The sequence below is a fragment of the Sminthopsis crassicaudata genome, chromosome 1, assembly GCF_048593235.1.
Source record: "Sminthopsis crassicaudata isolate SCR6 chromosome 1, ASM4859323v1, whole genome shotgun sequence".
Classification (NCBI taxonomy): domain Eukaryota; kingdom Metazoa; phylum Chordata; class Mammalia; order Dasyuromorphia; family Dasyuridae; genus Sminthopsis; species Sminthopsis crassicaudata.
Genome location: NC_133617.1, coordinates 154,132,241 through 154,203,499, shown reverse-complemented (window position 1 = coordinate 154,203,499; position 71,259 = coordinate 154,132,241). Strand labels below are relative to the sequence as shown.

At 34.6% G+C, this 71,259-nt stretch overlaps 1 protein-coding gene across 2 annotated transcripts; it reads left to right on the top strand.

Annotated features, from left to right (window-relative positions):
* The first annotated feature begins 14,158 nt into the window (after positions 1-14,158).
* On the top strand, positions 14,159-58,313 carry RIPK2 (receptor interacting serine/threonine kinase 2). 2 transcript variants are annotated; one of them, XM_074270071.1, is made up of 11 exons: positions 14,159-15,083; positions 20,407-20,560; positions 22,980-23,135; positions 37,476-37,633; positions 42,726-42,775; positions 43,406-43,567; positions 45,420-45,505; positions 46,410-46,499; positions 51,836-51,923; positions 54,434-54,586; positions 57,474-58,313. In XM_074270071.1, exons 1-11 carry the CDS (start codon positions 14,905-14,907, stop codon positions 57,821-57,823), a joined length of 1,626 nt encoding a protein of 541 aa, XP_074126172.1. In that variant the 5' UTR covers positions 14,159-14,904; the 3' UTR covers positions 57,824-58,313. The 2 variants fall into 2 exon arrangements, with proteins under 2 accessions (XP_074126172.1, XP_074126181.1); XM_074270080.1 differs by lacking the exon at positions 46,410-46,499.
* The last annotated feature ends 12,946 nt before the right edge of the window (positions 58,314-71,259 follow it).

Below are 71,259 nucleotides of genomic sequence, written 5' to 3'. Positions count from 1 at the left end.
AAAGAGTTTATATTCTATTGAGGAAACTGCTAACTTTCTTCTTTCTTTAAGTTCTACAGATAAGGCTAAGTTGATAACTTGCAAAGCTCTCCTATCCAAGTGATATTGGACTGTCTACCATTTTCAATAGCTCTCATCATCCCACCATATGAAGATAGCTAAGTGGCATAGTGGATAGAGCACTAGATTTTGAAGTTAGGAAAACCTGAATTTGAATCCTATCTCAAACACTTACTAGTACTATGACCCTGAGCAATTTTCAATCTCAATTTCCTCTTCTGTAAAATGAGGAAAATAATTGCACTTTCTTCTGAGGGTGGTTGTAAGGATCAAATGAAACAATGTTTGTGAAATTTAAAACATATAAATGTTACTATCTGAAGGTGATTTGTAAATCAGACTAGGCAGTCTTCCCAGTACGGGAAAAAAAGGACAAATTGGAAGTAAAACTCATTCACATGACATTGCAAGTAGATGAGCAGGGAGATTTGTAACAAAATTCTGATTAATTGGGGATCGAAGTGTAGTCAGGTATCTTGGTAATGAATGAAAAACATCTTAGGTTCTTCTCTAGTAAGTATAGTCAGATTGACCAAAAGATACAGGTGGTAGAGGAAAAAAATTAATATGGATTATAGAAGATAGTGTAAACTGGAAGTACAAGATAAACTGGAAGTACAAGATAAACTGGATATCGATATCAAAGTTAATATTAAGACCACAGAGCTAAAACTTGTTCAGGTATGTGATTTCAGTGGCAGTGGATGACTTCCTTCAAGGAATGGCGTTGATTATCAATATGCTAATGACTACCTAATCAAACCTTATGTAAACTATTCACTGGATTAGTCATTTGATCTTGCTGACCCTAAATTTCCTCATAGGTAAAATGAGGAATCTTCCTCACAGGGCTATTGTGAGAATCAAATGAAATAAAGTATGTTAAGGTGCTCTGCAAAATTTAATACGCCACATAAATATGAGATACCATAAGACAAATAAAATTTAACAAATAACAGATGATTTTTTTTTTTCTGAAGCAATTGGGGTTAAGTGACTTGCCCAGGGTCACACAGCTAGGAAGTGTTACGTGTCTGAGGCCAGATTTGAAGTCAGGTCCTCTTGACTTCAGGACTGGTACTCTATCCACTGGGCCACCTAGCTGTCCCTAAGAGATGAATTTGATAACCTTATTCAACTCAAAACCATGAATCCCCAGATAATTCTAACTTAGCTATTATTTTGAGCCAAACCAGTATCAATATAACTACATCTATAAAATATTGTTTCTGACAAAAACAAAAGCAAATTAAGCTGTAAGGCAAAACCTAATGGTCTAAAATATAAAAACTATCAACTGTTTTGAAAAGCAACAGAATTAGCATTATTTATGAAGCTACAGAGATTTCATGTGATTTCCTAGTGAGCTCTTAGAGATATACATTAACAATTTCAATCCATGTGGCTGAATTGCCTCATGTGTTGCCATGTATATATGAAGTTACTTTTTGGTAGTAGCATATTAGATCCCTTTATCTAGTATGCTTGAATTTATAGTGGGAGGATCTCATGTGGTTCCTGATGTTGTAACTTTTTTATTCACCAGATATAAAGTGTTATAAATTATGGTTACATCTGTGTTCATATTTTATTCAACCATTTGTGAGTAAGCCTCATGAAGGCAAGCATTGTTTCCCATTTAAACTTTGCATCTCATCTAAGATATGTTTTGAGGCATAGTAATTATTTAATAAATGTTTGTTGAAATTTACAAATTGTCAAGAGGAAGATAGAGAAAGAAACATCTGAGTAGTCATAACCTACAGCATGGGCTTCAAAATCTCATGGTTGCCCAAGATCATGTAAGTAGTAAATAGAAAGGCAGGATCCACCTCGGTCTTCTGACTCCAAATCTGGTACTTTTTCCACATCCTTATGATTAATGGCATACATTTGTGATGGCTAAAATGATAAGAGACATAAGATGTAGTGATTACCTTTCTATACAAAGCCACTGTCAGGATCCAGGTGCTATAAATTAGGGCTACTCACAGCAGAAATTATAATGAGGTTTCTGCAAAGTACAAGGAGTTTTATAAACAGGACTTGATCTTTTTACTCTTATCCACTTCAACTTTTAGATTAGGCAGCAAGGTCTCTCCAAATGAATGATTATAGGATAACCCAATACCATCATTAAAGAAAGGAAAGGAAGAAGGTCCACACAAAGACTTAACTATACAAAAAAGGTTTATTAAAAGATACTTATTTGTAGGTCACAGAATCTGGGTGTCAGGGAGGGATGACACTGTCTCTTCTAAATCTACATCTAGGTAGAGGTGATATAATAGTGTGAAAACTTCTACAAAGATGGCTTCCCAGGTTTCGCTTTCATATAGGAAAAAGTGACATATTAGAAATCCTCACTGCTGTAGTTCTAGAGCTCAAGAATTGTCACTGGTGAAGAGTAAGGTATTTATGTGCCAATTTTTTGCTTTTTATTTATGCAATGGGATCTATGATCACAAAATGGTTAAGGGATAAAAATAAAAACAAGGGACTAGAATTATTTACAGTTTTCCTCAGGATTAGATAACCAAAAGGATGTGATAGTTCTTATCTGATTCCAGGTGTGGGGTCATTTGGATCCAAAAAAAAAACTTATTCATGAAGTTATAATTGGCATCTTAACTAATCTTAGAGATGTGAAGGTTGGCCTTGGTCTTTCTGGGAAAGTTTGTCTCTAAGATTCCCAATAGTTTTTGGATCATGCTCCAGAGCACTTTTTCCACTGGGGACCCCTCTTCACCTGAGAAACTTTTATTTGACCCCAGGGATATAGGTATTTAAAATAGGCATAGAGATCAAACATTTACTTATAATAAATCAAAATTTCACAATCCCCACAATCAATTATGTGACCCCACATGGAATCACAACTTACAAAGGAAAATGCTATATGCCTCCAGAGAAAGAATTGATAAATATATAGTATGATTTTACATATATGTTGTGTGTATATTTATATATATACATATACATATCTACACCTATTCTGGGCCTACCCAAGCCAATATGATCATAAGGATTTTAAACATAGAACTTTGGTCTAATTCTCATGTTTTAAACAACTGATCAATAAATAATATCACAGTGGCCTCAAAAAGTTAATATTTAATTTAGTGCCAGGATGAGGCTTGATTAAGCCTTTGGGGAAAAATAAAGTTCTTAATAGTCAAAATACACACACACACACACACACACACACACACACACACACACAAGCATACATTTACTGAACATAGATCTATCTCAGTGTAAAATTGTTAGTGAAATGCATTTTTAGTTATAATATTTTACTATATACTTGAGGAAATGTCCAGTGGACCATCAAAGACAATGGAATTCTCCAGGAAAATTCCACCAATAAACAAATCTTCTCCTTATCCAATCTGTGCTACTGGGGAATTCCCACTTATTACTGAATTTCTCTTCTTCTTTATAAAATGAAACTGGACAATTGTATTCTGCAGATGCATTGTTACAAAGTCAGGGTGAATAATCTTAATTTTCTCTCTATTTCTATATTTTAATATAATTTTAATGTTTATTCATAATTTGATTGTAATTTTGTATTCCATTTTTTTTATTTTTAATTCATATGAACTTAAATACAAATAGACTAAAATAAAGAATATTCCCATGTAGAAAGCACAACAGAAGATTCAATATAAAAATCACAAATTTCCATTTCAAACTGTTTACTAAAAAAAAAAATATATATATATATATATATATATATATATATATATATACTACACATTGTTTTCAAAACTACCCTGCTTTTCTGTACTTCCAATTTTTTTTTGTTCTTTGCTGTGTATAGTTTATTTTTTTTTCTCCCTCCCTTTCTAACCTGCCTTAGAGAAGGCTACAATTAAACATATCCACATATATGTATATATGTGTGTTTATATACATATTGATATAAACACAAATACACACACACACACATATAAAACAATACTAGTATACATACTTCAATTTATCAATTCTTTCTCTAGGGATGGATAGTATTTTTCTTTATAGGTCCTTTGTAGTCAATCTGAGCTTTTATGATATCCAAGATACATTCAAAATTTTCTTAGAACAAAATTTTTGTTCCTATATATATAACATTTATTTGGTATTGTTCATTTCACTTTTTGTTATTTCATATTCAATATTATTTTTAAAGGGCCTAAGAATGAGAATAGTGCTTATTACTCTGATACATGTTCTGGTGATATGACAAAATTTTTTTTTAGGGATTCACATATTTCAATTCTGTATCAAATGAGAAACTATCAAAGTCCCAAAAGAAATGAAATTAATGTTGTTTAAAAAAAAAAGCCAACATCTCAACTGGCAATAGCTTATTTATAAATAATAAACCAACTAGGAACTTCTATGTCTTTATGAAAAGTATAATGTAATACACAAACCACTAAATCTTCAAATATCATCTTCTTTTGGAGCAGTGATTCATTTCAAGAAAAAGAATCTCTAAGGCACTGAGGTGATGAGATTGGGTGTCAAGTACAGTTAGCTGGCATCTTCTATATTTAGCAGGGTAAGGATATTTTTTACCTAATCTCTTAGTAATGTTTCTACAAATGGTAACACTGTTAACAGCAATAAAACAATTCTGAATGTGAGAAATTCTAGGCATAGTAGAAACACATAAGCAGGATAGAGAATAGGGTTTTAGGCTCAGTGTGCTATTCAACTAGATATAAGACTATAAAATAAGACCCTGATCAAATAATTTACTCTTCCTTATCTATAAAATAATCTATATTTACTTCCAATAGTTAAAATACACACACACACACACAAACACACACACACACACACACACACACACACACACACACACACATTGAACTAAGCATATGTTTTATTTGATTTGATTTTTGAAACTCAGTGTCCTTATCACACTCAGGTTAGAAATACGACCACTCACAGGTCAAGCTCACTGCACAGATGCTTTAGCTTGCTGTTTCCTTCCTGTTCTACTTCATCTCTTCTTAGGCAACCTGGTTAACCTCCTCCCATCCCTCACCATATAGATACTGAACTTCATGTGGACACTAACTAGCTTGGATTACCGAATTACCATAATGAAAATCACTTAGGAAACTCTGGAAGATGGGAAGGACTTGCAAACTGAATTTTAATGAGAATTTGAACAAATTCATTTGCAGAGTAAACCCAGGTCCAGGATATTTGCAAATGTCCCAGTGGTTTATTGGCATAAAGCAAGAGGTAGACAATGAGAGAAACAGTAGGGAGGACTGAGCTTTATACAGCCAAGGCAGGGATGGGTAGGCTCCTTCAGAATCCCATTTGCCTTTTCATTTCCCCCAAAAAGACACAACAATTTCTCATTTTTTCTGTTGCAAAAATGAAGCTCATATTAGTGCTTATTATGTATATACCAATATAAAAATATGACAACACATCTTCTCAATAAGGTCACATTCTAATGAGAGAAACAATACATGTGAAAGATTTCAGGAATGTCAGATGGAAAAATCTCATGGTCCAAGTGTACTGGCAAAGCAGATGGTAATGTCTCTTTTGGCAGTTGGTGGGGATGAGTTGCCCCTTCTCCACAGAAGTTGCTTCCTCAAATGATGCCTTTGAGGGATGAGCTTGGCTTGAAGAGTAATAATTAGAGTGTGCTACCACTCACTTGGTCAGCAGTTGTTGCTGGTGATGACGAAGAGGAAGGAATAAACATTTATTAAACACTTACCATGTACCAAGTACTAGACTAAGCACTTGAAAAAAATTTTTTTTTTATTTCAAGATAGGCTCCCTCTCCACAATGATTTCTTCCCTCATTAATGGAAGTATGAACTAAGCTGGATGAAAGTCTGGTAGTTTGGGGAACACTATTCCCAAGGCTCTTTAGTTCAGGGTCCTAGGCTGTCACCATCAGAGATTTAGAGGAAATGGAGGTCCAAATGATGCTTAATCACAGATTTAACTAGAATTCTTCTCAGATAAGGAATAGCTGAGTGGATATCAAAAAGTCTTCAGAAGCATGCATAGGGTAGAGCTCTCAACTGGAGAGATAAACTTGGAGAAATTCCTAATGGGGCAAAAACTTCTCATAAAGTTTTTTCCTCCCTTCATTGGGCATCTAATTAAACTCCCAAGTCAGCCATTAACTTTAAAGATTATAACCACCCTGACCTGAGCATTACGAGGTTGTAATTATAGCCATGCCCACTTTCTCATACATGGCTATTGTCAGCCATAATTAAAGTAGACATGCTAGTATCACTTCTGATTATAGACTTCTTGAAAATGAAAAAAAAAAAAAAAAAAAAAACCCTTTAAAAAATGTGCTTTCTGGTACTCTAATGCATGCTTTCAGAAGGGTCCTTGGCTATGGACTTTAATACTGCTATAACTTGAAACTCCTAAACTCAAGCAATCCATTAGCCATAGGCTCCCCCGTTGCTGGGATTAAAGACTTATGCCACCAGTCCAGTTAATAGGTATTAAAGTTTCCATTTGATTCTTTGGAAGAAAAGCATGAACAAGGAAAGTATAATTTATAATTACATTTTATATTAAAATATATATATATTAAAAATTAAGCATATTGTGGCAAGTATATAATGACCTCTTGCTGAGCTATAAAACCCTTTGTAAGGTTAAAAAATTATGCAAATGAGATGTTAAGGAGTTTTACTACAGCCCTACAACAAGATGTAAAAAAGTGTAATTATGTATTAGGAATATATCTAGACTCCATAAGAAGGTGTGGAGATCCTTGATCAACTGAAGAGTATCATAGAGCCTTATTTATTGGATGAGGGCATCCGATATCATGTAGGAAACATAGTGATTAGCCAAATCAATTACAAAATGCAGGCACACACATACATCACCACTACCACCAATGCTGCCTCCACCATTACCAGCAGCAGCAATAGCAACCTATAGAAAAGAAAGAAAACCATAAAGCAGTTCAAAAATGGAAAATAATTCAGCCTAGGAATTACCTGTGGAAAACATACCTGCTGTGAGGATGGGAGGGCAAGGCTTGGGGATTTCGATTTCCTTGCACCTAATCAGCTCAATAATCAATTTAGTGGAGAGAGAGAGAATAAGCCTAAGGGAGAATTTAGTGAGAATTCACCGGAAAGAAAGGACTTCTGGGCTATATTACCAAAGTAATCATACCCTGGATTTATATTTGTTTCATGGGCACCTCATTACCATAATATTTTAAATCTGTGCCAATTTTCCCCATGGATGTCATATGTGTTAGTGGAAGTGTTCTGGAATACGGGAGAGAAAGTAATGTTTCAGCTACAATTCTCTCTGTGCTACCTCAGCTAAGCTCTCAGGATTTGTTCCTCTCTTCAGCTCAATTCTCAAATGCTTAGGCTAGTTCTCTTGGGTAAATAAATGGCTTTCCTTTCTTCTATCAGAAGTCCCTCTTCTACTTAAAGATGTTTCCTTCTTAGAATAACTACCTCTCTTTGTATGTGTAATGTTTATACTTCCACTTCAATAGAAAGCATAGTAGGGGATGAAGAGAAGTTTCTAATTCTCACTTTTAGGATCTATGTTCTCTCTCTCTCTCTCTCTCTCTCTCTCTCTCTCTCTCTCTCTCTCTCTCTCTCTTTCTCTTTCTCTCTCTGTGTCTATCTCTGTCTCTCTCTGTCTCTCTGTCTCTCTCTCTCTCTCTTTCTCTTTCTCTCTCTGTGTCTCTCTCTGTCTCTCTTTCTCTGTCTCTCTGTCTCTGTCTCTGTCTCTCTCTGTCTCTCTCTCTCTATCTCTCTGTCTCTCTCTCTCTCTCTGTCTCTCTCTCTCTCTCTCTCTCTGTCTCTCTCTCTTTCTCTTACACACACACACACACACACACACACACACACACACACACACATTATTGGATGGGGAAGAGGGAGGAAAGGAGAAGAAGAGGAAGAGAGAGGGAGGGGGCAGGGATGGGGAAGAAGAAATTCCTTTTCAGAAGTAATGCCTTTGATTTTAATGACCTAGAAAAAATAACAACAAAATTCATATGGAAGAATAAAAGGTCAAGAATTGCAAGGGAACTAATGAAAAAAAAAAAGTCAGATGAAGGTGGTCTAGATGTACCTGATCTAAAGCTATATTATATAGCAGCAGTCACCAAAACAATTTGGTATTAGAAGTAATGCCTTTGGAAATATTTACAGTATATGTCATTTCCATTTCCTTCATTTCCTTAGGGTGTTTAATTAGGGTAAGGAACCAACATTCTAACTTGAATGATCTACCTCAATTTTTACATATGATTTTATTAACAATATGATTATGTATGTATTGTTATACAAAAACATATAATCCATGGTAGGCAAATCAATGTGGTTATTTATGTTCTATTATCCCAGTCAGCATCATGTATTATTTAATGCTGTTATCAAGCATCCTATCCTGATTCACCACAACAAATCCTCCAGGATTTCTAGAGGACACACCTTCTCTAACCATATCAGACATATTTGTGACACATAGAGAATGAGCCAAGAGAATGTTTTATTCCAAGTTGGAACTTGCCTAAGATCTTGTTAAATGGCATTTGTTATATGAACAGGTTTTATACTGACTTGAGATGTACATCTCTAATTTTTACTGGTGCAAAAGCAGGAATAAATTTAATGATAAAATTTATGTGAGTTATACACTGACTTTTAAAAAAAATCATTTAGTCTTAATTGCAGCTACTCAATATTTGCTGAATTGAAGGGACTAATGAGATACTAATTAGCATAATGGTTGATAGTAGCTTGCTTCGAGGGTTCTGTTTTTGTCTAATATTATCAAAACTTGGATGAAAACAAGAAGCATGCTGAATCCATACCCTCTTTGATATCTCTGCAGCATTTGAACCAGTGTACCTCTTTTCCCTGCTTTCTCTTCTGTAGGTTTTTAGGACAACTTCTTGGTTCTTTTCCTACCTGACTTCTTGTTAGCCTCTGTTGGATGTCAAACACAACACAGCCCCCATCTATAAGTATGCCACAAAGCTTTATTCTAGATTATTTTTTTCTTCTCTCATTACATCAGGATTTTCAAAGACAGTTTTAAGAGGTAGATGGAAAAGTTCTTTTCTAGTCTCACAGACTTACACATTACCCAATTTTGCCCTTGAGCTTAGTATGTTGCTTGTTGTGGTCTGACCTGGGCAAAATATAGCATGAAGACCCACTTCTTCATTATTTCTGGAATCTATATCGCTCTTATAGCAGCCCAAAACCATATTAAGCTTTCTCATATTCACATTGTATTATCACTGATATTTAATCCACCAAAACTTCCACAAGACAGATATTTCAACATATAGCAAATAGGTCTTTATGAAAATTAATATAGTTTGTTTTTAAGATATACACATGTGTACATAAAATATATAATTTAATAAAATAACAAAACTCTTATTTATGTCCCCTTCTGTCCTTTTTCCTTCTTCAAACTATTTCCTAAAGATGCTTTCACAATCTTATACTTGCAAATTTGATTTTTTTTAATTTAAATTTTTTTTAATTAAATATAATACTTTATATTTATTCCTAGTAAATTTTAATTCATTATATTTGGCCCAGATTCTAGTCTTTTAAGATCTTTTTGGATTCTGATTCTACTATTTATTTTTACCAATGATTCCTCCCAGTTTTATGACATATATAAATTTAATAAGCATGTCATTTGTGTTTAATCCAAGATGATTTTAAAAAAAAATTTAAACAGTATACAGCTAAGCTCAGATCCCTAGAGTACTTACTTCTAAATTAACAATAAACCTTTGATGATAATCTATTTAAACATTTTATTAAGAATTTATTTGGCAGCTAGGTAGTGCACTGGATAGAGCATCAGCCCTGAAGTCAAAAGGACATGATTTCAAATTTGGTCTCAGACATTTAAAACTTCCTAGCTGTGTGACCCCGAGCAAGTCACTTAACCCCAATTGCCTCATGGGAAAAAAAGATATTAATTTTAAAATGAAAAAAAAATAATTCATAGAATTATACTATTGTCTATCCTATATCTTTCTGTCTTTTCTACAAGAATAGCATGGGTTAACTCATGCTATTGAGTCAACAGTATGTGTTGTGGAAGCTAAGAATGCTAACAAAATCTTAGGTGGCATTAAGAGAGACATTGGCTTTTAGTCTAAGGAGGTAATCCTTTGCCCTGGTAAGACCACATTGGGAGGATGTGATTAATTCTTTTTTTTTTTTTTAATTCATTTTTCCAAATTATCCCTTCCCTCCCTCCACTCCCTCCCCCCCCCCATGGCAGGTAATCCCATACATTTTACATGTGTTACAATATAACCTAGATACAATATATGTGTGTAAATACCATTTTCTTGTTGCACATTAATTATTAGCTTCCAAAGGTATAAGTAACCTGGGTAGATAGACAGTAGTGCTAACAATTTACATTCGCTTCCCAGTGTTCCTTCTCTGGGTATAGTTATTTCTGTCCATCATTGATCAACTGGAAGTGAGTTGGATCTTCTTTATGTTGAAGATTTCCACTTCCATCAGAATAGGATGTGATTAATTCTGAGCACATTTTAAAAACATTGATAAACTGGAGAATATTCAAAAGAGAAAAATTGATACAGTAAAAGCCTTTAAGTTCATTACATGTGATAATTAGTTGAAAGACTTGGAAAGATTTAGTTTAGAGAAGGAAAGCCTAAAAGTGTAATTTCTTCAAGAATTTGAAAGATTGTTAAAGGATTTTTTTTAAAAAATATTTTTCAGTGGTAAGGAATAGAAAGGAAAGAAAATGGATTTTTTTTTCATTTAAAAAATAAATTTTAATTTAAAAAAGAAAGAGGAATTCCAATTTCTTTTCTTTTGGGGTTGGGTTTTTTTTGTTGTTGTTGTTTGTTTGTTTGTTTGGTTTTGGTCACAATGAGCAGAACTAGAAATTATAGCTGGAATTTTCAGACAGGCAAATTTAGGCATCACTTAAAAAGAAACTTCCTTATAATTACATCCATTCAAAAAATTTGTGAAGCAGTAGATAGAACTTTGAAATTTGAAATTTGGAATGATTCAAGTTCATATCTGACCTCAGATATTTATTAGCTATGTAACCTCAGAAAGGCATTTCACTTGTTTGCCTCAGTTTCTTCTTCTGTAAAATGGAAGTAATAATAACCCTCCCAGATGATTAAGTAAGACAAAAATTGCAAAGCACTTATTAAGATGTCTGACATAAGTAAGCCCTATATAAATGCTGGTTCTCATTTTTCTAAATTATAAAAGTGGAAAAGATTGACTTGAAAGATACTAAGTTTTCTCCTCATAGGTCATGCTTAGACAAAAGCTAAGTAACCATTTGTTGAATAACATGTAGGAAGCAATTGTTTACAATATAGATCAGACTAGGTGTTCACTGAAATTCCTTCCAACTCTATTATATCTACAATGATAATTTTAGCAGCATATTAGATGATTAGTAGTCAAATTCTTCAGCAATCAGCAGAACATTATATACAAACATTTTGTGTTTGTTTTTGTCTAAATCTATGAATTCATGAATATAGGGAATTCCCAGTATGCAAAAATGCCTTCATAAATACAAATCATGTACATTTTTCATATTTGAGAATTTTCCAGGGCACCAAGAGTTAGTTTAAGTTACTTGTCCATAGTCACATAACAATTATGTGTCAGAGACAAGATTGAGATTCAAGTTTTCTTGACTTCAAGGTCTCTATCCTCCTTGAGGACATTAAGGACTAGACTACCACATTTTTGCCTCTAACCTTACTATTTCAAAATAGAACAGTAAAGCACTGAATGGCTTTATGATCAATTAGAATGTAAGCACTTTGAAGACAGGAAATTTATTTCTTTCTTTTTACCCCCAAGGCTTAGCACAAATCTTAGAACCTAATGAGATGAATAAATGGTGGCTGATTTGATATGCTAACTCAGCCAAAGTATAGTTAATTAAGATGCATGAACTGAAGTATGTTCCCAGGAGTTCAAAAAAAAAAAAACATCTCAGATTTCTATGTTCCCATGGTCTGTATGTTTTCTGTGCCTAAAAGAATCCCTGGTTTACATACCACTCATGTCCCCTTCCAAGTCTGTCTATTTTTGTTGGACATGGTATTATTAGTTCCACAAGATGAAAGCATTATCATGGATCCAGTGTAACATGAGGCATCTTAGGTTTTCCTTTAGACACCTTCTTTTAAATATTTCAAAAAAGCAGGCTATTGTTTACAGTTTTGAAAAAGAAAATGAACTTGGGCATATCTTAAACGTTTTAGAAGTCCAATTATACTTCATTTCCATAAATACAACCTACTTGAGAGAAAAAATGGAGCTACAAGAAAATTAAATTATAGGCTGAGGTTACAAGCAAAATCTTTTTTGATCACCATTAACAATGGGAAGTCAACTATACAATGAAGTACCACTTCTTTTCTCTGAAGAAGTGCTGTTAAACTGGAAGCTCACAAGCCAAAAGTGGCCCATCTGAGTACTATCTGTGTCAAATCAAAATGCAACTGAGAAATGTTTTAACAAAATAAATGCCACAGAGAATGTTAATTTGTATTTTTCTAAGTCAATATGTGATCCTTTTCTTTTTTGAGTTTGACACCACTGGTCTAATGGAAAACATTTTAATGCAGAAGAAAGATTTTAAATGTTCATTATATTTTACACTCGAAACCAGTAACTACTACTCACCCTTTAAGTAATGCAGTAATACGAGAAACACTTGCTTATCTGGTAGCTAAGGATGTCTGCAGCAAACAAGTATTTCCTATCTATAAGTCTATTATTCATAGTATTACCTTTGGTGTTGCTGTCACATTTATTAAGCCCCCATAGTGGACTCAATGGCACCTGATAATTTTGTACATAACTTTTGTATGTAATTTTGTACTTAACTTCTCTTGTCTTCATTTTCGCCATCAGCAAAACAAGAGAGTGATACTCATGATGTCTTCTAGCTTCAATTTTTTTTTTCATATATGACCTCACTTTCTCTTCTCCCCAACCCACCTTGTGCCCTCCATTAAAAGAGTGAATTTGTCATTATCAAAGATTGGGTTGTTTGAAATACAGAAAGATTTGAGGTCTTCCTTCTGGAAAAACAAAATTGTAGAATTATCATCAAGGGGATATAAATAATAAAATAATACAATGCAAAGAAATTTAATCCATCTTTTATATTAAAAAAATGTTTTAAGAGGTTAATTTTTCTCCCAAAGGAAGGTTGCCTGGTGTAGTTTAGGCATTGGATTTTTTTCTAAGTCAAAAAACCAGAATTCAAATACCTAAGCTGACATTTACTGTGTGACCTTCCTTTGAAAGGAAGGGAGGGAGGGAGGGAGGGAGGGAGGAAGGAAGGAAGGAAGGAAGGAAGGAAGGAAGGAAGGAAGGAAGGAAGGAAGGAAGGAAGGAAGGAAGGAAGGAAGGAAGGAAGGAAGGAAGGAAGGAAGGAAGGAAGGAAGGAAGGAAGGAAGGAAGGGAGGGAGGAAGGGAGGAAGGGAGGAAGGGAGGAAGGGAGGAAGGGAGGAAGGGAGGAAGGGAGGAAGGGAGGGAGGGAGGGAGGGAGGGAGGGAGGGAGGGAGGGAGGGAGGAAGGGAGGAAGGGAGGAAGGGAGGAAGGGAGGAAGGGAGGAAGGGAGGAAGGGAGGAAGGGAGGAAGGGAGGAAGGGAGGAAAGGAGGGAGGGAGGGAGGAAGGAAGGGAGGAAGGAAGGAAGGAAGGAAGTTTATTATTAAAGAACCTTCCAAAAACAATATTTTCCATGTTTCTCACCAAGGTCTTCCATGGAGTTCAGCAGTCACTTTCTCCCCTAACTGCTCCATCCAATCCCTCCATTTCAGAGTTTGCTTTCCATTTTGGCAATTTCCAAGCTGTACGTGCAGATTGGGGAAAAAAAAAAAAAAAAAAAAAAAAAAAAAAAAAAAAAAAAAAAACTCTACTTCCAGTGGAATTGCCTGCTGACCAAAGGGAAAATAACTGGCTGGCCACATTTAGGGGTTTTCCCAAAGAGAACGGGTGGCTTTTCCTGAAGACAGGAGAGGGTAAAAGAAAAAATAAAAGAGGAGTTTCCCAATCGATCGCCTGGCTACTTTAAGATTCGAGTAGCATCTGGACGATCCCTGCTTAGGAGGAGGCGTCTTGCAAGGGTGGAGACCTGGAGATTTCACTTCCGACAAAAGCAGAGCTGGCAGGGAGGATGAGGTAGCAGAACTACTTAGAGTGAGAGATTGAATGTCCCTGAGCGGGAGGAGCAGGGAGGGGAAGGAATGAAAGACTGAGCTGAGCCATAGGCTGCTGCACGTCTTCGCTCACTCGTGGATCCTGGATTAGGGAGGTTTTTAAGCTGCTGACGTAGAGTGGCAAGCTTGGGAAGGGAAGTGCAACCCCAGCCAGACCCAGGCAGTGTTCGGTAAGAGTTCTGCAATATCTTCCAAGGGTAGGCATGTAGGAGGGTAGAAAGAAAACGCACACATAGAGATCGAAACAACGTTGGTAGGAGTTTACTCTCGTTTTCTGGGGACACTTTCGGAACTGCGGGCGGTTCGAAGCACTGCAGACTGTTTGCAGGCGGGGAGAAGGAACTTTGTTTTCCCGAAGTGGTAAAGGGGAGGGAGCCAGTCCCTCTATTGGTGCCCTCCGAAGGAGAGGGAGAAATACCAATGCCTGGCCTCCCGCAGGAGGAGGTGGAAGTGAACGAAGCCGGAGAGTAGTAGCCGCTGCCAACCCGGAACCGTCTCTCCAGAAACAACAGCCCGTCGCTGGAAGAACTGGGGCCGCTACCTCCCTCTCCAGTGCTGAGACTGAGTGGTCTAGGCTAGGAGGATGAACGGAGACAGCCTAGCCATTTCTAGCTCATTACCCACCATCCCTTATCAAAAGCTCGCCGACCTGCGCTTCCTGAGCCGGGGGGCATCAGGCACGGTATCCTCTGCACGCCACTCTGACTGGCGCGTTCAGGTGGCAGTGAAGCACCTGCATTTCCAGACCCCGCCGCAGGAAAGGTAATGATTCCCACCGTCTCGGTCCTTCCTCTGAGTCCACTGTACTCGCGTCTCCACCACGGAAACATGCACAATCCTACTCCGTGCCTTCTCTACCCTCTCCCGTGGATCGGAGAGGTGGCCGGGTTTCACGCGAGCACGCACATAATCACCTACCCAGGTGATTGCTTCCCTCCATACCTGGACTGCCTTGTGATTTGGAGCAGAAGTAGAAAGGAGAGGGATGTGGGTGAAATTTAATCTTCTATCTTGTGCCCCCGTGTCCAGAGTAAAATCAGATTTCTTCCTATCTCCTAAATCCCAAATCCAACATCATTGTCCCGCCATTCCAAAATGTACCTCCCTTTGCTTGGGATTTCTTGTTGGCCTTTATAAATATATCTTTTTGTTTTTAAAAATTGGAAAGGCTCGGTAGGGTTTCTGAAGAACTATTTCTCCCATTGGAATTGAGGTCACTGTTTGTAGGAGAAATTGGCTGTTAATTGTATTGTGTGGTCACTGTTGGAGGACTCTGCCTGTTATGGACTCTGGCGGATTTAAAGGAAATGACTAGAGTTTGAGGAAACTCAACTTTCGATTTCAGTTCAAGGGCTATTGACCCAAACATTCAATTCTGTTTGTGCCAGCTATAGACTTTGACACTAGTCTGTATGTATCTTGTTCTTTGACTTGTAGTTTAACCGTATCCTGCAGTCATTTTGCAATGGTCTCACACTCTTGGCGGCAGAATTTTCTCTTCCCACAGAATCATAGAAGACTAGAGTTATAAGAAAGTTAAGAGGATATCCAAACAAACCATTCACTTAATTTTACAGGAGTGAAAAGGAGACCCAGGGAAGTTAAGTGATTTGGAAAAGTCAGGATTTTGGTTTTGGTTTTTTGCTTGTTTGTTTGTTTTTAGGCTGAGGGACCTTTCTACTACAAATATTTATAGATTTGTAATATTAAACTACAACATAGTGAAAGATATCTTCTCTTTAAATAACATTTAAATTATTGCTCAGCATCTACCAAGCCCTATCTTTTAGGATCTCTTCTGTTTGCTGCACTCTTCACCCCCTAATCTTACCTTATCTTCAACTATTAACATCTAAAAATGAGAAGTAGCCAATAATTGAGACTTGGGTGTAGACCACTAGGCAATTTACAGGATTAGATGTTTGAACATATCTGGAGATTGCTTCCTCTCCCTAGTACACTACTTGATTATGTGTAGGATTTGAGGTTCGTTCACTCTAGCCCTCTTTATTTTCCAGGAGCTGATATTAGGACTTTTAAGCTGATATTAGGAGACTGAGTAGTTGTTGATAAGGATAGATATGTTTTGGGCTTTTCTATGTAAATATTGATGGACTTATTAGATTTTTGATAGGTAAATCTAATTCTGCCTGAATTAGAAGTAATAGGAATTTGAATGTTAATAGCTATGAGGTGATTTATACTCATCAATTCAGAGTGTGGGGTAATGGATAAAGTGGTTTGAATCCTATCTTAGACATAACCTACCTATGTGATTCCCAAGGGAGTCAGAGTTGCAGTTTCTTCATCTGTAAAGTGGAGATAATATTTGTACTCTTTGCTTCACTAAATTGTAAGGTGAGAGTGCTTTGCACCTAACATGCTACGTAACTGTGAATTGTGGCTCAAAGAAGAAGTCTGTGAAGGAGGGTATGAAAGTAGTGTTATCCTATGTAGTAAATTAAGTCTCTAAGTGACGTTGGCCCAGCAAATATGGGATGACACAGAGCATTCCAATGGAGTCCTTATAATTCAAAGTTTGGTACTTGATCCTTTACAACACTTCATCACCCCTCACCTTCTAAAAGAATTTATAAAAACCAGGAAATCAAACTTCCCTCAAGCCCACTCCAACTTTTCACCACGGATTCTCTTCTCCCACTTGTTACCTCTTCTCCCACTTGTTACATTGTTTTCATTCTGGTCTTTAAGAAAGCAATATTTACTTAAGCTAAACACAGGGCTGAGCAGGCCATTGACTCCTGGTTTCTTTTCTCACCTAATAAAATGAGGATAATAATATTTTTGCTTCTTGGCCAATGATCATTTTTTGGAACCCAAAGTAGAAAGAATAGTGATTGTGGAATCAGAGGACCTAGCTTCAGTCTTACCTTAGACATGAAATGTGTGACAGAGCAAGTCACTTAGCTTCAATGGTACTCCGTTCCTTCATCTGTAAAATGAAAGGGCTGAATTTAAATGGCCTCTGACATCCCTTTCACTTCTAGATACTTCATTCTTTGCAAAACCTCACATTTATTTTCTTGACAGTCCTAAAACCAATTCTGGAAGTCTGAGATATCTAGGAACAGTGGCTATGAAAACTTATCTATGATTTTGTCTTTTGTGATCATGGAGTCAAGAGAGTTCTGGGGGGGAGGGGAGGTATTATTTCAGAGACATGATATTGTGCAACTTCTACCTTATATCCAATTAACATTGGATAGGATCTATGCATAGATGATCTTCCTCTAGAAAAGACAAAAGGGGAAAGAAAAATAGAAAGGGCAGAAAATCAGAATAGATTCTTGGTGCCCTATGGACAAAACAACTGATTTTTCATTTTCCAAGTGCATGTTTTAACAATATGTAAGTAAAATCTGATGGGCTTATTATTTATTACAGTCTGAACTGCTGAAGTTAATTAAAATCACTAAAAAAAAATTTACCCCTGTTAGTCTTCTAAATCTTGACAAAGAACATTGCTCCCATATGCTATCTTTCCCCACCCATTTACTTGCCAAGCAAGAATTCTCATCTCACTTTTGGTAAAAGAAAAAGATCAGAGTAGAAGAGAGACGATTCCATTCAGTTCAGAAAACATTAGTTGAGATCCTCTTTGCTGGTTACTCTACTAGGTATTGCTTGAAACCCAACTGAAATTTTAGCCTCAAGACAATAGTCTAACATTATGACTCCTTGCCCAGAAGTCAACAGTTCTCCCTTCTCTCTTGTTTTTGGGCAGTGAAATTACCTCATAAATGTTGTCTTACCTACCTCTACTTCTTGAATCAGCTCAAATCATGGCAAGTCTGAGTGTCTAACCTGGAAACTCTCTAACTATCCTTAGTCCAGGAAATTCCTGGGAGCTGAAGTGGCTTGAGTTAACTCATCTTCACTCTAAACCAACTCCTCCTTCTGATTTTCCTGTGTTTTTCAATTGACAGTGCCATTCTCCTAGCCACTTAGATTTAAAATTTTGATGTCATCTATAACTCCTTATGAACACTTGCTATTCCCAGTCTCTAATTTATTTATCCTGTGTGATTCTTAAGTGTTAATTCAATCTTCCTCTTCTTTCCTTTGCTACATCCCCAGTTCAGTGCATATTCCCTAAATTATTTCTTCCAGTCTCTCTCTAAGGTCCTAATTTTAACTTGCATCATTTTCTGTATTAATATTCCAAAAGCAGACCTCTAATTATGTTGTTCCCTTCTCAGAAACTCTTGTCATTTACCAAATTGTTTACCAAATAAAATTAATATTTTTTAATCTTGATATCCAAAGCTCTCCAGTATTAGGCCTTTGACTCTTCATCTATTTTTCTCCTGATATATATCTAACAGGACTACTTGTCAAAAAAGCCCAACAATTTCCTTTTATTATTTTTTTCTTCTTTCAAGAGGAAACATACATAGTAGTTAGTTGAACTAAGAGGCAATAAGAGCAGTTACCCCTAGCAGCTACTTGAATGTCTGAACCCCTGAGCAAGGTTAAATCTTTCAATCCTCTAAATGACTCTTTTGCACCCAAGAAGAGGCCTGTTTGAAATGTTAGAGGGAGTTTAGCAATGAAGTCACAACTCTAGATCCTATAAACCTTTTCCTATCTTGTGTTTCCTATGTGTCCTCTCCCAGTACTATCTCCTATCTACCAGATCCTGCTAGTTTTTCTAGGACAAACACATAGAGTATGCAACCTGGAATTATTGGACTTTCCATCTCTGATACTTCTTGTATGACCTTGGACAAATGATTGGATCTCTCTGGGACTCAGTTGCCTCATTTGTCAGACAAAAGGGGTGGATTGCATGGCCTCTAATAGCCCTTTTTGGAATAGGAATAAAGAGACTTTGAATTCAAATTCCAGTGTACCATAAACTGTGTGACCTTAAGCAAATCACTCCCTAGGCCTTAGTTTCCTTATTTGTAAAATGAGAGGTTTAGATTTGATGATCTCCAAGATTGCTTCTAGCTATAACAATATATAAATCTGTAGAACTTTAAACTTTGTACTGTAAGGTTTTCCCCCTTTTTCTTTCTTTACTAGATTATAAACTCCTTAACAGAACATTATACCATTTTTGAAAAATTACTCACAGTACCAAATAGCATAGTGCCTTTCATATAGTACCAGTCAGTAAATCCTTATTAGAGAATTTTGTTCATTCCAGAATAGGAAAATCTTTGTTCAACTTAAATAGACACAAAAAGGCAAGTTTGTCAAATTGTTGTCTTGCCTGCCTGTTTCTTGAATCAGCTCTGATCAGGGCAAGGCTGAGTGTCTGATCTGGAATATTTCTGTTGTCTTTTTTTTGTGTCAATGTTCTTTACCCAAGATCCCAATAAAATGTGGTCTGGCAGGGCTTTAAAACCTTAGATAGCTTATCTCTTCTGATTTTATAAATGTTCAAAATTATAATAAAATCTGAGGATTTGGGATCAGGAGAGTTCAAGATACAGAAAGCCAAAGTAATGGAACCTGGGATGTTTTTGATATGTAGGGAACTCTAAGATGAGGAAATTTCCTCTACCAGTGAAGGCAGGTTGATAACTTCTTTGCAATTTATAGTCTTAAAAAGTTGCTGATAATGACCTGTTCAGGGTCACACATTCAAGTAGATCTAGAGATTGGACAGGAAGTCTGGTCTTCTGGGCATTAAGTTCTTCAGCCTGGTGATTTCATATTACAGGCAATTAACAATATTTTTTCAGTTATTTATTCATTTTACAGTATTTACAAGTTATAGTTCATTCACTAAACTGATTCTAATTTAGATGTTTTCCAAACACATTTTCTTAACACATCTTTCTTCTTGTCCAAACTAAAGCTTTATATTCATAGTAGTCCTTTACATTGATCTAGCACCTCTTACTATTCAGATGTTTTCCTTAATTTGTTTTAGTGTCATGACAATCCTGTGCAGTGGGTACATAGTTATTGCCCCATTTTCAAGATAAGGAAACTAAAATAGAGCATTTAATCAATGTGCCCAAGTCAAATCAAATTCAAGACCAGCTAATGGAAGTGTCACAACTATTCATTCTTCATTACTTATAAGAAATTATGCGTTTTCTTCTTCTAGTGAAATAAGTGATATCTTAAGAGAAGCCAAGATTTTACACAAAGCAAGATTTAGTTATATCCTTCCAATTTTGGGAATTTGCTATGAGCCTGAGTTCTTGGGAATAGTCACTGAATACATGAACAATGGATCACTCAATGAGCTCCTGCACAGGGTAAGGACAGCAAATTTCCTACAATCATTGCTTTCTCTTTGTTTTGCATTGTCAATGTGGTGCTTAGAGTGACTCCTGTTTGTTCAGCTTAGTTGGGAAAGTAAAAATTAAGACAAATGAAAACAAGAATAAACAAAGCCTTCAGTAGTAGAGCTTGCATTATTACCAGTATGTATGTGGTTAGTGTTGCTATTCAGAAAAGTGAAAACCCTGCATTGGGTGAGAGAGGAATAAAAATATTACTTTTAAGAGGGCTTTCTCTAGTGTATAATCTTTAGAACACTTGTTCCTTATACTCATCTATATTCACTTTGCTGAGATCTGATAGGGGAGGAGCAGAAATAGGTGGAATTGCAAGCAACACCCAGCTAGAGGTTTACCATAGGGATATGGAGACAATTATTACATTTTCATCGTGAATACTATACATCAGAAATCAGCAAATGCTACCAATTGGGCTTGATTTGTTTTCTTGTTGGTTGTCCAGACTTAAGAAAGTGTTGATGCAGATTAAACTTAAAAGCATTAAAATATATAATTATAATATTTATAATATATATTAAATATATATCAATATATAAATATATTATGAGAAATATATTACAATAATTATATTACTCTGTTAACATATAAATGCATTTAAATATAAAATGCTTAAAAGTATCCAATTTAAAAGTATTTCATATATTTTTGGAGAATGATTGTTAATCATTTATCAGCAGCTAATAGCTCTCATTCATAAACTTTGCAGCTCATTTCTCATTGTCAAAACCAATTTTATAATAAGAGAAATTAGGATTAAAAGTATAGCAACTCCTATTCCTATAGTTCTGACTCAACCACTTTAGTCAATTATGTGAGATAAATTCAACAGATATTGCTTTTTCAGTCTATCTAGAATTTACTAATTTAAAGAAATTTAACCTTTTACTGATTTTTATGTTTTTACTTTAAGGCAGTTCTTAAGCTAAAGTCCTTGAATGTGTTTAATTGTTTAAATAATCTAATAGATATATTTCAATATTAGTTTCATTTTCACTTATATATATTTTATTTTATTTATTCAAAAACAATCTGAGAAGGACTCTGTGACATCAAGGAAATTGAGAACCTTTGCTCTAAGATAAAAAAAAAAATCTAAACTTCTATTTGGGCTTTTAAAACTCTTTTCTATTTGGCTCCAATATATCTTCTAGCCAATAGTATATTAATACTATTTAGAAAATTAGAATTTAAAACTTTCAAGATTTTAAAAATCAGAAGAAATTAAGCTGTACAAGGCTCAAATGGCCTTTAGTAAATCATATTTTGTTAGATATTCAGGCAAAGAACAGTGACAGTTATTTTAAATAACTTTGTATTTATTCTCTTTATATTTATTCAATATATACTCACATGTATACAAGCTCTCAACATTATGTTAAGCTCCTTAAGATCAAGGCTCATATGCATTTTTACCTTTGTAGTCCCCCGAGCATGGTGCTTAATAAATGCTTATTGATTGATTGCAGCCATTTTAAGTTCAAGACAGCCTAGACTTAAATTATGCATTATTTTCCAATTCTGCTATTTCCTGGAGAGTTAAAAAGTGCAAGAAGATCCCTTTATCATAATGAAATAAAATAAAATAGTTAAAAATAAATATTTTTCCATGAGCTGCTGGGCTGCTACACTACTTTAATGCTTATGGTCTCGTAGAGAGTTATAAGGAATGATTCATTCTTGGATTTTTTTTTAACCTGCTTGATTTTATGAATGTTTTGCCTCTTGAGAAGCCACCCTATTTCTTTCATGGTCTGAAGTGTGCATTTTAAAAAAATGAATTGAAAAATCATTTGAAAAAAGTTACCTAATAATTACTCATATTTATGTTGTCCTTTAAGGTTCACAAAACACCTTTTTTATAGCAATGATATACATAGAGGTAGATAGTTTGTAGGAGTGTTCTAGGAAATGTTTAATAACTAGCTGTGTCCTCATAATCCACTTTTAAATTTAATTTATATTATTAACACTTTTCTACATCTTCTTAACCCTACAGTCTTAAATCTTAAGTAGATTTAAGTAGATCTTAAATCTACAATCAGCAAACAATAAATGAAACCCTGATTTGTAGCCCTTACTGATTTTCAAGATATAAATGTTCATGCTTATTTAATAATTAGCTCCAGCTCCTCAGTTGATTTAGTTCCACAATCCCCCCCCTTCCTCCATACACTTATGTATGCCATTTTTCTCCCAAAGGTACAGGAACTGAGATACTCAGAAATTAAGGTTTGACTACAAAAATTGTCAATTTTTTAAAAATATGAACTCAACACCTGACAATTAAGTTTTCTTACCTAACATTTTTAAAGATGTCAACTGTAAAACAATGCTATTTTGGTCACCATATGGTTATTTTGTTGTTTTAATAAAGAAAAATTACTATCCTGACATTGCTTGGGCTTTGAGATTCCGAATTCTGCATGAAATTGCACTGGGAGTAAATTATCTTCACAATATGAACCCACCACTGCTGCATCATGACTTGAAGACTCAAAATATCTTATTGGATAATGAATTTCATGTTAAGGTAAATATAGAATTTTTTTGACTTCTATCTCAATTGTAGAGCATGCTATACTAAGGATTCTGTAGTTTATAACTAAGCTAGTTACCTTGATATAAACTCAAAGGTGATACTTCCTGAACTCATAGGAAACATAAGTACTCCTAAATTAGTTATGAATAGCATTGAGTGCACATTCAACATTTGAAGTTTTGGGGTTGTTGTTGTTGTTTTTTTTTTTTTTTTTTAAACATAGACTTGTAGCTTGAGAGTTGGAAGAGACCCAGAGATCAACTGTCCAAACCCTAAACCAAAGTCAAATTCTCTCTGCAGTAGTTCTGTCAAGTAGTTATCTGGCCTCTGTGTCAAGATCTTTAGGGAACAGAAACCCACTACATTACAGCAATTTCCTTCCCTCTCCTCAAAATAGCCCATTCTAATTTTGGACCACCTATGTTGGCAAGTTTTTCTTTATGTTAGCTGAAATTTATTTCTGTATAATTTGAACTGATTCAAAACCTACAAACTTAACAAATATGTAACAAGCATTTACTGTTTGTAGAGTACTATATTGTGCCCTGATAAAAGTTCATAGTTTATTTGAGATCTTTGCCCTTAGGGAGCTTACAATCTAGTAGGAAAATAGTATTACTTCATTAAATCTTTGTGTGTCTGTGTGTGTCTGTGTTTGTCTGTGTGTGTGTGTGTGTGTGTGTGTGTGTGTGTGTGTGTGTATTCCTTCAAGCAAGTACAGATTATAGCCCACCCACACCCTTTAGTTTTGTACTGTTATTGTTTATATCTTCCCATAAATCCTCCCACAGGAGATCTGCCTATCTTGCCTAAGGCCTTCTTCTAATTGTCTTGACATTGCATATATAGCAATGCTTATATATGCTATCTATAATTATCCCGTTGAATATCTACAATCTGCTTACCTTCTTTTCAGTTCCTACATTGATCTGTCCTCCCACAGCTTCTCATAATTTGTCATTGGTAATGTATTGAAGGTCTTTTGTACCTGCCTTGGTCATATTCAGAACTTTTGCAACTTATCAGAAATCTGCTAAAACTTGCACTACATTAAGAACCCAAGTCACTTCTTTTCCATTAGAAGACATCTAAGTTGGATTTTGGTGGAAGGTGTTGATTTTATCCTTGTGAATATTCTTCTGAGGAAGTAAACATTAGTCAGCCCCAAAAGGCATATAAAATTCCATTTTCCAAAGGTTGTAAAGTTAATAAGCTTTATTATGTACCATGATTTTCATTTTGATTTCTATCTATAACTATCAGTGATTTTCAACTAACAATTATTCTATTGCATAATTATAGCAGTTTCTTAAATATAATTAAGATACTCAACCTGATTAAAATAGTCATAATTTTAAATAATTTGCTAGCTACAGATAAAAGTATATAGCCTATAAATGTTATACAATATGCATCCAAAATATATTTCTTAAAAACTGCCTTAGTCTTGTTTATGAGTCCATAGTATGTTTTCTCATTCACAAAGGCAGTAGAATATATATGTGTGTGTATGTGTGTTTGTGTGTGTATGCATATATATGTGTATATATACATATATTCATGCGCTTCCACATGTGAATCAGAGATAATTAGAGAATCATATTCTGTTTCATTCTTATATTTTAAGACTTAGAATGCCCATCATTTTATTTTGTTGAAGATTTATAGAAATGTTTTCACAGATAATACAGCCATGAAAAAATACTTTATTTGTCAGATAGAAAATAACTTTTTAACCTATGTCTGTAAATATTCATTCAACATTTTTAAAGTGTTATATTAAGTTTTCATTGATTTCCTTATGGTCAAACCTGAAATGGGCAAATGAGGAATGCTGAAGAATGAAAGAAAGGGAGAGAGTGAGAGACAGACAGACAAATAGATACCTCAGAAACTCAGCAATTATCATTCATCTAAATCAGAAATTTTTAGCCTGAGTTCTACAGACCTTTAAAAGATCCATAGAGATAGATGGATAAATTTCAGGAGTTACATGAACTTCTTTTTAAAAAATATTGATAAATCCATTACAATAAAATTTATTTTGTAATTCTATATATTTTATTTTATTCATTAAAATATTATTCTTACAAAAGAGTCCATATGTGTCAGCAGACAAAGCAATGCATAACACAAAATGATTAAGAATATCTAATTGTCACTGAAAACAGCTAGTCAAAAATTGGACCTTAATGTCCAATTTTTGTGAGGTAGGATTCTTAATAATCTGATATCAAAAGAAATGCCTTTCTTCCATGCATTGTTTCACTGCATTTTCTGTAGTAACCTTATTGTTATAATATATCCACTATGCACTGATATAAATTGAAAATGAAAAACTAAATTCAAGTAAAATATAGAGAAAATGAAGAAAAAATGGTTTATAAAAAAAATTTAAGTGAAGAAGTAGGGTTTCTGAAACTTATTCTTCCCCATTGTAACAGGCTAAAAAAAATCTGGGTGCCAAATACTTTTGACATTTGCTATTTTCAGGAATAATTATTTCATAGTAAAATATAATTTGAAGGTTTAAGTTTCAGTATCAGACATGTACATGAAAATTCCATAGACTCAGTAGAAAATGTTGGACCATGAATCATGGGATTTAAATTTAATTGCTGCCTTTCCACTGACCTTGAACAATTAATTTGACTTCTCAGTGTGTGTGTATATACATATATACATATATATATATATATATATATATATATATATATATATATATATATATATATATATATATATATATATATTGCTGAGGCAATTGGGGTTAAGCAACTTGCCCAGGTTCACACAGCTAGGAAGTACTAAGTATATGAGGTAGGATTTGAACTCAGGTCCTCCTGACTTCAGAGCTGGCACTCTATCCACTGGGCCATCTAGCCACCCCAGCACTTTATATTCTTTATAGGTTTTTGTGTTTTTTTTAATAGGAAAAAAACTTTATAAAATTTTAAACATTCTATAAATGTGAATTGTTGCCATTATTGAACAAATGGACCTAAAAAGACAGTTCACTGTGTGTCTATATGAATCTCTCTCTCTCTCTCTCTCTCTCTCTCTCTCTCTCTCTCTCTCTCTCTCTCTCTCTCTCTCTCTCTCTCTCTCTTTCTTATAATAGGTCTTTACCCTTAGCCTTCTTTTTATTCAACTTTTTTAAACTTATTACTTGAAGGGGAAGCCACAATAAACAGAAGTCTATGTAAAAGAGAGTTCCTCATTTTAGTTAATGACAAGCTCAGCATGAGCCTGCTCTCTAACATAACTCAACAAAGCAACTCTCAATGTCCTTGGATACTTAAAAGTTCTGTGATTTTGTCCCTTTGGGTATTCTGTGTTAACACAGATCATAAACCTAATATAAGTTACTAGATGGTTTTTAAGAGTTGATAGAATCAGAAAACTTTTCCCCACAGAACCAACATGATGATGAACCTCCCCAAACTTAAGCTGGTACTCAAGTAATAGACCATCAGTAACACCATATTCAAATGCTTTCTATCCCTATAGAACCTCCTAGAAACTGTACTCCATTGACATGTCCTTATAGAACCCAAATTTGCCTTTATATGTCACCATAAATAGGAGACTAGACTTCAGTGGAAGTGTTTCATAGACTTCAATAATATAAAAGTCAAGATAATATAATATAAAAAGTCAAGATAACTTTAATTCTGCAGTTAAGCAGGTGTTGTTGACTAGAAAGGCTCAATGCCTTTCATGAAGGTAAAGATGATTCCATTGTGCCAGCTTAGTGGTACAGTGGATAGAGTGCTGAGCCTGGAGTCAGGAAGACTCATTGTCCTGAATTCAAATCTAGCCTCAATCATTTGTGAGATTCACAGCAAGAAATTAAACTTTTTCGACCTCAGTTCCTTATCTGTAAAATTAGATGGAGAAGAAAATGACAAACTCTTCCAGTATTTTTGCCAAGAAAACCCAAATGGGATCATAAACAGTTGGGCACTTTGTACTAATCATCACATCTGGAATATTATTATGTTCAGTTCTGAGCACTGCATTTTAAGAGTATCTGCCAGGATGTCAGGGACTCAAAGCCAAATAGTAGAGTTGAAGTAAATGAGTAGTTGTTAGCCTGTAAATGAAAATATTGGGATGAGCTGTGGTCACTTTCTTAAAATGTTTAAGTGGTATTGTGAAAGAAAGAAGGCAGTAATAAGGAAAGGCTCTAACATTGAGAGCTGTCTAAAAATGAAATAAGCTGGCTGATCAACCAGTCAGTACTGGGCAGTAGCATTGTTTAAAGTCAATCTTGACTCATCTCAGCAAACATTCATTAACTGTTTACTGTATACAAATTGCTTTTTTGAAGGGAAAGATTAGAATGTGTTCTGTTTGACTGAGGGAAGCAATAGAGAAAGATGCAAAAAAGCAAATTTAAGCTTGATATCAGGAAAAAGGTTCTTAATATTAGAGCTGTTCACTATCTGAAGAGGTCTTTGGATCCTCCTTCTTGAAGATCCTCAATCAGAGGTGTATTCTTTTTGTGTATGAATTGAACCAGGTGGCTGCCAAGATCTCTTTTGGCTCTCAGATTCTCTTATTCTTTCCATGTACAGTTTCATCTGAGAAATGTGCAACTGGAAAAGAAAGTGAATTGCTTAAGTAATGAATAAATGATAACCTACACACATCTCATAGATCCAGAAAAACCCATATAATATCAAGAGTGATAGAGCAAGGGTTTTTTTTTATAGTATTTTATATTTTCCATTATATGTAAAAACAATTTTTAACATTTACTTTTACAAAATTTTGAGTTCTAAATTTTTCTCCCTCATTCCCCTTCCTCCTTCTTAAAACAGCAAGCAATTTGATATATGTTATATATGTGCCCTCATGTAAAATAAATTCCCTATTAGTCATAGTTGTAAAAGAAGAAACAGACCAAAAGAAATAAACACCCCCCAAAATAAAGTGAAAATATTATGCTTTGATCTGCATTCAGAATTCATCAGTTCTTTCTCTGGATATGGATAGCATTTTTCATCATAAGTCCTTTATACATACATACATACACAGAGAGAGAGAGAGAGAGAGAGAGAGAGAGAGAGAGAGAGAGAGAGAGAGTTTTGAAAAACATGGAGATTAAAAGATATGAATAGATGAATGATTTATGAATAAACAAGAGATAAGAGTACAGAATGAGTACAAATATATACTTTGGTTACATTAAAAAGGTTTTGTATAAATAAAACAAATGTACTAATAGATCAAGAAGGAAAGTAGAAAATTTTTAGATAAAGTTTTTAAAGAAATAAAATCAATTTATTGTCACATGAAAAAATGCTCTAATTCATTATTTACTGGAGAAATACAAATTAAAACATCCTCAAAAGGTCATTTTATACTTGTCAGGTTTGCTAAAATGGTTGAAGGAGAAAGTGACAAATGTGGGAGGAGATGTGACAAAATTGGAATACTAATTCATTGTTGGTGGACTTGTAATCTAGTCGTTTTGGGAAACAACCTGGACTTAGGCCCAAAGATCTGCCTATACCCTTTGGCCCAGCAATATCCTTACTAGGCCTTTTTCTAAAGTTAATTAAGGGAAAAGAAGAAGAAGCAACATATTCTAAAATATTTATAATAATCTTTTTGGTGGCAAAGAACTGGTAATTACAGGGATTTCTAACAATTATGGAAACAAGTTGTGGGCTATGATTGTGATAAAATACTATTGTGTTGTAAGAAATGAAGAGCACTGGCCTTGGGAAAACATGATAAGAATTACATGAAATAATAAAGAGCAAAAAAAAAAAAACACACACACAACAGAACATGATATATAGCAATATTGTTTTAATAATGACTTCAAGCAAATAAGTCATTTTAACTATTATAAATGCACAAATTAACTACAAAAGACAATGAAGAAAGATGATATATGCATCCAGAGAAAGAATTGATAAAAATGAATTATGTATAGAATGATTTTACATATATATGGATACACACATATTTATGTCTAATGGTAGCCATCTTCAGCGTGAGGGAGTAGAAGGAAATAAAAAAATTACATGATGTTTACTATATATTTAAAATTAATAGTAAATTGTACATCATAGATTTGCAGTTTCATGTGCAGTCATCTTTTCATTATGTTATGGGAATGCTTATTTTATTTCATAAATTAAAAACTATATATGTATGTATATGTATATATAAATATATAATTTGTAGAGAGATTCTGAACCTCATGAAGAAGAAAAGAGAAGTTGCCTAGAGAGAATAATTTTAAAAAGCCAGGAACCAACTAACCAACTTGAGTTTTTAAAAGATGTACTGAAAATGGAAGGACAAGTAATAGAGAATGAATTCAATTCAGCAAGAAATATTGAATGCTTACTTTGTGCTAGGTAGTGTTTAAACACAAAAATGAAATAAAGCCTTCCCACAATCAATGTCCATTCTACTGCAGAAAAATAGCATATATACAAATAAATATTTCAAAATATGGAGGGAGGATGAAAATAATTTCAGGTGAGGTGGGGAGTACAAACAACTAGGGGGTCAATAAATATCAGGTATCCTAAAGAAATCAAACTTGTGCTTGTCTTGAAGAAACTATTATAAGAGGCAGCTGTGAGCACAGAACCTCTTAGGACCTAAGGATAGCCTGAGCAAGGGCAGGGATACAAAAAATGCAATGTCATGTACATGGAGTATCAAGAAGGCCGGTTTAACTGGAATATAGAGTATATGTGGGGAGTAATGAGTAGTTAGTCTATTAAGATGAATTAGAAACAAATTGTGAAATACTTTAAATGACATACTGCAGTTTGTATTTTATCCTGGTTATAGTTGAGATAAACTGAATCATCTTAAGTGGGAAGAGAAGTGTTATATGGTTAGACCTGCACTTAAAGAATGTTGTTTGAATGCCAAAAAAAGGAATGTGCTTGTCCCCAAGGCACGAGGAACTATCAAATTGTTTAAAAAAGACAAAATGATGATTTTTATCATTGAAATGATGTTAAGAGTCATTACTTTCTACTTTGCTGCTTCATCCTAAAGAACATGATAACTTTCCATCCAATTTGCAACTGAAATCTTCCCTGTATACTATCTTCCCCATTAGAATATTTGTTCCTTAAATGTTTGAATTGGTCCAAAGATTTGCACATTTTTGTTGTTCAGTCACTTCATCTAGTCTGATTCTTTGTGACTTCATTTAAGATTTTCTTGGACAAGATACTGGAGTAGTTTCCCATTTCCTTTTACCTCTCATTTGACAGAGGAGGAAACTGAGGCAAACAGGATTAAGTGACTTGTCCAGGGTCACGCAACTAGTGTCTGATACCAGATTTGAACTTGGGAAAATGAGTTTTCCTGACTCCAAGCCTGGCACTCTATCTATGGTGCCACCTAACTGGCCTTTTTCATTTTAAGTGCTTAATTAATATTTCAGCCATTCATTTGGTAGCTGTGAAGAAGATGAATATGAGAGGGGAGAGAGGAAAAAAGGGATATTATAAAAGAATTAGAAGGTTATTGCAATAATTCGAAAAATAAGTATCTGGACTAAAGATGTGACTGTAAAAGTGAAAAGGAGGCCATGAATGAGAAAGATGTAAATAAATAGCCAAGTGGAGAGAGTGCTGGACTTGGAGACTGGAAAACCTGAGTTTGACACCAGCTGTGTGATTCTGAACAATTCACTTAATCTTAAAGTTTCAGTTTCCTCATTTGCAAAATGGAGATGATGGAAGCACTTTTTTTTTTCCAGAGTTGTCTTGAGGATCAAATAAGAATCCAAATTTTCAAATGCTATGTAAATGCAAATGATGATAATGTTGATGAAGAAGATAAAATTGGACTTAATAGCTGGCTAGCAAAGAAAAGAGAGGAATTCAGGTTGATAACCCTTATGACTGGAAGACTAAGTTGTAACATTGATACAAATAGAGAAATTAGGAAAAGTCAGTTTGTTTTGTTTTTATTTATTTTAGAAGGAGATGGGGAGAGTTTAGAAGACAATGAATTCTATTGTGGTCATATTTGATTTTGAAGTGCCATTAGGACATTCACTTTAAACTAACCAATAGTTGATTAGTGAATCAAAACTAGAAAACTAGAAAGGTGAAAATTTGTATATTTGAGAGTCATCTACATAGTAATGATCCTTAACCCCTTGAAGAACTTATCACATACTCAAGATGTGTGTAGACAGAGAATATAAGAGTGGCCAGGACAGAGATTTAATGTACATTCAGGCAAAGGAAGTGGAACACAGATGATGATTCAGCAAAGGAGACTGAGAATGAATCCGTAGGAAGAAAATCAATGGGGAAGTTTCATGAAAACTTAAGAGATTTTTACCTAGGAGTATAGTCAATTGCCTAAAGCTGCAGAAGTGAAGAAGGGTAAAATTTGAGAAGAAATCATTGGATTTAAGAGTTAAGTGATCATTGATGATCTTGGCATGATCTTGGTTTAAATTGAATGAATTGGGTAAGAAGCCTGATTGCAGTGGATCCAAAAGTAAGTGGATTTAAGTAATGAGTATAGCCAGCTTTTTTCTAGGAAGTTGGTGGTGGAAGGGAAAGAGATATAAGATGATGGTTTGAAAGAAGGAAGGAGCAAAGAAAAAGGTTTCGTTTTATAGGCAATAAGATAGCTGCCAGTGGATAAAGAATGATTGAAGGTTATAAAGAAAAAATGATTGAAGGAGAAAGTTTCTGGTTGATAAGAAGATAATGGGATCAAAGACACAAGCAGAAAGTACTTGGCCTTGGCTAGGAAAAGGACCATATCTTCCTCTGGTATTGAATACAAAGAATAGAATAGGGAATGATGTTGTAGGAATCAGAGTAGAAATATAGAGAAGGAATTTCTGACAATCTGAATGAGACGTGGTCCTCTTCTAGGATGGTGGGGAAAAGGGGTTTTATATATGACGAGGGAAAAAAAGGTTTTGAACAGATACTGTGGAGAATAGAATAATAGTAAAAAGATAATAAGCAGAAGTGAGAATCCAGGTGAGATTTAATATAATTTTAATGGACTCCACAGCACAGTAATATGATTACTTAAATGGTCTTCATCAATTTTTGATTAAGACTAGTAAACTAAACAGGGTTTTAAGATTTGCTAACAGATGAGAAGTAATAGGACAAGAGATAGGAAATGATACAACTAGAGGGCAAGGGATTTGAGAGTAATGGTCAGTGTGAAGTTAAACTGATAAACTGATGTCAAGATTTCAAAAGGAGGAAAGTGAGACCAGAACATGATGGAGGGACTAGAGAAGGACAGAGTGACTAAATGTTTCTTTTTTTATTATAGCGTTTTATTTACAAGATATATGCATAGGTAATTTTTCAGCATTGACAATTGCAAGACCTTTTATTCCAACTTTTCCCCTCTTTCCCCCCACCCCTTCTCCCAGATGACAGGTTGACCAATACATGTTAAATACGTTAAAGTATAAATTAAATACAATATACGTATACATGACCAAACAGTTATTTTGCTGTACAAAAAGAATCGGACTCTGAAATAATGTACAATTAGCCTGTGAAGGAAATAAAAAATGTAGGTGGACAAAAATAGAGGGATTGGGAATTCTATGTAGTGGTTCATAGTCATCTCCCAGAGTTCTTTTGCTGGGTGTAGCTGGTTTAATTCATTACTGCTCTGATTTGGAACAGATTTGGTTCATCTCATTGTTGAAGATGGCCACGTCCATCAGAATTGATCATTATATAGTATTATTGTTGAAAAATATCTTCTGGTCCTGCTTATTTCACTCAGCATCAGTTCATGTAAGTGACTAAATGTTTCAATGAGAACAGCAAATAGGATTAGGATGGAGTCACATAGAAATTTGTAAGGTCAGAAACATAGCATGGTCCTATAAGAATACTGTGAGGAGTGCCAAAAGCTCAGAATGAACTTGGGATTTGGGGGTAAAGCTAAAGACAACAAAGAGCAACTAGCTAGCATAGTTCATAGAATGCTGAGCCTAGAGTCAGGAAGACTCATCTTACTGAGTTTGTCTGTCCTCAGACTTTTACTAGCTGTGGGACCCTGGGCAAATCATTTACTCTATCTTCCTCAGTTTCCTCATCTGTAAAATGAGCTGGAGAAAGAAATGACAAAGTACTCTGGTATTTTTAACAAGAAAACCCCAAATGAAGTCCTTAGTAGTTGGTCGTGACTGACACAAATGAATAAAGATATTAAAAATGACTAGAAGCATATCTTTGTTGGAGATTGAAGAAAGATTAATACTTTCATTTGGAGTGGGTGGAATGATACCTAGCACCAAAAAGAAGGTAAAGTTTTGTTTTCTTTGATCTTTGAAATGGAAAAAGTAGAACAACAATTGGCTAATAGGAATTTGATATCCAGTTTAATCCAGTATAGGAGATAATAAAAGAGCTTATTGACAAATTTAAGTTACCTGACCCAAATGAACTATATATTTGAGAATTGAATGATGTGATTCACCAATTCTGGAGTAGGATTCATTCACTTAATGCGACTCTGGACAAGTCATTAAATCTAGTTTGCCTCATTTCATCATTTATAAAATGATCCAGAGAAGAAAGTAGCAAGCCACTTCAGTAGCTTTGCCAAGAAAACCCAAATGGGGTCACAAAGAGTTCAATAAGACTGAAAAGACTAACCAGCAACAATAAAAAAAAACTCTGTGTGCTTCACCAGCAAGTTTTGTCAGCCAAACAAGTTGATGCAATCATATATATTATGTGTAATAAGTGAAGTATCATGTTCAGACCTAGGCAGTGTATATTTCTGCTGTCCAATGTTCTGGTCAGACAAGTACTGAAGTTTTATGTTCAATTCTGAGTACAATGGTTGAGGAAGGACATCTGCAAAATGGAGACAGAGCTGCCAGAATGGTGAAGGGTCTCAAAGTCATGCCATGTAAGGATCAATTGGAGGAATTGAGGCTGTTGAGAAAAAGTAGGAACAGAAATAACTGTCCTTAAATTTTTTTAAGAGAATAAAAAGGAAACATATAAAAGGGAAGAATCTTTTTCTATATAACTCTAGAGGGAATCTCTAAGATTAATAGGAATAATGATATTAGAATTATTATCATGCAGTGTTAATAATACTATAGCAATAATACCAGAAAGGCAGCTGCGGCATATAGTTAACATGGCAGCCTGGAGTCAGGAAAATCTAAGTTCAAATCTTGTTTTAGACAGTAGGTATAAGATTCTGGGCAGCTCACTTGCCCCTGTTTGCCTCAATTTCCTCATCTGTAAAATGAACTAGAGAAGGGTATGACAAATCACTCCAATATCTTTGCCAAGAAAAACCCCAAATGGGGTCATGAAGAGTAGGGTATAACTATCACAAGTGAATCAAGTGAATAGCAACAAAGATGCTAGAATAATAACTATAATAAAATAACAGCTAGCATTTATATGTTGCATTCAGGTTTACACTGTGGTTACACATTATCCACACAACACTCTATGAGGTAGATACTCTTATGATCCCCTTTTTGCAGATGAGGAAACAAGATTAAGCCAGTAAATGTTTTAGACAGGATTCAGGAAATGAGTAGATGGTCCAAAAAGATAAATTGTGACTTGGTCTAAGAAAAAAACTTTTTAGCCATTTGTTTTTGAGTCATTTTAGTCATGTCTGACTCTTCATGATCCCATTTGGGATTTTCTTGGAAAAGACTCTGGAGTGGTTTGTCATTTCCTCCTCCAGCTCATTTTACAGATAAGAGAAAACTGAAGCAACAGGCTGAAATGGCTCACCCATATAACTAGTAAATATCCAAGACTGGATTTGAACCCAGAAGAGGAGACTCTCCTACTTTAGACCCAGCATTATCTAGAGCTACTTAAGGAGACAGTTGTTCCCTCATATTTGAAGTCTTCAGGCAAAGGATTGATGATGACTTGTCAGATATTGTGGAGAGCATTTTTGTCCAAATATGATTTGGATTAATACCCTCTGGGAGTTAACTCTAAGGTTCTGTGATCTTATCTTTTCTAAAATAAAACATGGTAAAATTATGGTTCAGGAACTAATTGAACGGCATCAGCTAAAGATGAGTGTTTTTTTCTTCAAAATGGGAATGGATTGTTTTTGTTGTGTTTGTGTTTTGCTTTCAAAGAAGACTGAGACATCAGGGAGGTAATGCTAAGACATGAAAATCAATTGGATTTAAGTGGGGGAGGGTTGTACAAAGTCACCTGTCTCATTTTCCTCTCCAGAAGAATTTTAAAGTTAGTTACTTGTCACCTTCTAGCCATGTATGAGAAATAACAGGTTTTCAGTACTTTCTTTTACTTTTTACTCTCAATATCCTAGAATTTTAAAAGGATAAAATCACTTTACAGATGAGGAAATTATGGTGTCATGGTACACAATTCAACATCAAAACCAAAACCAAAGAATTTAAGTCCAAAGTCAGGCAGCTAGGGATTGGCAGAGCCAAAATCAGCATGGAAAGAATATGTTGTAGATTCAGGGAACATCAGTTTAAATCTTTATTTTTCCATTTACTTGCTATGCTACCTTAAATAAGTCAACCAACTTTGCTAAGTCTCAGTTTCTTTTTCTATAAAATGAAAATAGTTAAACTCATTTTGACTTCCTAACTGGGAATCAGATTAGCTCATATACGTGAAACATAAATTAGCAAACTATATAAATGATGATGATGATGATTCCATATTATTTAGAACTCCCCAGTCCCTCAGATAGTACTTTGCACAAAACAAATCTATAATATACATTATCTGAATGAATGAGTTAACATTTTCACATGGAAGAGCATGCCTTTTAACATTTAGTTACATTTGAATTTTAACATTACTGTCAGGAATTAGACAATTTTAATTAATGTCTTCCTCTTCCACCATTAGAGTGTAAGCTCCTTGAGGTCAGGTACCACTGTTTTGTTTTTATATCCCAATTTCCTAGCACAGTATCTTACAGACTAATAAATATTTTTAATGTTATAAAGAACATTTTTTGCTCTAACCTTAATTTTTATTTTAAGAAGAGTAGGAATTTGAAATGTCTCCTAAGTCTGCTTCTATTAGCATAAAACTATAGTTCTCAAATTTTTCAGGATCACTTTCAGAGATAAGAAGCATCTATATGCTCCCAATTGATATATTAGAATCAGAGGCCTAAACTTAGATAAGACTTCAGAAACTATCTGGTCTACCCCCTCATTTTATAAAGAAGGAAAATAATGCCATGGGAAGAAGCTAGGTGACTTATTTAACATCATGAAAGTACAAATTAGAGGCAGACTTTGAATACAAGTCCTCTGACTTCAGAGCAAATAATAAATTCTTTATTTAAATTGAATAGATGCTTATTTCTTATGATTGACAAATAATTTTTCTTCTGAAAAAAATCATATTAATATATTTTGATTTTCCATTGTCTTTATTTCCCTCTCATCTCCCCCTCAAGCCATCCCTTGCAATAAAAGTTTTCTCTACAGATATAATCACTCAATTTTTAAAGCAAGACTTTTTATTCACATAATTTGTATGAGGATTCACCATTACATGGAAGTAACCTGTAGTTTTGGCTCTCTGTGTATGTGTATGTGTATGTGTATGTCAGTGTTTTAAATGACTGTGCCAAGCACTCAGGTCTTACCAGGTTGAAAACATTATCAAGCCATATTAGGAGACACAGTAGCATATTCAGGAATGAGCCTTGCTAAATTTGAAGAGACTAATCACCAGAACTTGGCCTCCAAGGGATTTTTTTTGGTTATGACAACTTAGGAAAACAGTCCCCAAAAGCAGAAAGGATACAGTGCATCATTGAAAGTATCCACATAAAATGAAATTAATAAAATGTGAAGTATTCAAATGTGCCCAATAATGGAATCCATTCAACCTTCAAAATATTGCTAGTTTGCTGTGAAAGTGAAACTTGGAGTCATGGAAGAGATTTAAATTTCTCACCTTGGAATCTCAGCAATATGATGGGGGAAACATGGCATTGAGAGATTTGCTGATATCAAGAATATGTCATTTCTGTGAGATTAGTAATAAAAATATAAAGTCATTATTTTAAAAACAAATGTTCAGTCATTTAGAAGTTGCTTTTGAAGTTCTTAATATATGCAGAGGACTGAGCTAAATGCTGTGGAAAATAGAAAGTTTAGATAAGACATAAACCTTCACCTCCTAAAACATTCACTAATAAAGAAGTGAGATAAAAATATAGATAACTATAAAACACAACATTAAACATTTAATGAAATGTTTCAGAGTTTCAGTAGACCAAAGCAGCATAAGAATCCAAGAGAAAATGATTATTGTATAATTCCTTCCTTTACAGATTGCAGATTTTGGTTTATCAAAATGGCGGCAGATGTCTTTATCTCAATCAAGGAATAGTGTATCTACCCCAGAGGGCGGAACCATCATCTACATGCCACCTGAAAACTATGACCTCAGCCAAAAGTCACGGGCTAGCATCAAACATGATATATACAGGTACAACATATTGCCTTCACATAAAGTTAACCTGTTTAGAAGGTTATTGTCCTATTGTAAGACAAGGTTAAAAAAAAAAAAATTAGTGGTATTCTGTGGGCAAGTTGTTTTATTTTATTTTTTACTATAGATATATCTCACTTTAATGTAATATAAATTCTGAAAGATTGTATTAATCACACTCTGTTTTCCTACTGCCATTTATCAGTTATTGGGTTTTTTTTAAGCAATCAACAATATCAGACTCATTTCTAGGTGCTAGAGATTTAAATTCAAAGAATGAAATAATGCCTATTGACTAGTAGTTTACATTCTAGTGGAAGAGAAGAAAAATATTTCTCTGAGCAAATTGAGAATAAATATAAAGGGGATTAATAAAAAACAAATACAAGGTAGTTAGGAAGGAAGGGCATTAACATTTAACTTTAGATAAGCTAGTATATTCTTAAATGGACTAGGGGAAGGGCTATTCAAAGGATATTTGGATATAGAAAAATTTTGTAATGCAAATAAGTGCCCAATACATACATCTGGTTCATAATTTGGGAATTTTGTGTACATAGATGTCAGGTCACATTTGTGTTGTTAGAACCACAGAAAATAATACATATCACACTGTGATGTTCCAAAGAAATAGGGCCATTTGACTAAAAAAGAATATAAAAAATACAGGATGTAACTGCCTAATGTCTGATAAATGTCATAGTTTTAGAGCTGAAAGAGACCTTAAATATCATCTCCTCCAATCCCATTATTTCATAAATGAGGAAACTGAACTCTAGGGAATTTGAGTGACTTGCAACAAGTCCTTTTGATGAGGAGTAAACTGAGGTCAAACCCAGATGGGTCAGTTCCTTTCTCTCTCTCCTTCCTTCCCCAAAGTAACCAAAGGTAGGGTTGGCAGCAAATGAATTTGCTACTTAATGCTGTATGGAAACATAGTCTTTATTGATTAGAATGGAAACACCGGAGAGACAGTGGGCAAAATGGCTGCATGGTACAAGGCCATTTTTGCAAAGAATAGATTTTTGAGGACTCTGTTTTATACAAGAGCACAATCATTCAGATGCAGTGATGTAAGGAGGTTCCGGGGAGTGATGTTATCTTTTGGGGACAGACAGAAGTCTCTTCCCGAAAAGGAATTTCCTGATGGCATTTGGTCTATCTGAGCAGAATAGAATGGGGCTGTAAAACCCTGGCCAGCTCAGATAGCCCAAACTAGTTTGACCAGATATTGTATCAAAGGTCCAAGTCCCAAAGGAAGTTGGAGATCAAACAAGGAATATCAAGGGGCTACCGCCCCCAACCCTTTGATGCTAAATCTGGTGCTCTTTCTTTAATATCTCTTTTAACATGTTAATTTTCTTACTTCAGAGAATCACCCCATACTCTGCCTTTAGGACAGAATTCATGGCACTGTTTCCTAAAATGCAGCCCATGGGAAGTGGCAGTAGATCTAGTACTGAACCCAGAGTCATGAGGACCCATTTCCTGAGTTCAAATCCTAATTCTAGGCAGTAGCTCTGTGACTGTGGCAGGTAATATCATCCTGTTTGCCTCACTAAAATGAGCTGGAAAAGGAATGGTAAATCACTCCAATATCTTTGCCAAGAAAGTCACAAATGGATTCACAAAGAGTCCCACAGATTGAAATAACTAAACAGAAAAGTGAGGTCCAAGTCATCTCACACCCCTCTATTCAGTCTTCCCCAATGGCTCTCACTTGCTCAGAGGATAAAATATAAAATCTTCCATTTCACCTTTAAAGCCCTTCATAACCTGATTCCTGTCTATCTTTTAGTCCTTCCTTACACTCTTCTGTGCTCTAACTGCATTGGCCTTTTTATTGTTCTTCACATGCTCTATTTCCCAGTTCTCTAACTTTTCATTGGTTGTCCTCCATACCTGCTTGTTCTCCTTCCTCACTTTTGCCTCTTTGCTTCCCTGACTTCCTTCAAAACTCAGCTCAAATATGACTTTCTCCAAAAAGATTTTCCCAATCCCTCTCATCTTTTAGAATCTTTCTTCTGAGACTGTCCCAATCAATCAACAAATATTTGTTAAATACCTGTTATGTACCAGACATTGTGCTGAGGGCAAAGGATATAAAAGGAAATAAATATAAAAATAATTTCCTTCACCCAAGGGCATACATGCTAAAGGGAGACTATAGAAAACAACAACAACAACAACAACAACAAATTTATACAAAGCAGACTATATGCAGATTAGATAAGAAATAAATAGAGGGAAGGCACTAGAATTAGGAAGGGTTGATTTGTGGTAGAAGTTGAGATTTTAGTTAGGACTTAAAGCCAAGGGAATTCAAATGGAGATAATTGACTTCCCAAAAACTTCAAGTACACTAACTCTCACTGACTGGCCAATAATGGACCCAATCCAAGCTCTGCTTGGTCATTGTTTGGATTTTATTGGCTCAAAGTGAATATAAACAACAATTGTTTTTGTTTTGGCCTGAAACTCTAAGGGCTTTTCCCTCCCTTATTGTTTTATTGTTGTTGTTGTTGTTGTTTTGAGTGGGTGGAAAAATTTTTTGCCTCATTTCTTACCTGCCTTTAATGAATAAATAGATGTTGCCTCAGACAAACCTGAAAAAGACTTTAGCTTAAAAAGGCCAGGGTTTCCTACTGCATCCAGGGCCATCTGCAGTCATCCTTATTTATGTCTTGTTACTGGACCTATATAGCTCTGAAGGAGAGAATGAGGCTGGTAACTTTCAAGTTAAGACATTGCTTTGCTGATGTCATTGGTCCTCTTTGAGAACTAAGGACAAAAACAACAAAGGAAACCAGGAAGGTCAGTAGATGGAGTGGAGGAGAGATGAAGCATTGCAGGCAAAGGAATCAACCAAGGAAAATGCCCAGACCCAAGAAGTGGAGCTCCCAGTTCCTGCACAGCCTCCTATTTATTCTACATGTCTTGTATGTATTTAGTTATATATCCTGCATTAGAATGTGAGCTGCTTGAGGGCAAGATATATTTTTACTGTTCTTTTAAGAACTGTAGCATTGTGTCTAAAACATAAATTTTAAAAATACCCTTAAAAACTGATTTAAATGATCTTTTTTTTTTTTTTTTTTTTTTTTTTTTTTTTGCTGAGGCAATTGGGGTTAAGTGACTTGCCCACAGTCACACAGCTAGGAAGTGTTAAGTGTCTGAGGCCAGATTTGAATTTAGGTCCTCCTGACTTCAGGGCTGGTGCTCTATCCACTGCACTAACTGGCTGCCTCAAATGATCATTTTCTAACTCTCATTTACTAGAAACTGATAGGCTTTTAATTATTTCAAATAACTTCAACTAATTTATTAATTAAATTATTTCAAAATATTGAATTATTTTAGTTTGATTAATTTATTTTAATTTAATTGATTTAAAATTGACATGGAATAATTTTGGTCCAATCTGAAGTGATAACCTCAAGACCAATCCAAAACAGATTGTCCTCTAGAATTGTGAACTAGTTTGGATATCAGATTCTATTCTGTGTCAGACTTTCTAATTGTAGTCAAGGACATGTATATATATATATATATATATATATATATATATATATATATATATATATATATATATATATATATTGTATTTAATTTATACTTTAACATATTTAACATGTATTGGTCAACCTGCCATGAGGAGGGAAAAATTAGAACAAAGGGTTTGGTAATTGTCAATGTTGTAAAATTACCCATGCATATATCTGGTAAATAAAAAGTATTAAAAAAAAATACCCAAGTCATTAACAGCTGATCATCTCAAAAAAATAAATAAATAAATAAATAAATAAATAAATAAAATGTAGTCAAGGAGATTCAAAGAGGATAAACAATACCTAGTGATGTCAATAGAGATTTTCCCTTTGCATCTTTATTTCTCCCTAACACATACAGGAATACTCCAAGACAATGGAGTATTAAAATTTGCTCAAGACAATAAACCCCCATGTGTCTAGAGTTTGATAAGGGGGAAACCCTGGGTCCTAGGAGGGGAAAACCCCAGGTTAAGTAGTCACAATTGTCCTACTGCAGTTTATCTTATATTTTCATAGATTGTTCCACCCTCTTTGTCCTCAGAACCATGACAACAGATGTTGCCATCATACCTGACCTCTTCAGGTATGCATACCTCCCTAGTTTATCTTGGCCTAACTGTGAACTGTCGAAACGAGGATGATGTTTTGTTTTGGCTTGGTTTTTCAAAAATCCTGTGCCAGAAACTCATTTCAGTGCTTAATGGAAGCCTGATAGTTTGTTGTTTGGGGTTAGGTGTGCCTTTCATCTGAGCAAGTTTTTCTCTTTCCTGCTGATTATTGTTTTTCTTTTCTTTAAGAGGACCATGATCTCGGGGAAATGATACCAAGACATGCAAATAATTAAATTTAAGTGAGAAATAGCTATGCAAGGTCACCTGCCTCACTTTCCCCTCCAGGATTCATAGCTAATTAGGAATTTGAAAATGATGAAGCCTTTATTTTAAAAGTGAACCACACTCACATAGCTGAAATCATTTTTTCTCTATCAGAACTTAGCCAGCTTTTTAACCATTTTTTAACATTGAGGAAAGGTAATTCCAAAAAGATGTGTGAAGATTTGATTTGGATTCCCTAATTTTCTCTGACTCTGGGGAATGAAAGCATTTTGTTCAATATTTTAAAAGTCAAGGTATTAGTTAGACAGAAAACATTTAGTTTTAGTTTTGCCTAAATTATGAAGTGCTCATATTTGAAGGTATCTGGTCAATTTTTCTAGTTCTTAAAATAAGACTACTCAAACTAATCTACAATGGTTGATATTAATAAAGTCTATAAAGATCCCCGAGTAATAAAGATTTACGACATACCTTCAAAACCAATTTAATTTAATAAAAGTAGGATTATTTTTCTCTTCCTTTAGAAGAAAAAATCAAACACTAATTACATTGGCCTCTTTGGACATTTATTATTTCTGTTTTCATTTCACCCTTGTACCTCTTTCAAGAAAAGACTGCACTGTGGTCAATAATAAAAATCTGTTATTTCTATTATGCAAATTGAGTATGTAAAACATTTCAATATGTTTCTCCCCTAAACAGCTTTGCTATTATCATGTGGGAGGTGTTGTCCAGAAAGCAGCCCTTCGAAGGTAAATAAACTTGATTAAGTTTGTTTCCCTAATTCTACTTAAAACCTGTTAAAGGATCATCTGTATCAACAACTAAAACTGATCTTATTGTAAACATACCTAATATTTAATAAAAGTTACTTACCGAGGCACCATGTAGAGTGAAACAGTAAAAGCACCAATAGATCAGGAATCAGGAGGTTGATTAGGATAATGCTGGCAAATGTTTAATATCCAGCTCTCTTAAAATATAAAAACAACTTACATTATTAACATTTTCTCCATCACTTTCTTAAGTCTAGAAAATCAGCAAAAAATCACAAGTCCTGATTTGTAATGACATGTAACAACAATTGGTTCCTGAGAACCAGTAGAAAGTGACTCCAGCACACTCCTGGTTAGAGTACCAGCTCTGTGCCTAGGTAACTGGGGGAACCTAGAAAAGTCCATTTATTTTTAAAAAAAAATTTTCATGTAGTTGGTTTTTGAGTGTTTTTTTTGTTTGTTTTTTGTTTTTGTTTTTTTTTAACTTAGCATTGAAAATCATTTATGAAATTTTAAGGCTTGCCTATTTTAGTTTTAGTTTGGATTATGTTGATTGTGTTAAATTCTAATTAATATCTAATAAATGTGCAATGTCTCTTTTGACAGAAGTTATCAATCCCTTGCAGATAATGTATAGTGTATCAAAGGGAAATCGACCTGATACTGACACAGAAAGTTTACCACCTGATATTCCACATCGCACTAGGATGATTAACCTAATTGAAGCTGGATGGGCACAAAATCCAGATGAGAGACCTTCTTTTTTAAGTGAGTTTATTCATTTAATCTGGAGTCATTTAAATTCCCCCAAATCATCAACATATTGTAATTGTGACATTCCAAGAAGTGGAATATTTTAACAAAGTGAGGCAGGTTAGAATGATTAGCAACACATCTATTTAACTCTTTTTTTGTTGTTATCTCAAAATACGTCATGTTGAGAAGCTTGTCTAAATTTTAAAAGATACATATATTATACTAAACTTAAAATCAAAATGGAAATCCACAAAATAATGAATGATTATTCTGTGTGCAAAATTTAGAATTCAAGAGGGAGCTAAATAAGTTATCTCAAAGAAACATAAGAAATCTCTCAAATCAGCAACCTTAAAGAAGTTTCACTTATTTTTTATGAGAATTGCAGGTGAATTGAATGAAAAAGTAAATTTATTGGAGGTTTTTTTGGAAGAGAAAGTTCAAACATAGTTTTTTTTTTAAATTTTGGATACCTTTAATCTGGACATAATTGCTTGTAAATTTTTTTAAACAAATCAAAACCCCATTATAAATGATCATAATTATTCTTGAACTAGAGTTGCTGTAAAAATATCAAGGTACATCAAGTAGTAATATTTTTATATCATTACATGTTCTTTAAGGAACACCCTCACTATAGTAAGAAATGTACTGAATTTGCTTTGAATTTTTGTCATTTATTTAAATTCCATTCATTTTACATCATTTAGAATTGACTTTCATTAGATATAGGCTGGGATGAAATTTTTCTTTTTTAACAGATTTATTATACACAAGTAGTACAGATTGAAATTATAAACATGGCTCTGAGAAGAATTTTAAATTTCTGGAGGGTGTTTAAAATGTCTAAGAAAAAAAGCAAACTCTTCAAGCACCTTCAAGAGCTTGCATTATGCCTTTTATTATTGTTGCGCTAGTTAAAATTATTCACAATGTTTCACTAAAGCAATTATAAGGATTGAGCTAGGCAATACTTTATTTACTTAAATGTAATAAAATTGAATTTTCTCAAATACTCTAAAAAACAAATTGCACTTCCTCTAATTACTAAAATTTAGGATAAGGATTTTTAAACTCAATAAAAAGATTTCATGTGGTCGGTCAACTTGGATATGAAGAAGAAAATTACTTTGCCTTTTTTCCCATTACTTTTGGTTTCTTTTGTTATCCTGTATATTTTATTGCTGCATTGAAAGCATTATTTTGAACGACTTCCATCGGCTTACCAAAAGACAAATAGACAAGACCTTCTAATATGATGTAGAGAGTATATTTATGTGTAGCAAAGACTACAAGCATTTGTGGTTGCTGAATAACTGAATTTTTATTGGATTTTTTCAAGGTTTTCTTGCTAAGCATTATTATGAAATTTGATGGCATTTGATTTTAAACAAAAAATAAAGAAAAAAGCTTGAATTTAAAATATATGGTTCTTAGAGTGTGCTAGCCAGATTTTCAATTATTTACAAAAGGTAAAGGCACCAAAAATCTACCTCTTGAAACTATGAATGAATATAAAAGGGAGAGAGATTCTGAATTCATATAAGAAAGGAATTCCCATCAATTTCTTTGGACTCTCTCATAAGATACTAAGTTCTGGTCATTAAATTATTCCAAGAGCCATTTCAAGTATACAAAAACAATCATTCAATCAGAAAAAATTATTTAAGTCCTTTCCCAATTCTGTGACTTGACAAAAAAAAAAAAAAAACACCTTAAAAGTAGATAGAGTAAAAAGTAGATAAATTGTTTCAGATAATTTAAGTTAAAAATAGAATTCAACCATACTCTGTAGCTGAAATTACTATTTTGTGCTTATGTTAGTTTTTATGAGATGAATATGTGAACTTCCCTTTTTACTTAGAATGTCTGATAGAACTTGAACCAGTTATGAGAACCTTTGAAGACATCAGCATTCTTGAAGCTGTCCTTCAGCTGAAAAAAACGAAGGTAAGTCCCATCTTTGTTAAATATTAGCTGGTAACCACTGTGCTCCAAATCTCAGGGAAAGGAGACCATAACTTCTCCAAAAGATCTTTTGGCTTTTCCTAACTTGGTTCTTTCTACTAACTCAGGAGGCAATGTTTTAGCAGTGAAAAAAGTGTTAGATTTAGAACCAGAAGACCTATATTTAAGTCCTCACTCTGACATTTAGTACTTCTTCTATAACTGGACAACTTCTTTAAGTCTCAGTGTCTTCACTGTAACGAGAGAATGCTAAATTTGGCCCTTTCTAACTCTAAATTTGTTTGTTTTGTTTTTATACATTTGTTTACTTATGAAGAATAGGAGTTTCTATATGTGAATAGCTACATCTGTGTAGGAAAGACAGCTTTCAATTTCTAGCTTCAAGCAGTATATGCTTTCTAAAGCTAACTTTTTCCTATATCTTTAGAGACAAAAATTGAGACTCTTTCCCTCTCCCCCCAAAATGACCTTTAGTAATTCATTATATTTTCTGTCATTAGTTAACACACAATTCTGTTTACCATAAATGTTATGTGTATATCTAGTTACATTAATCATTCAAAAAAACTTTTTTGGCATCAACATTATTTAATTGAATTTTATAAACACCAAAATAACAATGAAAGACTTATGTTTGAAAATTTATTAAACTTATTGGTTAAAGGAAAAGTCACTGATTTTTTTAAAATCCAAAAATACACAATATTTTACATAAAGTTTAGACTAAAGTATGTTGAATTTTCTATCCATTATAGTTCAAATGATCATTAAAGATGGTGATACGCAAAAAGTTAAAATAAATTGATTTTAGGTTTTAAGTAGACCTTTCTATCTTTTTATAATTTCCATAGATATCTAACTAAAAGTATAAATGTGTTATCTTCAGTTACAGAATAATTCGAATAGCATTCCTTTATGTTCCAAGAAGACAATGGAATGCCCTCTCAACATACCTGTAAATCATAGTCCACAGGAGGTAAAATATTATTTTATATATTCTCAGGTTTGAAAAGCATTTTAAAAAGTCATAGTCTATCTCTGTGATTTTACAAGTAAGGAAACTAAGACTGTACTAATCTCCAAAACATTACAGAACAAATGAGAACTATAATTATGCAAAAGAGTTTGACCACCCAGGGGGAAAAAATGGTTAAAATATGCCTGTTGTCAAGATCAAAATTGTTGAACGCATGGCCCAGGGCTAAGACCTCATAAAAATAAAATGGAAAAATATAACTGGATACTCTTAAGAAAATAAATAAAATATAATAGAACGTATCAAAGGTAATGTGATTTTCTAAGTCAGTATTCAGTGGTTCTCATTTCTCTCTTTTTTTTTTTCCTGAGGCAATTGGGGTTAAGTGACTTGCCCCAGGGTCACACAGCTAGAAAGTGTTAAGTATCTGAGACCAAGTGGTTCTCATTTCTATATGAGATTAGCACTGCTGCTATCAGTACAAAAATCTTGGACAGACAGATAGTGACATAAGCCCACAAATTAACAGGTAACAGAAAATATATTTTTCCAGTCTTTTTTACACTATTCTCTTCCACAATGATCCAATGGCACTGGTGTACTTGTTATTTCTCACACAAGACTCCATCTCCCAACTTTGGACATCTCCTCTGTGCCTGAAAATCCTTCCTTATCTCTGCTTCCTGACTTCCCTAGCTTTCTTCAAGTCAGAGCTAAAGGCCTTCCTTCTACAAGAAGCTTTTCTCAGCCCTCTTTAATCTTAGTGGCTTCTTTCCATTCATTATCTCCAATTTATCACATACTTCTCTATAGCTTCTTTGTTCATAATTGTTTCTCTCTTCTTGTTTACAGAAAATTGCACAGTGCTTTTAAGAATCCTAAGCTTCTCCTTCAGTCAATCAACAAGCATTTCTTAAGCACTTACTATATCAAGTATTCAGCTAGGCACTGAGACAAAAATGAAAAAGTCTTTGCCCTTAAAAAGTTTACAATCTATTATTAGAAGAAAGAATCATGCTCTTTGAGGAACCTTTGTTCTATAGAGCTATGATCTTAAGTAATTGGTAAGATGAGAGATCAGAAAGGATCTCATTGTTACTTAAAATGGTCTTTGAAGGAAACTAATAATTGTTTAAGGTATGGGGATGAGGGAAGGGAATACATTTTCAGATACCAATGGGTTGTAATGACATATCATATGTGAGAAGGACTGTAAGGCCTATAGTGGTACATAAAGCATAGTAATATAAAATAAATGTGGAAAGCTAGATTAGAGACAGGTTCTTTGGGGGCTTTAAATGTCAAACAGAGGAGTTTGTTTTTTATCCAAGAGGTTATAGAAAGACTCTGGAGTGTACTGAGCAAGGAGTATGGCTCAGTGGATAGAAGGCTGGGTCTGAAATCATGAAGACCAGAATTCAGATCTGGATTTAGACATTTAAGAGCTGTATAACTCTGGGCACATCACTTAACCACTATCTGCTTCAGATGTCTCAATTTTAAGATGGGGATAATGATAGCACCTACCTCACAGGATTGTTGTGAGAATCAAATAATCTAAAAAAAAATTTTAAAGACTTTGCAAACTTTAAATTTCTATGTAAATGCCACTTATTAGTCAATGTGTTTAAACAAAAATCCCTTTGACAGCTGTGTAGTAAATGGACTCAAGAAGTAGGAAAATCAATTAGGAGGCTATAGTAATAGTCCAAGTGAGATATGAGGACCTAAATGAGAATAATAACTATAGGAGTGGAAAGAAGGAGAAGGATGAAAGAAATATGGAGATAGATTCACTGGGATAGATTGACCATGTGAGGTAACAGAGAGTAGAGAACTGAGAATGATCTCTAAGGTTGCAAGCCTTAGTGTCTAGTATAGTATACTTCTTGATAGAAATGGGGGAGGTTGAGAAATAAGTTTCAAGGAAGATTCCTACAGGGCATCTATTTCAAAATGTTAAATGGGCTTTTGGTGGTATAATATAAGAGAGAGACCTTGGGCTATAGAAATACATACCTATAGATAGATAGATATAAATATAAAGATATATCATATGTTAAATAAGTGCTAGGCACTGTACTAATGTCTGGGGATACAAAGAACAGCAAAAAAGAAAAAAGAAAAAGAAATAAAAATACAATCCCTACTCTCAAGGAGTTCATAATCTAATGGGGGAATTAACAGAGAAACAACTCAGTACATACTTGGTATTTACAAATAAATATGTGTGTGTGTATATACATACATATATATATATATGTATATATGTACATATATATTCATTTGGTTCATAAGAAGTTAAAATTAAAAGAACAATATATGTGTGCTTTTATATTTATATATGGTATAGTATATGTGTATACATACATATACTATATGTATGTGTATACACACACACATACACATATAAAAGCAGCAGCTTCTACCCATACATCTCAGTTGATTGTACCATCTTTCCATGATATTAGCTTCTTAAGAGCCAAATGTAATTGTATTTCTTTTCTTGCTTTTCTTGGTTTCTTCCAAAGAAATAAATATGAACAAGAGATTCAGGGATTAAAAAGTGATTGAGGGGAGAAAAAAGAAAGTTAATAAAGATAGACCACTAAGGAGAAATGCAGGCTTGGTTGAGGTCAGGTAAATAAGATTTTTAAGGGTAGAGAGACCGGGTATAATTGTAAGCAATATGGAAGCTGCCAATAGATAAACACTGAAGTTGAAGAGGTAGGGGGAATTATTTACAGCATCCTGTTCTAGGAGAGGAGAGAGGCTGGAGATAAAGAGATTTGCCTTAGCAATGAAAATGACCATATCTTCATTCTGGGTTGGAATAAAGGAAGAGAGACTAAATGTCAGTTAATTTTGAAATTAAAAATAAAAGGAGACAAAGGAGCTTGTAATGAATGGCCTCAGTTTTATCAGTAAAGCATTTCTGCTTCAAAAAATATGTAACTTTAATTATCAGTTTTCCTCCAGTGATTATTACTTCAAGTCACTGAACACTATCCTCTACAAATATTTAAAACTAAATCACCCAAAGGACCAGGAAGAGGTGTGTTGGAATACATGAATAGGCTGCACCACTGTATCAATGAATAATTGTACACAAAAATTTCATAGTGATTATCCTCAGAGATATAAACAGGAAATGGAGCAAGTCATATAGCAACAGCAAGAGATAACTGGTTGGCAGCCTGCACACTCCAGTGGTATCCACAAAATATCAAGGGATGTTAGAAGATTCCCCAAAATGTTAGGTGATCCTCTTTCTAAAACTTATGGAAGATTTATTAAATTAATCATTTATCCTTGAAACAGTCAGTGAATCCACTAACTTTAGTTTCATTACTTTAACCTTAAGGAAAACATATTTTATTGATTACCTTTCTATAAATTCTTTTTTTAACTTTTTAAAAATTTTTCTTTATTAACAAGTATTTGTGATTGCCTTTTTGTGGCATGTGACACTACCTACAAATATCTTTTTCTGGACATGCTCTTTTTTTCTTGGCTTTCATAACAATATTTTTCCTTGTTTGTCCTCCATATTTCTTTATTCCTTCATGTCTTTCTCTGGTTCCTCCTAATTCTCTCTCAAAGCTTTGTTCTTAACTTTATTTTCTTGTCTTTCTTTATTCTATCCCAGTTTACCTTTGTGCTAATATCTTCCAAATATGCATATTTAGTTCCAACTTTTTCTCCTTAGTCCCATCTTTCTGCCTCCTACTCAGCTCTACCTGCCAACACCTTAAATTTAATATGTACCAAAATGAACTCATCTTCTTTAAACATACCTCTTCTGACTTTCCATTTCTACTTATGGCACTCAATGCTCCTAGTAATCCAGACATATACCTTAGACACTTTCTCTAACCACCCACAGTCTCTCTTCTCCTTTCTACTCTCATCACTTCCTCTTGTACTATTGTAATAACTACCTTCCTTTACATAATTTCCATGCTCCAGTTCATTCTTCACACAACTGTCAAACCAACCTTATCAGTGCAAAGATCTGTTCACGAATTTAATTTAAAAAACAAAATACAACTCCAATGGCTACTTATAGTTTGTTAGACAAAATTTAAACTCCTTAACTTAGCATTTAAGACTGTACCTACAATTAAGACTCTAACCCAAAAAAAAAAAAAAAAAAAAAAAAAAGACTCTAACCTACCTTTCCTTTCTGTGATCCAGTTAAGTCGACCTGCTCTCTATTCTTGTTCTGTTGTCTCCTATTTTCCACTGTCCTTCATACCTGTAATAGGCTTCTTGCTAATTTTTACTTATTGAAATCCTTTTTTCTTCAAAATTTAACTCAGGTTTCAGATGTTCCAATGAAACCTTCCCTAGGACCTCTCAGCAGAAATTATTCTTCCTGTAATTTTTCTGGTGCTCTAGTAAAACAAAAAGTCTGTCTGTCTTTGAATCATTTTCACTTAGATATGATAATCAGCAATATGTATACTTACTTGAGAATGCTTCATATCCTTCAAGTGAAAAATATAGTTCCCCTGAGTTCCAAGATTGCCATTATTCATCTATATCTCTAATGTAGCACAGCACTTTACACATAGTAAGTTAAGCATTTAAGTTGTTTTTTTAACTGAATTTAATGAAACATCCCTGTCTTCTAGTTCCTATGTTAGATAGCAAGAAAAAATAACTGATTCATTAAAAGTGCTTGTTCCATGAAACTTCTACTTTTCTAATGATGGTGAAACTCAAACTCAAGTGTTAACAGATTAAATTATTTACTGTAAACCAATATCTAATCACCAATTTCAGGCTTTTTTAAAATTTTATGTTCTATCTATCATAAAAAGGTCATCAATGTTTATTAGGGATGATGGGGGATAGGGAAAAAATTATTATGATATATTTTCATTACCATCATTCCCTAAATTTTATGGATAACAGAACTAAATATTAAAGTTATGTTACGTATTTCATGTCTTTCAGTTGCTTTTCTATTCATTTTATTTTTTAATTTATAATTTATAATATTGGAGGACTATATGAAGTAATGAAAAGTTAAATAACCCAACCTTACAGCTGCTGAAAGACAGAGGCAGGATTCAGCTCAAGTGTTTCTAACTCCAAGGCCGGTGTCCTATTCGCTGTACTAACTTGCCCATCTAAGACTATGCTGCAAGTTCCATATATAGTCAAAACACCAGGTCCAGCACACACACACACACAAATAGATGAATAATAGTGCTTCAGTTATTTTTCATTTGAAAAACAGACTTAAGATTTCAGAGTCTTTAAGAGTTATACTATTAAATAGCTTTGAAAAAATAATATTATTTGATTGATTTTTTTTCTCATTTTAGGAATCATGTGGAACTCAGGTGACTGTAAGGAGTGATCCTGAAATTGTAAGGTCTTTATCAACCACTCAAGACAATGTCTTTTCTTCCGGTGTGTAAGATTGTCAATCAGAATTAATTTGAAAGTTTTCCTTTTTTCTCTTAATATTTAACATTCTTGGAAAGAAACTATTATATCTCTTATGTATATTCAAAATCCATTGCAATATTAATGTAAATAATGTTGATGAAGATGGTAAGTTACAGCATAGAATTATTTGGTTCATTTTACCTCTGATTACATATATATGTGAGATACATATATATAGTTATATAAATATATATTTATATTTTTATAATTACATATATATGTATAATATATATATATATATCACTATATTATATATATTATAATAAAAAATTTTAAATAATAATAAAGTTTACAAATCCCACATTCTAACCTTTTAAGACCTTTGGGAATCTTTACCTCTCATTCAGTGTGCTAGCTAACTCCTACCCTAGTTTTATATCAACTTACAAAGTTGATAAATATTCCATTCTTACCTCAAGACCTCTATTAGTCTGATATCAATCATCATTCTTTGTTTCTTCAACCAGTTTCAAATGCACTTAACTATCTTATCATAGAGCCAACTTTTTCTCCATTTTGTACACAATGGTAAACGTGAATTATTTTTCAGATAATCTACAGAAACTCAGGGATACCATAGCTACAACATTCCCCTGAGAAACCAATCTACTGACCTTGTCAAAAAGGGAAATTAGGTTAACCTGGCACCCCAGGCTGACTCAGATTAGTCACCACTTCTCTAAGGGCTCATAAACTTTCCCTTTAATCACATGTTCTTCAATGTTGTCAAAAATAGAAGTCAAGACCATAAACCAATAGTTTAAAGAGTGTACCTTCTCCTTTTTGAAAGTCAAGAAGATATTCCCCTATTTCCAGTCCTGCAGCATCTTCCTCATGCAAATATGTAAAGAGTTTTGCAAACCTTATAACTTCATTTAAATGCTAATTATTATTATCAACAATCATCTTCTCAATTTGTTATACTAATGGATGTGTTATCTTATGTGGTCATTTGATTTGGACTCTTCTGAACAAATAAAGCTCTCTATCTCCATCTTTTCACTTTTCAATTCCTCATTCCCCATTTTTATCCTATTAATTTTAATTCAAACGTCATTCTCCTTGGAAAAAAACAACTGAAACAAAATAGGAGCTGTTAGTCTTTGATGGGGTCTCCCTTCTTCTTGATCTGCATGTTTTAGATTCTTTTGAAAGCTACTAGGCAAACAAACTATTTATGTCCGATATTAAATACATTCCATCTCTGACTAGTTCTCATTAGATTAGATTAGCTAGAACTGGCCCAAAAGTCTACTATTCTTGTATTCAAACCTCATTCTAAAGCATCATCTTCCCAGCTGGCTCTTCTCTTTTCATATCTACCTTTTTTCTTTTCTGCATACTATATTACCACCACCATTATTACTACAAACACCAGTATTAGTCTCTTACTAATACTATTACTACTACTACTACTACTACCACTAATACTGCCACCTCCACCACTAATACAACTTCTACTATTATTAACATCACTATCACTATTACTGTTAATATCACTTCTACAATATCACCATTCCTATCATTACCAGCACCACCACTACCATTATTATCATTATTACCATGACCTCTATTCTGATTATTACTATTAACTACCATCAACATTATCACTATTGTCACCACCAGCATTATTATTACCATCACAACTTCTACCATCATCATTATTATTACTGTCATCACCATCACTACTGTTCCTACCACCACCACCACTATCTATTATATACATGCACATGCTATCTTATTTGGTTCTCATAATAATTCCATGAGATAGATACTATTATTGATTGGCCCTATTTTACACATGAAGCCTGTGCTTTAATTCAGTGATTATGACAAAAATACCACCCAATTGTTAGTTTCTTTCCCAGGTCTTCATAATCTCTGAATAGCTTAAAGGATTCCTTTGATATTATGTCTTCATGTGAATTACTTGAAGTTTCTATCAGTTGTCAAGTTTGGCAAGTATTGGGAGATTTTCCATGATATCCTTGGTCCATCTAGAGAAAGTAGAGTACCTCAAAGTCACTATATGAACATGTCAGCAGTGAGGTGCTAAACATCATGACTTTCCTTTCTCTACAGCCAATTCTGCTTGCTTTCTCTCTTGGCAACATAGGTAGACTCTCATCTTCATTTCACAAGAGACTGCTTCCTACCTAATTAAATTTTAAATTCAAGGCACAGTTAAGTCTCTACTTCCCAGGAAGACTTTCTTAATTTCCTTATTGTTGGTATTTTCTTCTTGAAGATATATTAGCTGCCCTTATCTGATCAATGCTGTATTACCTAGTAAAAGTTAAGCTGTCTAAATGCAAGGACTCATTTTCCTCATTCCTTGTATTCCCAGCTCTGAACATGATGCCTTTTTTTAGTTAATGTCTATTGATATGAACTAAATGGAATGGGATTTCCAGAGTGTTGTAAGGATTATTTTGCATGTGATGACCTAATGACAACTTTGTATCTTATAGTACAAAATCAAGAGTTGTCAACACTGCCTCATTCAGGAGCAAATCACAGCTGGGATGATAACATTTCTTCAATCCAAAGGGCTAAATTGTACAACCAGCAGACATCTTATTCTTCAGCAGAAATACGGCCACTCAGAGCTGAAGGAAATTCAGGTAAATAATTGTTACTTGACATTTTTAAATGATATTGTTGACTATTTGAATAGTCCATTAGTGGGTCTCATGGTAACCCCGATTGTTTTGTCCTTGTTCCATGATGATGATGATGGTAATTTACTTAGTATTTTAAGATTTGCAAAGTGCTTTACAAATATTGCCTCATTTGAACCTTACAACCCTGGAAAGTACATATTATTTTCCACATTTTACAGATGAGAGAACTGGGACAGATCAAGGTTAAGTGACTTACCCAGAATCATACTGCTAGGATGTTATCCAGACCAGATTTTATTCATGTCTTCTTAATTCCTATCCCAGAGCTTTACTGGCTGTACCACTTGCTGCCTATATCCATTACACATTACCATACTGAAATGCAATCAGCAGCATTGGTGAAGATGATTTTGCATGAATATTTGACCATAGAATAAGGAACCCTCATAAGAATTGCCTATGACTTAATGCTAATTAAAATTGTGGAGTATTCAAGCATCAGAATATTCAAATTATATTCTCTTTAGGAAAAAAATAATTTTAATGAATTCCATAAGTATTATTTGGAGACTTAATCTGTGTTAGTCACATAGGATGATACAGAAATTAATAAGGTTTGATCACTGTCCTGAAAGAGCTTCCATCTTATAGGAGAGATAAAACATGTGCTCCAAAAAGTTACAATATACATTAGATTATAAGTGCAAAAGAGACTGTGGGGTGGAATAAAATAAAGTTTTTTGATAGGTGGCATTTGAGATAGACTTTGATGGGTAAAATTACAACTGTGTTAATAAGTGGTACTTTCTAGACATAGTTATATTGAAGGAAATAAAGGAACAAAAGCAGGATAGTAGGGCAAGAGCAAAATCACATTTTAAGCTGGAAGAGAATCATTTTAAACTAAAGGACCATTTTCTTAAATAAAAAATAATAAAGGCATCTTTGTTTTAAATATTGGTGTATATAGAGTAAGTGGAAAAGATGTTCTGGGATGGGAAAGTACCTCAACTTTCTAGTATTGCCCTGAGTGTTACTTTCATTTCCCTTCTCCAACTAGAGGAAGTCATGCAAATGCCTGAATCTAAAAAGAAAAAAATCTTTTAACAGAATATTCAATGAGATGAAAACTCAAAGTTTAGATTTTTTGTTTTTTTGAGGAAATAGTTTTAATAGTTCAATTGATATTCATTATTTATATATTTCAACTGATATTTGTTTATTATATATTTATTAGACATTTGATGCTGCAGATCAACTGGTATTTGTTATTAATATATATTTTATTATAAATTTGATAGATCAATTTAACTGTGATTAATTACATGTAACATATATATTATATATTTAATGGTGTGTAATTCAAATTATCTTTATCATTTTCCAGCTGTATTAGATAGAACATTATAATAAACACTAAGGATGTTACAAAGTATAAATAAATCATAGTTCCCACCCTCACAGAACTTGAAGAGTAGTAGTAGGATATGACATACTTAATAACTGTAAAACAAATGCATACCATGTGTATGAAAGGTACAAATGGAATAGTGTTTAAGTTCATAATAATACATTTTAAAAGAATAGAACAGTAGGATCATCCAGACTTGGGGAAAATCTTAAATGCCAGCCTAATGAATATAATCTTTACTTGGCAGGTGCTAAAGGGAAAGAGACCATTACTGACTAAGGGAATCAAGGAAGCCTTCCTGAAAGAAGTGGCCTTTGATCTAGATTTTAAAGAAAGGGTAGCTGTTCAATGTGTGGAGGAAAAAGTGGAGAAAATCCCAAAAGGTCTATTAGTGGGAAAGGGCAGAATGTGTATAGGAACAGGGAATAATTTGGCATGGAGCAGAGTAGTATGAATAAGCTTGGAAAACTCTGCTTCATATCTCTTTCAGCCCATCCTATAATCAGGGACCAAATAGCTCTTTTCTAAAGTGCAAACCCTGACATGTCTTAATCATACTTATTCAACTGTAAGGTCTCTTTCTTATTTCCAGGATCAAATACTAAATCCTTTATTTTTTTTCTAAAGCCCTTCACAACCTGGCCAATTCTACCTTTCCAGACTTTTTTTATACTTTTCTCCCCTCCTTCTCTGGACCCCAATGACACTGGCCATGTTGCTGTTCCATAGACACTGCATTCTATCTCCTGACTGCCTTTTCCACTGTCTGTCTTCTGGGTCTGTGATGCTTCCTCTCATCACCTCTGCCTTTTGGTCTCATTACCTTCCTTCAAAACTAAGTTAACTAGCTTCTTTAAGAAGCCCTTTCTGCTCACTTCTTCCCTCTGAGATGACCTCCCTTTTAGAAAGTGGGTGTCTATACCACACACACATACACACACACACATATAAAAATATACATAGCTGTTTGTCCTCCTCCCCTCCATTAAAACATAAGCTTCTTGAAGCCTTTCTTACAATATCCTACACATTCCTCATTTTTCAAATGTTATGATATGATTTTCATACTTCATTCTGGAAGAGGACCAAAATGACAACACTTTGTTGGGGTTGAGGAACAGTTTGTGTGTCCACTGTGGATGATCAGACTAATTTTTAGCTCAGAAGACTCTCCCACAGGTTGGGCACAAATAGTCTGCATGCACATGTGGAATGGATCCTTTTTGATTATTTGTTTATGGAAAGGCTGTGTTTGTTGGTATTGAAGTTCATAATAATACATTTTAAAAGAATAGAATAATATGGTCGTCCAAACTTAGAAAAAGTCTTACGTGCCAGCCTAATGACTATAATCTTTACTTGGCAAGTGCTAGTGAACCACCAGAGGATTTTTTAAACAGAAGAATGATAGTATTTCTAAAAGGAAAAGTAATGCTGTAAGTTGACATCTGCCTTTTGTACTTTTTTTGCCATTAGATCTCCTGTCAGAGAGTCAGGGAAATGATATTTCCCAGCAGTGGATCCAAAGTAAAAGGGAAGACATTGTAAACCAGATGACTGAAGCTTGCCTCAACCAATGCCTGGATGCCCTTCTGTCAAAGGATTTGCTTATGAAGGAAGACTATGAACTTATTTACACCAAACCTACAAGGACATCAAAAGTGAGACAAATGTTAGATACCTCCGACATCCAAGGAGAAGAGTTTGCTAAAATTATAATACAGAAATTGAAAGATAACAGACAATTGGGTCTTCAGCCATACCCAGAAATATCTGTGGTTTCTAGGGGAACATCTTTAAATTTATACCAAAATAAAAGCTTTTAAGTGTTTGCTTACCACGAGGGAAAATCATTTTATGAAAGGACATTTTTTCTCTCTCTTGCTTCAGCTACAAGAATATTTTGAAAATTATAACAATTATAAACTATATTTTGAAAATTAAGTGTATCACTGAGATCTCTTTTAAAGTTATTTTAATTCTTTCTTGTCCCAATTCTATAGGATATCAAAGTATTTTTTTATGAATACAAAGTGGAAAATTTTCACTGTAGGAGGTACCTTACTATATTATTGTATTTTGTAAATTTATGTTGTTTTAAGGATAAAGTAATTGTATTTGTTCATAAAAAGTGTCATATGATGTATTTTTCTGATGTAAGCCATTTCTACAATTGCTAGCTTTGTGAAGTATTTATTACTTGCCTAAAATACACTAAGGTTTCAATAATGTATTTTTCTGATGTAAGCCATTTCTATAATTGCTAGCTTTGTGAAGTATTTATCACTTACCTAAAATACATCAAGGTTTCAAAAAGCATTTCTTTGTTTATCAAGTAACAATAGTAATATAGTTGACATCTATATAGTAATTTACCATATGCCAAGCACGGGGAAGGGGGAAGGATCCTGAGAGGTATGTGTTGTTTTTATCCCCATTTTAAAGATGAGAAAACAGAGGCAAACAGAGGATAAGTGTCATGCTGATGGCTGCGCAGATTTGAATTCAAGTTTTCCTGACCCCAGACCAAATAATAGTACAAAAGTACTTTAGCATTTCAGGGATCTGTCTTTTGGAAATGTGACCATTCCTACCATTACTACAAGATGGAAATTACCTTTTAATTTAGGGAGTTTGAACAGTTTGTTTTGTTTTGTTTGTTTTTTAAAATCAGATCTGTGATTAATTTCTTAGGTTTATAAAACTCCTAGATAAGGAAACTCCTTATACAAATGCAATAATTCATTTCTTCTGTAATAGTTGGGAGATATTCCCTGAAGCACTGAGAGTTATGTGATCTGTTAAGTATGTATCAGAATTGGGATTTGAGGATCAGAGCCAAGATGGCGGAGAAGAAACACACGACTCAGTGAACGTCCTCACTCCCTCACAACCAATTAGATAAATTAAGTCTCAAAATTAGCTCAGGACTGATAGATACCACAAGGACTGGAAGCACGACTTACCAGCTGAAGAGAATCTGGAGTTTCAGCAGGAAAGGTCAGTTCTCAGGGGAGGAATAAGAAAGACCAGCACAGACGGTGGGGTAGTGGCACACTGCGCCCATTGCGCTGGGAGGGGCTCTGGGATCAGAGAAGCCACTGAGGTAAAGGAATCTGGCACAGGCTGTTAGCTCTTCTCTGCTAATTATTTAGCAGTTCAGAAGAGAAAGCCAAAATATTTTAAAACTCAGATTAGATTCCCTCCCCCCACCCTGGGGGTGACTCAGTAGAGAATCGGCACCAGGGGGTGTGGCCTCAGCTCCCTCCTGAGAATAGTTAAGAGATTGACAAGTGGGTGGATATGGCCCAAGGCAACACACACTGCCTAGCTTAGCTGGAGGGAGTGGAACTCAGCTCCAGGAAGTCCCAGAGAAGCGGAACCTTTGAACTAGGGACCGCGGTTTCTGGCAGACACTTCCAGTTTGAGCGCAGGGGCTTCTCACGTCACCTGCTGCAGACATCCACTCCCCACCCGGACACATAGACTGGGCTTCCTGCTGTCTTCACTATTCTACGCCCTGGAAGCACAGTAATGCTAATCACCTCTGAGGCACTTCCAGGGAGGGGGTGGGGAACTCTCTCCCAGAGCTCTATCTTAGCTCGGGCTCAGGGGCCGCTGCATCCATCCGGTCTGGGAGGAAGCTGGTAAAGAAGTAAATAATTTCCTACCCCAGGGACAGACCCCAAAAGATTTTTTTTAAGTATGAGCAAAAAAGCTAGAAAAACTATAGATTCCTTCTATACAGAGAAAGAGCGGGTATCCAACCCTGAGGAAGTTAACAGCAAAGATTCAGAAGATAACAACCTAAAGGGGAACGATTCCTGCCCCCCATCACATAACTCTCTCCTAGAAGAAGCTCTTAAAAAATTGAGGGAGATCGAAGAAAAATGGGGAAAGGAAAGAGAAGTTATGATAGAGAATAACAATGTCCTGAAATTGGAGTTGGAAAAAATAAAGAATTCACAGGAGATGCAGGGAAACAAAATTAGTGAATTAGAAAAGGTTAAAAAAACACAGGAAAGTAGGATTTCTGAATTGGAAAAGATAAAAAAGTCTCAAGAAAATAGAATTTCTGAATTGGAAAAAGAAAATAATTCTCAAAAAAAAAAAATTAGGGAAATGGAAAAAAATTCAATAGAGCAAAATAACTCATTTAAAAACGAAATTGGGCATTTACAAAAAGAACTAAAAACTGTGAAAGAAGAAAATAACTCCTTAAAAGTCAGGATGGAACAAATAGAAATGAATGATTCACAGAGAACCCAAGAATCAGTCAAACAAAACAAAAAAAATGAGAAGCTGGAGAACAACGTCAAATACTTACTGGGAAAATCTATAGACCTGGAAAATAGATCTAGGAGAGATAATCTGTGGATTATTGGACTTCCCGAAAACTATGACCAAAAAAAGAGCCTAGATTCTATTTTACAGGAAATTATCAAAGAGAACTGTCCAGAGATAATAGAAATAGAAGGGAAAGTAGATGTGGAAAGAATTCATCGAACTCCTTCTGAAATAGACCCTAAAAAAAGAACACCACGGAATATTGTGGCTAAGCTGCAGAATTACCACACAAAGGAGAAAATCCTGCAAGCAGCTAGAAAAAAACAATTTAAATACCAAGGTGCCACAATAAGGGTCACCCAAGATCTGGCTGCCTCCACATTAAAAGATAGAAGGGCCTGGAACCTGATATTCCGAAAGGCAAAAGATCAAGGACTGCAACCAAGAATGAACTACCCAGCTAAGTTTAGCATCTTTTTCCATGGAAGAAGATGGTCATTCAATGAAACAGAGGAATTCTATATGTTTCTAAGAAAAAAACCAGACTTAAACAAAAAATTTGATCTACATCCACAAGACTGAAGAGAAACAGAAAAAGGTACACAGAACCCTTGAGAACTGTAACTCTGTTGTGGGTATATAAAAAATACTCAAGGATAATTTGATTTTACTGATATAAAAGAAAAAAAGGGGGGTGTAGTAAAGGGAAGGAGGTCGGTTCAGAAAAAGGGGAAGGAGTGATAAAAAGAGGGAAACTACATCCCAGGAAGAGACATAGAAAATACACCATATCTGAGGGAACTTAGTGAGGGGGAGAATCATTGTGTGAATCTTACTCTCATCAGAAGAGGCTCAAAGAGTAAATATTTAACATATTTGTTTTTCAGAGAATTTTCTCTCACCTCATTAAAAGGGGGGAGAGGAAAAGGGAAAAGGAAAAGGAGAATAAGTGAAGGGACTTGGAGGGAGGGGGGAGGGATCCAAAAAAAAAAAGAGGGAGGGTTGTGCGGCACAAGGGGGGGTCTGTAAATTAAATATCGGGGAGGGGGATCAGGGGGGTCAAGGGAAAAAAGCATAAGCTGGGGATAATACGATGGCAGGAAATACAGAATTAGTAATTTTAACTGTAAATGTAAATGGGATGAACGATCCCATCAAACGGAGACGGATAGTAGATTGGATCAAAAAGCAGAACCCTACAATATGTTGCCTACAGGAAACACACTTAAAGCAGGGAGATACATACAGAGTAAAGGTAAAAGGTTGGAACAGAGCCTATTATGCTTCAGGTAAAGCCAAAAAAGCAGGGGTAGCTATCCTTATCTCAGATCAAGCAAAAGCAGAAGTAGATCTTGTTAAAAAAGATAAGGAAGGAAACTATATCCTGCTGAAAGGTAGCATAAATAATGAAGCCATATCAATACTAAACATATATGCACCAAGTGGTATAGCATCTAACTTTCTAAAGGAAAAGTTAGGAGAACTGCAAGAAGAAATAGACAGTAAAACTATAATAGTGGGAGATCTCAACCTTGCACTCTCAGATTTAGACAAATCAAACCACAAAACAAACAAGAAAGAAATTAAAAAAGTAAATAGAACATTAGAAAAACTAGGTATGATAGACCTTTGGAGAAAACTGAATGGCAATAGGAAGGAATATACTTTCTTCTCAGCAGTTCATGGATCCTATACAAAAATTGACCATATACTAGGACATAAAGATCTCAAAATTAAATGTAGGAAGGCAGAAATAATAAATGCCTTCTTCTCAGATCACAATGCAATAAAAGCTACATTCAGTAAAAAGTTAGGGGTAAATAGACCAAAAAGTAATTGGAAACTGAATAATCTCATCTTAAAGAATGACTGGGTGAAAGAGCAAATTATAGAAACAATTAATAATTTCACCCAAGATAATGATAATGATGAGACATCATATCAAAATCTTTGGGATGCAGCTAAAGCAGTAATAAGGGGAAATTTTATATCTTTAGAGGCTTATTTGAAGAAAATTGAGAAAGAGAAGATTAACGAATTGGGCTTACAACTTAAAAGGCTAGAAAAAGACCAAATCATAAACCCCCAACCAAAAATTAAACTCGAAATACAAAAATTAAAAGGAGAAATCAATAAAATTGAAAGTAAAAAAACTATTGAATTAATAAATAAAACCAAGAGTTGGTTTTATGAAAAAGCCAATAAAATAGATAAACCTTTGGTAAATTTGATCAAAAAAAAGAAAGAGGAAAATCAAATTGATAGTCTTACAAATGAAAAGGGGGATCTTTCCACCAATGAAGAGGAAATTAGAGAAATAATAAGGAGTTACTTTGCCCAACTTTATGCCATTAAATTTGATAACTTAAGTGAAATGGATGACTTCCTCCAAAAATATAGGCTCCCTAGATTAACAGAGGAGGAGATAAATTGCTTAAATAGTCCCATTTCAGAAAAAGAAATAGAACAAGCTATTAATCAACTCCCCAGGAAAAAATCCCCAGGGCCAGATGGATTCACATGTGAATTCTACCAAACATTTAAAGAACAATTAGCCCCAATGTTATATAAATTATTTGAAAAAATAGGGGATGAAGGAGTCCTACCAAATTCCTTTTATGACACAGACATGGTACTGATACCTAAACCTGGTAGATCGAAAACTGAGAAAGAAAATTATAGACCAATCTCCTTAATGAATATTGATGCTAAAATCTTAAATAAGATATTAGCAAAAAGACTTCAGAAAATCATCTCCAAGATAATACACTATGATCAAGTAGGATTTATTCCAGGAATGCAGGGCTGGTTTAATATTAGGAAAACTATTAATATAATTGACCATATTAATAATCAAATTAATAAGAACCATATGATCATCTCAATAGATGCAGAAAAAGCATTTGACAAAATCCAACATCCATTCCTACTAAAAACTCTTGAGAGTATAGGAATAAATGGATTATTCCTTAGAATAATCAGGAGTATATATTTAAGACCGTCAGTAAGCATAATATGCAATAGAAATAAACTGCAACCTTTCCCAGTAAGATCAGGAGTGAAACAAGGTTGCCCACTATCACCATTACTATTCAATATAGTACTAGAAACGCTAGCCTCGGCAATAAGAGCCGAGAAAGAGATTCAAGGAATTAGAGTAGGAAATGAGGAAATTAAACTATCACTTTTTGCAGATGACATGATGGTATACTTAGAGAACCCCAAAGACTCTGCTGAAAAGCTACTAGAAATAATTCAAAATTTCAGCAAAGTGGCAGGATACAAAATAAATCCACATAAATCCTCGGCATTTTTATATATCACTAACAAAATGCAACAGCAAGAGATACAAAGAGAAATTCCATTCCAAACAAATGTTGAGAGTATAAAATATTTGGGAATCCATCTACCAAAGAAAAGTCAGGAATTATATGAGAAAAATTACAAAACACTTGCCACAAAAATAAAATCAGATTTAAATAATTGGAAAGACATTCAGTGCTCTTGGATTGGCCGAGCGAATATAATAAAGATGACAATACTCCCCAAACTAATCTATTTATTTAGTGCTATACCAATCAGACTCCCAAGAAACTATTTTAATGACCTAGAAAAAATAACAACAAAATTCATATGGAAGAATAAAAGGTCAAGAATTGCAAGGGAACTAATGAAAAAAAACTCAGAGGAAGGTGGTCTAAGTGTACCTGATCTAAAGCTATATTATATAGCAGCAGTCACCAAAACCATTTGGTATTGGCTAAGAAATAGACCGGTAGATCAGTGGAACAGATTAGATACAAAGGACAAAAAAGGGTACATCTATAGCAATCTAATCTTTGACAAACCCAAAGATTCCAACATTAGGGATAAAAATTCATTATTCGGAAAAAACTGTTGGGAAAACTGGAAATTAGTATGGCAGAAATTAGATATGGATCCACACTTAACACCATATACCAAGATAAGATCAAAATGGGTCCATGATTTAGGCATAAAGAGGGAGATAATAAATAGATTAGAGGAACAGAGGATAATCTACCTCTCAGACTTGTGGAGGAGGAAGGAATTTATGACCAGAGGAGAACTAGAGATCATTATTGATCACAAAATAGAAGATTTTGATTACATCAAACTAAAAAGTTTCTGTACAAATAATACTAATGCAAACAAGATTAGAAGGGAAGTAACAAATTGGGAAAATATTTTTAAAAACAAAGGTTCTGACAAAGGTCTCATTTCCAAAATATATAGAGAACTGACCATAATTTATAAGAAACCGAACCATTCTCCAATTGATAAATGGTCAAAGGATATGAACAGACAATTCTCAGAGGAAGAAATTGAAACTATATCCACTCACATGAAAGAGTGTTCCAAATCACTACTGATCAGAGAAATGCAAATTAAGACCACTCTGAGATACCACTACACACCTGTCAGATTGGCTAAGATGACAGGAACAAATAATGATAAATGTTGGAGGGGATGTGGGGAAATTGGGACTCTAATACATTGCTGGTGGAGTTGTGAAAGAATCCAGCCATTCTGGAGAGCAATCTGGAATTATGCCCAAAAAGTTATCAAACTGTGCATACCCTTTGACCCAGCAGCGCTACTACTGGGATTATATCCCAAAGAAATACTAAAGAGCGGAAAGAAACATATATGTGCCAAAATGTTTGTGGCAGCTCTTTTTGTTGTAGCTAGAAACTGGAAGATGAATGGATGTCCATCAGTTGGAGAATGGTTGGGTAAATTGTGGTATATGGAGGTTATGGAATATTATTGCTCTGTAAGAAATGACCAGCAGGAGGAATACAGAGAGGGTTGGAGAGACTTAAATCAACTGATGCTGAGTGAAATGAGCAGAACCAGAAGATCACTGTATACTTCAACAACAATACTGTATGAGGATGTATTCTGATGGAAGTGGAAATCTTCAACATAAAGAAGATCCAACTCACTTCCAGTTGATCAATGATGGACAGAAATAACTATACCCAGAGAAGGAACACTGGGAAGCGAATGTAAATTGTTAGCACTAATATCTGTCTGCCCAGGTTGCATGTACCTTCGGATTCTAATGTTTATTGTGCAACAAGAAAATGATATTCACACACATGTATTGTACTTAGACTATATTGTAACACATGTAAAATGTATGGTATTGCCTGTCGTCGGGGGGAGGGAATAGAGGGAGGGGGGGCAATTTGGAAAAATGAATACAAGGGATAATATTATAAAATATATATATAATAAAAAAAAAATTAGAATTGGGATTTGAAGCAGGCCTTCCTTACATGGAAACAAATTATTTAGAATACATCCGAAATGACAAAATGGAAAGAATATGGGTTTCAGGATCAGAAAGACTTGAATTGGAATTCCAACTTGAACACTTCTGTGCTGTGTGATCCTGGGGGTGAGACACTAACTTTTGTGTTTCAGTTTACACTTGTCAAATATTACCTTCTTCAAAGAATTGTCAAAACATGATTACAAACTCCTTAAAGTGCTAGATATATACTAGCTGGTGTAATTAGTATTATCTACTACAACACACTGCCTCTCTTAGATGGTTTTTATTATTGTTGTGGCTTAAAAAGAAGGTCATCATCTTGTATCTTCTTTGAACTTGACTAGTCTGGACTTCAAATCATAGTGTAGCATAGGGAAAAGGTATCCTGGCTATCAAGTCAGGGGATCCAAGATTTACAACCTAATTCTGATTCATTTTCTTTCAGAATAATAGCTTTTTATTTTCAAAATGTATGCAAAGATAGTATTCAACATGGAGAAAAATTTGGAACACAAGTTTTTGCAAGGCTGTACAATGTTCTCTTGGATTTACTCAATTCTCTTAGCATTAGTTCATGTAAGTTTCTCCAGCCCTGTCTGAAATCATTGTGATTATTCATAATATTCCATTGCATTCATATACCATAACTTGTTCAGCCATTCCCCAACTGATGGTCATACACTCAGTTTCCAGTTCCTTGCCATTAAAAAAAGGACTGCTCTAAACATTTTTGCACACTGATTTTTTATACTTGTGTAATCCTTTATTTTTTTATCTTCAAAATGGCTAATTGGCCTTTAAGATACTTATTAGCTCTAGATATGTGATTCTCTAGGTCAGGGGTTCTCAAACTACAGCCCGAAGGCCAGATGTGGCTGCTGAGGATGTTTATGCGGCCCGCCTGATTATGGCAAATGGGTTGAGGGACAGAGGCAGAGTGTGAGTTTTTGTTTTTACTATAGTCCGACCTTACCACAGTCTGAGGGACAGTGAACTGGCCCCCTGTTTAAAAAGTTTGAGGACCACTGCTCTAGTAGTCCGATCTTAGCCTGATAGTCAAAGCTTTTCATCTTAGGAAGAGTTTTCAGATTTTTCCTAGCATAGCTTCCAAAATCCAGGGGCAAGCTCTAGTCCATCCCTCCATCCAACAAATACCAGTGATTCCCTCTTACCTCTAGGATCAAATATAACATTATCTTTCTGGCATTTGAAATCCTTCATATAACCCCTTCCCCCCCCCTTTCCTTTTATACCTTATTCTCCAAAATGAACTCTGATCCAGTGGCATTGGCCTCCTGCTTCTCCAAAAGACACTCCATCGCTCAGTTCTGGATATTTTCTCTGTCCCCCATGTTGGAATGCTTTCTCTTCTAACTTCCCTAACTTCCTTCAATATCCTTCCATCTTTCTTTTTCCTAAGCCCTCTTAGTTCTTCCCTCTGTAGCTTATTTCCTACTTATATATTTCCTATATAAAACTCATTTTTACATATTTGTTTGCATTTTGTTACCTTCCCTTACATTGTGAACCCCTTAAGAGTAGTAATTATCTGTTGCTTCATTTTGAATCCCCAGCACTTAGCACAGTCCCTGATACATTGCAGGCACTTAATAAACACTTATGTTAGGCATTAATGGTTAAGTGCATCACAATGAGACACTAGAGCAGCTCTGTAGTAGAACAGCTTGGATGTTGGAATACACGGGAACCACCTGACAGTGGCTGCTGGAGAGCCAACCCAGAATGGATCTCCTCTTGTGAAAGGATGATATAAGGAGAGTGAGAGGCCGTTGCTGTTCTCTGACCTCTCTGACTGAGAGGCTGTTACATTGTCTGATCTCTCTCCTCTTCCCTCTGCCTCCAACCCAGCTCATTCCCAATCCACAACACCTGTGTCAGCAAAGGCTGCTCTGCACTTCCTTCAGATGCTATGATCCACAACTATGGAGGCTCTCGGAGAATTGGCCTGTCCCTTAACACTTGGAAAAATACCTTTCCTATCAACATATTCATAATCTGAGACTTCAGAGATCATCTGGTCCAACCTCATTAGTTTACAGATGAGAAAGTTTACTGAGAGGGTAAAAGACTTGCTCATGTGACTGACATGGGATTTGAAGCCAGGTCTCAAAATCTAGTGCTTTATACCAGACCAATGATGATATTTATTCCTATAAAATGTTGTTTCATCTTTAAAATAGCTGAAGTTTCAAATTCAACATATACTAGTTTCAAATTTTAGTTCTGTGGGAAAAGGAAGCTGCCATCTAATTTCCTCTTTTGTTGGTGCAAGATATTATGAAAGGTCTTGATTCCTTTTAGAAATATCAACTTCTTAAATGGATTTCTGAAACTGCTTAACAATTTAGCTCAAAAATGTATTGAGTGCTTCAGATCTCCTGATGCAGAAAAATTATTTGGGTTAGTACTGCATATTTCCATTGCACTGGAACCAATTGTCATATTGATAAATTATAAGTTCAAAAAGATGTGATCATTTTTTGTACTTATCAGGACCCAACTGTAATTGATCAAATCCTTGGGAGCTCAAGAGATCCACAAAGGAGAAAGAGAGGGGAGAGCAGAGTCCTCGAGACAAAGACCTGGGAGATACCCATACCAAAGAGAGCGGGAGATACCCATACCAAAGAGAGCAGGAGATAAAGGAGAAGGAGGAAAAGGAATGGTCAGACAGAAAGGAAAAAGTAGTATCTGAAAATCCAAGGGAAGAGAATATCCAGGAGCTATGAATGGTCAGCTGTCAAAACTTCTAGAGAGTTTCAAAAGGATTAAGATTGGAAAAAAGACCATCAGATTTAGCAAATAAAGCCATCATAAGTATTCTTTAGGAGAATAGTTTTATTTTCAAGGTGTTTAGAAATTAATAAGAGTTTAAAATGTGTAAAATATGAAGGTAGCAAATGTAGGCAATTGTTTCTCAAAGTTTTGATACAAAGATTTATAGAATGATAGGGGACAGGGATGGCAAAGTGGCATTGAAGCAAGTGTGCACCCTCCAAAGCAGAATGAGGGTGATAGTGGACAGCCTTGGCTAATCTGTTTTAGTTTAATTTATTCATATCAGGTCTTTATCTCTTTGAATTATCAGCAGCTGTAAATCCCATTTGGCTAGTAGTCCCCTCCCTAGTTTTCCTACTTTTCCTTGTTTCCAGTCTCTGGAATCTACCCATCTACTCATCCCCCTCTTGAAGGTACTACAGGTACAAGTGGTACCTTGTGATGTGTCTCTAAAAATTAGAACCAAAAAAAAAAAGTTTGAGATAATGATTGGTGGGGTATCCTTAACCAGGATTAATGTCTCTGTGCTTTGACTTCCTTACCTATAAAATGAGAGGCTTGGTTTCCATGGATTCAGAAGTTCCTCCTATCTCTAAATTTAGTATCCTATATTACCATGGATTGATAGTGAAGGAGGACAGGCTGTCTAGTATACAAACTTTCTTTTTTTAATTAAAGTTTTTTTTTTTTATTTTCTAAACATATTTGTGGAAAATTTTTTCAACATTAACTCTTGCAAAACCTTGTGTTCTAATCTCCCCCCTCTTCTTCCTCACTCCCTTCTCTAAATGGCAAGTAATCCAATATATGTTAAACATGGCAAAAATATGTTAAATTCAATATATGCATACATATTTATACAATTATCTTGCTAAACAAGAAAAATCAAATCAAAAAGGAAAAAAAAATGAGAAAGAAAATAAAATACAAGCAAACAACAAGAAGAGTGAAAATGCTATGTTGTGATCCAAACTCGGTCCTCATAGTCCTCTCTTGGGTCCAGATAGTTCTCTTCATCACAAGATCATTGGAACTGGTGTGAATCATCTCATTGTTGAAAAGAGCCACGTCCATCAGAATTGATCATCATATAATTTTGTTGTTGCTGTGTACAATGATCTCCTGGTTCTGCTCATTTCACAGTTCACATAAGTCTCTCCAGGCCTCTCTGAAATCATCCTGCTGCTCATTTCTTATAGAACAATAATATTCATATGCCATAACTTATTCAGCCTTTCTCCAACTGATGGGCATCCACTCAGTTTCCAGTTTCTTGCTAGTGTACAGACTTTTAAGAAGTTTTTTTTTGTTTTTTTCTGTGCCTTCCTCAGGAAGAAATAGAAGAAAATGCTGCGACTTGTGGCTCCAGGAAAGTCTTTCTTTGATGGGCAACTAAGCCATTGTATGTTCTTGTTGGATAATTAATACAATGACACACTGTCATCCTGAAAGCCTGAAAGGCAGCATAGACTACTTGTCCTACACATCACATCAGTAAATATCTGAATACAGGAAGCTAGGGGCCAGATTGAAGACACAAGCTTCATTCTTTAGCTTTATCTCAATATATTTGGGACTAAGACAGAGACTCCCCCCAAAATCCCTCTATGTAAATTATAATCTGAATCCAAACTGATAGTTGAGGTACCAGTCCTTTCTTGTCAGCTGTTTGAAACCTCGGTTCTTTTGGCACTAGTCATGATGTCTTTGGGAGTACACGAAACAGAAACTTCTTAAGAGAGTTCCCCACAAACAAAAATGCAATGTCATTGTTCCATCCTATGCTTCTTGGAGAAAAACCTTTAAGAAGAAAAAGGAAATAACAGCATCCTAATGACTTGTTACATCAACCAAACCAGACCCAGCCTCTAACCTAGAGCTGAATAGAGCAGTAGAGTCAGGGAATCAAACAGAAGCTTGATTAATTTTAAAGTGAGGAAAATGTTTGGGAACATTTAACATGTTGGGGCAAAACTAGGGTCTTATATACATAAAAGTGGGCTGGATCATAACATAATCATTCTTAGATGTCGAAGAGCACTTCCCAGGCAGGCTCATGTGTGAACAATGTGGGCATTTCGGGATTCCATGAGAATGGTTTCCAAGTTGATTAATTCACAGGAGGGTACAGAACTAAGTGAGGCAGAAACAGGAATGCAGTATTTGGTTTGGTTTCCTGGTAGCTACAAGAAATAGGGATTGTAAGCATTATCAACAGATGTGATGGATGGCTCTTGGATTCCTGGGGAATAGGGGGAACTAATTTCCTCAGTGAACACCTTGTGCTGGTCAAAGCAACATACTTTGCCAGAAGATGAGATCATCCCCAGAGCAAAGAATTATTCTTATGCCAAACTCAAGGTACAACCTCTTTTGGGGCCTTATATCTTGTCATCAGGAATATGCTGTCATCAGGAAATCTCTAATTGCAAATGTATCTGCAACCATTCTGATCTGACTTAATTGAGTTGTTTGGAATATGAAATATTTATAAAAGAAATGTTGCCAAACCTCCTTCCAAAAAACAGCTCTTTGTTTTTTTGAGCTTCAGCTGATATGTTGTTTGGCATATTAAAAGACAAAATAATGAAGTATCACAGCAAAACTAGAAAGCTACCACTTTAAAGCAGGGTCACAATGCATATTGGCAGAGGAATTGTACAAATGTACAAAATCACAGATTTTTGAAAAATTGAAAAGTCTGTGCATGAAATGCCAGGTTAAGTGCTGCTGTACAAGTGACTTTAATAGATTTTCTGTCTGCTTTCTAGGAACTAACAACTAAACATGAAAACATCATTTGAGCAGGCAACTGTTGAATAAGTACATGTATCAAATGAAGTTTACAATGTTATCAATCAATAAACATTTATT

Bases quoted from the DNA above. Each gene is read 5' to 3' on its own strand.
- RIPK2 (XM_074270071.1), top strand. From the start codon at position 14,905: ATGAACGGAGACAGCCTAGCCATTTCTAGCTCATTACCCACCATCCCT. The intron at 37,634-42,725 runs GTACAACATATT...TCCCCTAAACAG, and splicing joins ATCAAACATGATATATACAG to CTTTGCTATTATCATGTGGG. The intron at 43,568-45,419 runs GTGAGTTTATTC...CTTTTTACTTAG, and splicing joins TGAGAGACCTTCTTTTTTAA to AATGTCTGATAGAACTTGAA.